Genomic DNA, 72,089 nt, shown 5'->3' with positions numbered 1-72,089 from the left:
TGTATAATGATAAATTGGTTTGATGATTCGACACAGTGCTACTGGAACATTATACCTATAATTACATTACGCCGTTGGAACGCAATTAATACTGTAGAATGTAATGAACCTACCATGTATAAAACATTTAAGAAGTTATCCTATCTTATTGTTTGTTTCATGGGTTACAGTAAATACCACAATAATAATACATTTAGCAACAATTATTAAAATAATAAAAATAGAACCATAAAACAATTCTACATTATTGCAAATATGGAACAATTACTTCAAATGGGGGCTGATGAACTAATTTGATTTGAAATGTATTTAAATTGCAACAACATTTACAATATCACAATAGGTAAGCAATTAGTCCTTGTCCGAGCCAGAATGACTCCTAGTGGCAGGAGACTATGTCCTGACTCTATAGCGGAAGAGAGATTGATGTACAAGTACACCTCCTGGACAGGACACTTAACCCAATTCATCTCCTTTATGCTGACTGCCAAACAGAGAGGCATTTTTAGAGTAATTGGTGTGACTCGACCGGGGATCAAACCCTCAACCTTCTTATCTCAGGGAGGGCACCAATGCAAAGGGCTAATATACAATTGATACAATACAAGAGGAGGACATAGAATCAGTAAGGAAGTCTAAAATAACAATACAATCCCAGATTAAAGGCCAACCTAAAAAAAAGCCTTTGAATTCAATAATCCAGTCCTTCAACATGCATACAAAGGATTCCAAAAAGTTACCAGCAAAGTTCGTCCAAACGAGTCAAACACTGTTTTTTGTTAATCCTCAGGTTGTCTAATATTTAAATAAATGATAATATTTCAGACAGAGATTACTATGTTCAATAGCAAAGGAAAAGAACGAATAGCGCACCCACGTTCACGTGCGTAAAAAGACTACTTTTGCCCTGGCGCTCAACTTGGAACAACTACTTCTTCATTTTTCAAAAAAACAAGCTTAAAACATTGTATAATGACTGTTGACATCTACTGGAAGCCATGGTAACTGCAATCTGGGAGGCGGAAATTAGATCTTTCAATAGCATTGCATTGGAATTCATTTGGAGCTCAAGAAAAATAAATTCAGATCAATATTCCTCGGGTTTTCGCCTGCATTATCAGTTCTGTTATACTCACAGACATTATTTTAACAGTTTTAGAAACTTGAGTGTTTTCTACCCAATTCTATTATACCATATCCTAGCTTCTGGGCCTGAGTAACAGGCTGTTTACTTTGGGCACGTCAGACAGGCGGAAATTCAGAATCTAGGATATGGTAAAACACTGTATTCTACTCCATCACAGAACAGCGCAGTCTCAAAGTCAACAGTGAAGAGGCGACTCCTGGATGCTGGCCTTCTAGGAAGTGTTCCTCTGTCCAGTGGGTGTATTCTTTTTCCCATCTTAATCTTTTATTTAAATTGGCCAGTCTGAGATATGGCTTTTTCCTTGCAACTCTGCTTAGAAGGCCAGCATCCTGGAGTCGCCTCTTCACTGTTGACTTTGAGACTGGTGTTTTGCGTGTACTATTTAATGAAGATGTCAATTGAGGACTTGTGAGGCGTCTGTTTCTCAAACTAGACAGTCTAATATACTTGACCTCTTGCTCAGTTGTGCACTGGGGCCTCACACTCCTCTTTCTATTCTGGTTAGAGCCAGTTTACGCTGTTCTGTGAAGGAAGTAGTAGACAGCATCGTACCAGATATTCCGTTTCTTGGCAATTTACAACATGGAATGGCCTTCATTTCTCAGAACAAGAATAGACTGATGAGTTTCAGAAGAAAGGTCTTTGTTTCAAGACATTTTGAGCCTGTAATCGAACCCACAAATGCTGATGCTCCAGATACTCAACTAGTCTAAAGAAGGCCAGTTTTATTGTTTCTTAAATCAGAACAATAGTTGTCAGCTGTGTTAACATAATTGCAAAAGGGTTTTCTTATGATCAATTCACTTTTTAAAATGGTAAACTTGGATTAGCAATGACACAACGTGCCATTGGAACACAGAAGTGATGGTTGCTGATAGCGGCCTCTGTATGCCTATGTAGATATTCCATAACAAATCAGCCGTTTCAGGCTACATTAGTCATTTACAACATTATTAACAATGCCAACACTGTATTTCTGATACATTAGAATTTCTTTTAATGGGCAAAACATGTGCTTTTCTTTCAATAACAAGGACATTATGTATGTATGTATGTATGTATGTATGTATGTATGTATGTATATTAAAATTATATTAACATTTTAAACGTTTCTGGAGACGGCAGGAGAGAATTTTGGACTCTTTCTAACTGTTGATTTCTGGTGACTTTTCTTGCACTTTCAGAAACAGTGGCACATTTTTGGTAATGGATGACCAGTACCTACAGAAAGGAGCGGCTTCCATGGAGGAACTGAATGCAGGAGAAGTATGTGTGATGTTCTGATGAGGGGCTCTGTCTTTTGTCTCTATCCTGCCTTTCCAGCCCAAACTTCCTCAACACCCTTTTCCTAGTATGACTGAGGACATTCAATCTCCATCTCCAACATCCTAATCTACCTAAGGACATTCAACCTCCATCATCTCAAATTATATTTGTTGTGTTGGGCAATTTGTTTAGCTTTTTAACGCTTTGAGATTATTTTGGAATGAAAATCGCTTTACACATTTACACATTTTGAATGAGAGATTTGTTAAAAAATTAAGTTTGTATTTCTTTAAATAAGTTATCAGCAGGTTGTATTTTGTTCACAGTATCTAAGAATTTACAGATGAACATTCATTTCAGGTCAATGATGAGAATATTGTTAAAGCAAAAGCCACATTGACCTCAACCACTGTGCTGAACACTGACTTTGCGAAACCTTATGAACACCTGTTCTTTCCATGACAGACTGACCAGTTGAAAGGTATGATCCCTTATTGATGTCACTTGTTAAATCCACTTCAAGCAGTGTTTTTGAAGGGGATGAGACAGGTTACCGATTAAGTTTTAAGTTTTGAGACAATTGGATTGTGTGGGTTATGGTAGTAGGTGCCAGGCGCACCGGTTTGAGTGTGTCAAGAACTGCAACTCTGCTGGGTTTTCACGCTCAACAGTTTCACATGTGTATCAAGAATGGTCCACCACCCAAAGGACATCCAGCCAACATGACACAACTGTGGGAAGCATTGGAGTCAACATGTGCCAGCATGGAACGCTTCCGACACCTTGTAGAGTCAATATTAGGAAGATGTTCTTATTGTTGTATATGCACCACTTAAATATTAATCAACCTTCTTCTATAATTTCGACACTAACACATAATTTTAATTACCTACCAAAATGTAGGTTAGTTTTGTTGCCAAACAGGATCTCCCCACGTGGCCACAACATGGTAGTAAATTCCAGCATCAGAGACTGAGGTTGTTGTTGGAGAGGCTGTAGACACAACTCTTTGTAGGAGAGGGAGTCTCAGGGCTCTTCTTACACTCATCACTCCTGTTCCCAGTGGTGTAAGTAACTCCTGGATGGGATTCTCCTGATCCGGCTCTGAACCAGTACACACTGTGTTCTCCTGTACAGGTCTCAGAGAATACTGTACACTGTAGAGTCACAGTGTGTCCTGGATGGACTGGATCAGAAACTGGTTGCTACACCAATGTAGGGGGATTGTGTCCTATATTGTGTCATTGTATTGAGAACATAATTATTCAGAAGCTTGTAAAGTGGAGACATCATAGAATTTTAAATAGTAATCATTCTTTTAGGCACATGGCAGTCTTGGAAACAGCGTTTTGTTTGCTAAAAAAGAGGGGTGCAGTGGCTAATTAAATGTAAACATTTGATTTAATTGTCAGTAATTATTCTAATTTATTCACCCCACAGTCAGCCAAGAAGTTAGTTAGACATTTTGAGAGTTGTTAAAAGTTAGTTAGATAACGTTTCTACACTCCTTTGCTAGCTATACTGTAACATTGTCATTTCAAAAACCTGTCTCCAAAAATGACGAGTTGTCTTTACATTTGACCATTATGACACGCATCCATGAATATCCACTTTCTATGCATACTGCAGCAAGATGGTTAATACTTTCTGAACATCTACTGTGTGTATAACAATACACAAAAACACTTGGTGAACATTGAAATACAGGTAAAATTAAATTACCCTTCACAGCCCAAAAATATTGTCCCCATTCCACAAAAGTATGTTGCCTCATCTGATGTGCTGATATTTCTGATAATGAGATTATACCCATATTGAGATTCCTCCACTTTGAAACGTGGATTCATAAATTCTCCTTTAAGTACAGGTTCTGATGCATAGGACACAGATGCGACAAGATGGGGCAGTTGGCCAACAGTTTGTCTGTACCAGTACAGGAATTGTTGAGATTCTGCTTTAGGACATGGCAAAGATACAGTGTCTTCAAATAGATGAGTAGTCACTGGTATTGGTTGAGGAGCATCTTCAGTCTGAATCAGGTCTGCCAAAATGTGAATGTAATCAGATGTCAAATTGAAATGGAAATGGACATTGTTCGACCTTAGCATAACAGGGTTTTTTCTTAATTAAGTCATCAAACTACTGCAATTTAAAATGTCTGAAGATATAGAGGTCACATTGCTGTCCAAAATGGAATATATTTCATTACCTTTAGATATGACTTTCCAATATGATATTGTTATTCTTTTAGATTTTAAATTCTACTGTTCAGTAAAGTACTATGTGAGATTAGGACATGCACTTACACACTTGAGAGAGAAGTCCCCAAAGAAGGCAGATTCTGATCATCTTGATATGGACTGACTGTAGCGCTTTAACAACTGTTTTTCTTTGTTACTATGAATGACAAAAAAAAATTAAAAAATTGTGGGGCTGTTTAAAAGCTAAGAATGACTTGATTGGTTAGGGGAAAGTAATGTATCCCTTCCTGTTGAACGTTTTTACCTCGTTTTCAGCCATGTATTGTATGCAATCTAAAGATTTATGGAGTGCACTAATTTGTTGGCCTACATTGGAGCAAGATATTGCTTAATGATGCAATATATCCCAGACTCAGATTAAACATAGACCACGATTAAAAACATTCCCAATAGAGATGTTACATTGAATATGTAACGAAAACGCTGTGAGTCGAGAAGCAGGTGAAACGTTTAATAAAACAAACATGGAACAAAACAACATAACAGTAGCATCTACGCATGAACACAGGAACAATACAGACTGGGGAAGGAACCTAAGGGAGTGCCAGGTATAGGAGAGGTACTTGTGTGCCTCATGATAGACGTACAGGTGCGCTTAATGATTGATGCCAGGTGTGCGTAATAATGGATCACACGACCATTGTTATGTATACCGGCGACGTCGAAAACAGTAGACATGACAGGAAGAGCTATTTAGTCCATGATTAGGCTTATTCTGCATTCGAAAACATTCAGACCCCTTGACTTTTTCCGCATTTTGTTTTACGTTACAGTCTTATTCTAAAATGGATAAAACAGTTTTTCCCCTCATCAATCAACACACAATGCCCCATAACGAAAAAGCAAAAACAGATTCTGAAATTTGTGCAAATGTATTCAAAATAAATCAGAAATATCAAATTTACATAGGTATTCAAACCTTTCACTCAGTACTTTGTTGAAGCAGCGATTAATGCCTTGAGTCTTCTTGGTACGACGCTACAACCTAGTCACACCTGTATTTGGGGAGTTTCTCCCATTCTTCTATAAAGATCCTCCCAAGCTCTGTCAGGTTAGATGAGGAGTGTTGCTGCACAGCTATTTTCAGGTCTATCCAGAAATGTTTGATCTGGTTCAAGTCCGGATTCTGGCTTGGCCATTCAGAGACTTGTCCTAGCCACTCCTGCATTGTCTTGGCTGTCTGCTAAGGGTCATTGTCCTGGTGGAAGATAAACCTTAACCCCAGTCTGAGGTCCTGAGGGCTCTAGAGCAGGTTTTAATCAAGGATCAATCTGTACTTTGCTCTGTTCATCTTTCCCTCAATCCTGACTAGTCTCCCAGTCACTGCCACTGAAAAACATCCCCACAGCATGATGCTGCCACCACCATGCTTCACCGTAGGGATGGTGCCAGGTTTACTCCAGACATGACGTTTGGCATTCAGGCCAACGAGTTCAATATTGGTTTGATCAGACCAACGAATCTTGCTTCTTATGGTCTGAGAGCCTTTAGGTGCATTTGGCAAACTCCAAGCGGGCTGTCATGTGCCTTTTACAGAGGAATGGCTTCTGTCAGGCAACTCTACCATAAAGGCCTGATTGTGAGAGTGCTGCAGAGATGGTTGTCATTTTGGAAGGTTCTCCCATCTCCACAGAGGAACTCTAGAGCTCTGTTAGATTGACCATCAGGTTCTTGGTCACCTCCCTGACCAAGGCCCTTCTCCCCCGATTGTTCAGTTTGGCCGAGCGGCCAGCTCTAGGAAGAGTCCTGGTGGTTCCAAACTTCTTCAATTTAAGAAGGATAGAGGCCACTGTGTTCTTGGGGACATTCAATGCTTCAAAAATGTTTTGGTACCCTTCCCCAGATCTGTGCCTCGACACAATCCTGTCTAGGAGCTCTAGGGACAATTCCTTCGACCTCATGGATTTGTTTTTGCTCTGTCATGCACTGTAAACTGTGGGATCTTATATAGACAAGTGTGTGCCTTTTGAAATCATGTCCAATCAATTGAATTGACCAAAGGTGGACTCCAATCAAATTTTAGAAACATCTCAAGGATGATCAATGGAAACAAGATGCACCTGAACTCAATTTCGAGTCTCATAGCAAAGGGTCTGAATACTTGCACAAATAAGTTGAACCACGTGCCAGGGTTGACAGTTGTATTAGCTGTACTTACCTGACCACTTGACTGTTCTCTAGTGGAGTCACACCTTATTCTCTGAGAGGCACTCACAAGTGCCGGCACTGTTGCTTTATATCAGGGCTGCCCAACCCTCTTCCTGGAAATCTACCTTCCTGTGGGTTTTCAGTCCAACTCTATTTTAACACACCTGATTATACTAATTTGCTGCTAAACAAGACCTTAACCAGCTGAATCAGATATGCTAATTTAAGGCTGGACTGAAAACTTACAGTACAGTAGATCTCCAGGAGGAGGGTTGGGCAGCCCTGCTTTATATAATACAAAATGAAACTATTAAATATTGATAATATAGTTTTAATGGGGCAATCCAGGATTAGAAAAAACAATGAAGCGACCACCCCGCCACCTATGTTGATGAACAGTTAAGGAATAGGGTTGAGGAAATTTAACTCAGAGTGCATAAAAAGCCTTGGTAATGAAATTAACATTAGACCAGAAAGGCACGAAGCGGTCGCTACAAGTGAAATGGTTGGAACTTTGCACCTCAAAACGATGGGAAGAAAATTAACCCAACTAATAGACCAGGAAACGTGAGTCGGAGAGCTACACTTTTGATATGGTTGAAACTTGGAACCTCAACACGTGAAGAAGATAACCTCACCTAGGTCGTCGACAGTCTGCAGCTGTGCATGTAAAGTGTTTTGGAACTTTGAATACCAACACAAGGGCGGCAGAAGAAAACTCCCCTCTCAGACAATCACTAATACAGCTAAGTAGCTGTTCTGAGGAAACACCCCATTGGAGAACGGACAACTAAGAAGGACATTGTGACCTCTGGTGGACAATCAGAGCATATACAAGTGGGCCATGGAAAGGCCCAACCAAACCCTTTCCAAGAAGACTTGGTGCCAACAGAGATAAACGACAAATGAAGGCATTCACTCGTAAATGCATTCATGATTTCTTACACCAAAGGGTTTGTGAGTAAAGTATTATGATTGCTGTGAGGGTAGTTTCCAAATGGTCAACGATAAGTGTCTCTTTCCCTCTCTCTACCCCTCCCTCTCTCTACCCCTCCCTCTCTCTACCCCTCCCTCTTTTGGCAAAAAGCCGTCATATTTTGTCAGACCACTAGGGACCGTTGTCTCATGTAGAGGGTGTATGTTTATTCTGTGTTATTACTTAGTTAGCTAGAAAATAAATAATTAATGCTGTATAGTACAAAATTATGAGCAAGGCTGTGGTTTTTGCAGATCCAAGAAGGTTACGACTCGTCAGAATGATGATATGATAAGAGATTGTGATTAATAAGTTGACTGCTTTATGGATGTTATACTGTAGGTAAAGACCTTATACAGTCGTGGCCAAAAGTTTTGAGAATGACCCAAATATTAATTTTCACAAAGTCTGCTGCTTCAGTGTCTTTAGATATTTTTGTCAGATGTTACTATGGAATACTGAAGTATAATTACAAGCATTTCTTAAGTGTCAAAGGCTTTTATTGACAACTACATGAAGTTGATGCAAAGAGACAATATTTCAGTGTTGACCCTTCTTTTTCAAGACCTCTGTAATCCACACTGGCATGCTGTCAATTAACTTCTGGGCCACATCCTAACGATGGTAGCCCATTCTTGCATAATCAATGCTTGGAGTTTGTCAGAATTTGTGGGTTTTTGTTTGTCCACCCGATTGACCACAAGTTCTCAATGGGATTAAGGTCTGGGGAGTTTCCTGGCCATGGACCCAAAATATTGATGTTTTGTTCCCTGAGCCACTTAGTAATCACTTTTGCCTTATGGCAAGGTGCTCCATCATGCTGGAAAAGGCATTGTTCATGGGAGAAGTACCTATCTTTATTCATGGCTGTGTTGTTAGGCAAAATTGTGAGTGAGCCCACTCCCTTGGCTGAGAAGCAACCCCACACATGAATGGTCTCAGGATGCTTTACTGTTGGCATGACACAGGACTGATGGTAGCGCTCACCTTGTCTTCTCCAGACAAGCTTTTTTCCGGATGCCCCAAACAATCGGAAAGGGGATTCATCCGAAAAAATGACTTTACCCCAGTCCTCAGCAGTCCAAACCCTGTACCTTTTGCAGAATATCAGTCTGTCCATTATGTTTTTCCTGGAGAGAAGTGGCTTCTTTGCTGCACCAGGCCATCCTCCAAAAGTCTTGTTCACAACAATTTAACCGCTCTCCTTGAAGTTCTTGATGATCTGATAAATGGTTTATTTAGGTACAATCTTACTGGCAGCAATATCCCTGCCTGTGAAGCCCCAGTTGTGCAAAGCAATGATGACGGCACGCGTTTCCATGCAGATAACCATGTTTGACAGAGGAAGAACAATGATTCCAAGCACCACCCTCCTTTTGAAGCTTCCAGTCTGTTATTCAAACTCAATCATCATGACAGAGTGATCTCCAGCCTTGTCCTCGTCAACACTCACATCTGTGTTAACGAGAGAATCACTGACATGATGTCAGCTGGTCCTTTTGTGGCAGGGCTGAAATGCAGTGGAAATGTTTTTTGGAGATTCAGTTAATTTGCATGGCAAAGAGGGACTTTGCAATTAATTGCAAATTACCCGATCCCGCTTCGTAACATTTTGGAGTATATGCAAATTGCCATCATACAAACTGAGACAGCAGACTTTGTGAAAATTTATATTTGTGTCATTCTCAAAACCTTTGGCCACGACTGTAGAGTTTAATTCGGGAGATGGTAACTCTTTAAACAACTTCTTCCGTGGTGCCCCAAATCCTCATAAGTTAATTGTTACATGATTGATCTAATTGGGTAACAACTAAGGATACGCCCCTTTTCTTCAATTTTCGCCTAAAATGACACACCCAAATCGAACTGCCTGTAGCTCAGGCCCTGAAGCAAGGATTTGCATTTTCTTGGTAGCATTTAAAAGGAAACACTTTGTGGAAATGTGATTGGAATGTAGGAGAATATAACACATTAGATCTGGAAAAAGATAATACAATGAAAAAAAAGGCCAAAATGTATGATTCCATCCCAGGTGCAATTTATATTTTGGCCACTAGATGGCACCAATGTATGTGCAACGTTTTAGACTGACCCAATGAACCATTGCATTTCTGTTCAAAATGTTTTATCAAGACTGCCCAAATGTGCCTAATTTCATGTTCAAAACTGTGCACTCTCCTAAAACAATAGCATGGCATTCTTTCACTGTAATAGCTACTGTAAATTGGCCAGTGCAGTTAGATTAATAAACATTTAAGCTTTCTGGCCATATCAGATATGTCTATGTCCTGGGAAATGTTCTTGTTTTTTATTTATTTCACCTTTATTTAACCAGGTAGGCTAGTTGAGAACACGTTCTCATTTGCAACTGCGACCTGGCCAAGATAAAGCAAAGCAGTGTGACACAGACAACAACACAGAGTTACACATGGAGTAAACAATAAACAAGCCAATAACACAGTAAACAAGTAATTGACACAGTAGAAAAAAGAAAGTCTATATATATAGTGTGTGCAAAAGGCATGAGGAGGTAAGCAATAAATAGGCCATAGGAGCGAATAATTACAATTTAGCAGATTAACACTGGAGTGATAAATGAGCAGATGATTATGTGCAAGTAGAGATACTGGTTTGGAAAAGACCAGAAAAGTAAATAAAACAAAAACAGTATGGGGATGAGGTAGGTAGATTGGGTGAGCTATTTACAGATGGACTATGTGCAGCTGCAGCGATCGGTTAGCTGCTCAGATAGTTGATGTTTAAAGTTGGTGAGGGAAATAAAAGTCTCCAACTTCAGTGATTTTTGCTGGTGTGCGGGTACAGCGGAGGTAAGCCCAGGCACTGAGTGATGATAAGAGAGGTTGTATCTCTGGATAAGCTGGTTATAATGGGTGAGGTCACCGCATGTGTGGGAGGTGGGACAAAGGAGGTATCAGAGGTATAATGAGTGGAACTAGGGGCTCCATTGTAAACTAAAACAATGATAACTAACCTAAACAACAGTATAGAAGGCATATTAACATATGAGAGAGACATACAGCGAGGCATAAAGTAATTTTGGAGAGCTAGCTAAGACAACAATGGGTGAGACAGCAGCTAATCAGTTAAAACAGGTAAAATGGCGATGAATGGGCAGAGAGGGACGGTTAACTACACACAGAGCCTGAGTTTGACCTAAAACAGGTAAAATGGCGATGAATGGGCAGAAAGGGTCAGTTAACTACACACAGAGCCTGAGTTTGCGGCTGGGGCCGGCAGATTAAAATATATATACATTTATATATAAATTAATCAATAAAATAAATAAACAGAATGGAGTACCGTGATTAATGGACAGTCCAGCGGGCATCAGCTATGTAACCAAGTGATCATAGGGTCCAGGGGGCAGCAATAGATGGAACAGGGAAGCCGCAGAGTATTCGCTACTACGCTAGCACGCGGCCGACACAGTTAAAGTTAATAGCCCGGGGATAGTAGAAGCGTCTGCTCCGACGTCCGAAGCAGGCCGGTTGAAGGCACAGCGGATGGAGTATTCGTATTCAGACCTGTTTTGGTGCGGCGGCTGGGCGCCGTGTCAACTAAGGACCCAAGCCAGATGGCGAAAGAGGTATTGTAGTTGTAGCAATTTAGTTTTCTATTCGGGAGATGCGCCTGGATCACGGCTAACCGGTGCTAGCTTCGGGGCAGGGGCGTTAGCCACTATAGCCACCCGGTAGCAGCGGTGATCCAGTGCCAAGGTCCAGAGCTTGCGGCGAGGATCCGGTGGAGTAGTGTGTTATAGCTATGTTTGGGTGGAGTCCGGGTGAACAACTGAGTAGGCCGGGAGGTGGGCCTCAGGGATAGCTTCGGTACTGGGTAACTCAGTGGGTGCTAGCGAGCTGTGAAGATCAGGAGATTACGACAGGGATTACGGCAGGAATACGACGTTGTAGTAGAGAGACAGTCCGTTACTGGTAGGCTGGCAAGTACTATTATCCAAGCAAAAAGGGCTGGTACCTGTGCAGAAGGTAAAGGCCACTAGCAGTGGCTAACAATGACTAAATAGCTTGTAGCTAATTAGCTGGTTAGCTTCTGATGGCTAGGTGGTTCTTGCTGTAAGGTCTAGAAATTAAAAATAATAGCGGTTCCGTATCACATTGGGTGAGGCAGGTTACCGGAAGGTATAATTTAATTTAAATGGAGAAGAGATTGAAAATAAAATTGAAACATATACAAAAAAATACGAAAAATATACAAAAGTACACGAGAGGACGAACGTCTGCACTGCTACGCCATGTTGGAAGAAGGACTTACTTGTTACTTACAACTTGTTACTTATAACCTCATGCTAATCGCATTAGCCCATGTTAGCTCAACAGTCATCAGATTAATGAAAGTAAAGTCACGACATCACCTTTTGAAGTTATACAGTATTTGTTTACAATAACATTGTTTAGAAACAAAGAGTAAAACAAGCTCATGTGATATCAAAAAGCTACAGTATTTTATTTAAGAGTAATTTTCTATTAACTTGAACTTAACTTGAATTGAATTTAATTAACTTGAATTGAATCTCAGACTGTCACCTTTAACACAATGCACTCTCCTACATGAGCCACCATGATTTGAAAATAACAACTTATATAATAATATAACAATATAACAATATAATATTCAGACACTACCAATGTCCATTCCTTTGCCAAACAGTGGAAAAGTTAAACATTTCCTGTTCCATTTCCAACCAATAAGCAGTGTAATCAAAAGACTGGTGATATGTATCTGGGACGATAGTTCTATAATGCTTCTCTTACTGTAATCTGTTGTCTGAATGCTTTTGGCTTACTAATTGATACCATACTTATGTCATATATCTCTGTTTGACCATAATGCCTTTTGCATGGTTTACTAGGTCAACCTCTTTGAGGAGTAACCCACCCATCCTAGTTTGCCTCTCCTCAGTAAGATCTTAGCATAATCTCCAATGTAAAGTGACTTCATAAAGTTAAATGATTACCTTAGAGATATTATACAAAAAGAGGAATTTACAAAATAGTATTAAAATGCTTCTTATGACTTGAATCATGAATAAAATGGTTTAATCAACAAATTGACGATGACGGACAGTAAGAATTTGACCTCTTGTCAAATGAATAACAAACAAAAGACACTATTCTAGAAATATTCAGTGATATACAATTCTAATGATAATACCACGACATTCATTTATAGTTATAATTTGATGCGTGTTAATGAAGGAACAAAAATGATTTAGCACATATAAACCCCATACGATAAGGTTCCATTCAACCTTTTGCTTAATGTTACCAACATATACATAGATATTTAAAGATGAAGTCCCTCCTGCTACCAGTTGACATCAGCTAGCTCAGAGTAAGTGGAACACTATTTGAGCAGAAAAAATGGTTGTAATTCCATTGTGTATGGTATTGTATTGGGAAATTGTATCTTATATTTGTAAAATTTCATACAAGAGCAATGTCCTGAGATTTTCTTAACCAAAACTCTTACATTTTGTCTAAATGGAGACGCTTGACTGAGATCATTTAGTCTATGCTGTATCTGAAACAGTTCAATCCCAGTCTGAGTATCTGACATCAGAGTACACACTCTCCTGTGGTGTCTCTCTTCTTTCTTCCTCTTTTAGTTTTCCTCTTAGAGAAATGCAATGCAGCATAATTTAACAAATCTGTGTTTGGCACCTAAGGAATAGAGTACAGTAAATAATGAATATTGTACACAATAACAGAAAAATCAAAATAATAACATCATATGTTCAAGGGAAATGTGCATTCAGAGGCTAGGATTCAATTTAAAGTACAGGGCCCTGGACCGCTGACAATGCAGCTTTTTTGTGAAGCGTGATTTAACACAGATCTAACGTGGATCATATTTTAATGTCATGTTTTTTTCCTACTTGTTAATTAATGAAAGGCTTTGGCTATGCAAAACCAAAGTTTTAATAAAACAAAACATTTCTAAAGTATTTACGTTTTAATGACCAATACCTAAAAATATATTTTCAGCGTGTTGACATTGTTCAATATAATATTTGAAGTTACACTACAGATTTCTTGACAATACATAAGCTAGTGAATATGAAAGTAATTTAACATTTTAAGACAAACATCTAAAATATAAAAAAATTAAAAAATATCAACCACTTTTTGGATCAACTGAGAGTTGGCTAAATAATAGAGGCAGGTTAAAATTAACAACATATTTAAATACAGGTTTTCTTTATGACAAACAACAGTGCCGCAATATCTCATGAGTTTCTGCTGTACTTAGTGATTTATTCACAAATTGTTCACATACACACTAATATACACACTCCTGTAACAGGCAATGTAACTCTTGTTTTCACACATAGGATAATATAGATGTTACATACCTGACCACTTGACTGCTCTGATGAGAGGTTATCATCATGGTGAATATGCTGAGAGACACTTGCTGTATCAACAGATAGAAACCCAAGCATGAAAATGGAGATTAAATATACAGTATAACATTAAGCACTCAATCAGAACATAAAGTGATATTTTACTTTTAAATGAACATAGCTAACACATTTGACACAAAACAATGTATATGCATGTATAAAATGACTTACCTTTACAATGATCACATGTTTGTCTCTTGTTTTTGGTACAAGAAAGAATAAAAATGACAATCACACACACAGCCACTGCTGCTCCCAAGCTGAGGATAATGGGATCCACTGTGCTTCCTTGTACAAAAATAGATTTAACAAGCTTTTTTGATTGATGTTAAGCTTGCATAGTTGATAACACAATTTATTTTGCTTTGACCCATTTAAACTAAATAATGGTATCTACAAAATACGCTTGAATGTTTGCATAAAGATTTTCAAGAGAAATGTATTTTTTCAATTTAACAAGAAGTTGTACCTTTAATGGTGTTAAGTTTGGTTCCGTCGCCAAACAGGATCTCCCCACATGTGACCACAGCACAGTAGTAAGTCCCAGCATCAGAGAGACTGAGGTTGTTCTTGGAGAAGCTGTAGACACAGCTTTTTGTAGGAGAGGGAGTCTCAGGGCTCTTCTCACACTCATCACTCCTGTTTTCAGGGGTGTAAATTACTCCTGGATGGGATTCTCCTGATCCAGCTCTGAACCAGTACACCCTGTGTAGTCCTGCACAGGTCTCAGAGAGTACTGTACACTGTAGAGTCACAGAGTCTCCTGGATGGACTGGGTCAGACACTGGCTGTTGTTCTACAGTCTGGTAGTGTGACCTCTTCTGACTGACACCTAATTGATGTTGTTTTTATGGAAGAAATGTACGTGTCACGTGAATACACACTTATTGCAGTTTGGCTTTTTAGAATCATATGTATGCAACACACACAGCATCAATAACTATGGATAACTTAACAAAACTGTTGTGATAAACATTGAGATAAATCATATTTCTGAAATAAATTACCTTTTACAGACAAAAATGTTCCATTTCTAAACTTAATTTCATACACTGTTCCTATTCCACAGAAGTATGCTGCCTCATCTGATCTGCTGATATTGTTGATGATGAGAAGATATCCAACTTTTACTTTCTCCATTGTGAAACGTATGTTGTTAAACTCCCCATTAAGAACAAAATGTGCAGATTTTTTCTTTTCCACAGTTGCCACAACTTGGGGCATTTGACCAGCAGTTTGCTTGTACCAGTACAGCCATTGGAAATAATCAATTGTCTCTGAGAAAAAACATGGAAGAGATACAGACTCTCCGAGCTGAGCTGTGGTCAGTGGAATCTGCAGAGGAACTTCTTCAGAGTGAATCAAGACTACACAAAAATAGAATGAAATCAGTTTGTCAGCTATGTTATCCATTCCATCAAACAATGAAGAAAAATATATACAAAGTTGAAATCGGAAGTTTACATACACTTAGGTTGAAGTCATTAAAACGAGTTTTTCAATCACCCCACAAGTTTCTTGTTAACAAACTATAGTTTGGCAAGTCGGTTAGGACATCTACGTTGTGCATGACACAAGTAATGTTTCCAACAATTGTTTACAGACAGATTATTTCACTTATAATTCACTGTTTCACAATTCCAGTGGGTCAGAAGTTTACATACACTAAATTGACTGTGCCTTTAAACAGCTTGGAAAATTCCAGAAAATGATGTCATGGCTTTAGAAGCTTCTGATCACATAATTGACATAATTTGAGTCAGTTGGAAGTGTACCTCTGGATGTATTTCAAGGTCTACCTTCAAACTCAATGTCTCTTTGCTAGACATCATGGGAAATTTGCCAAGACCTCAGAAAAAAATTGTAGACCTCCACAAGTCTGGCTGATCCTTGAGAGCAATTTCCAAATGCCTGAAGACACTATGTTCATCTTTGCAAACAGAAGTATGCATGTATAAACACCATGGGACCATGCAGCCATCATAGCGCTCAGGAAGAAGAGGTGTTCTGTCTGCTAGAGATGAACGTACTTTGGTGAAAAAATGCAAATCAATCCTAGAACAACAGCAAAGGACCTTGTGAAGATGCTGGAGAAAACGGGTACAAAAGTATCTGTATCCACCGTAAAATGAGTCCTATATCGACATAACCTGAAAGGCCGCTCAGCAAGGAAGAAGCCGCTGCTCCAAACCGCCGTAAAAAAGCCAGACTACAGTTTGCAACTGCACATGAGGACAAAGATTTTACTTTTTGGAGAAATATCACCTGGTCTGATTAAACAAAAATAAAACTGTCTTGCTATAATGTCCATCGTTACCTCAATCCTATAGAACATTTATGGGCAGAACTGAAAAAGTGTGTGCGAGCAAGGAGGCCTACAAACCTGACTCAGTTACACCAGCTTTGTCAGGAGGAATGGGCCAAAATTCCCCCAACATATTGTGGGAAGCTTGTGGAAGGCTACCCAAAACATTTGAACCAAGTTAAACAATTTAAAGACAATGCTACCAAATACTAATTGAGTGTATGTAAACTTCTGACCCACTGGGAATGTGATGAAAGAAATACAAGCTGAAATAAATCACTCTACTATCATTCTGACATTTCACATTCTTCAAATAAAATGATGATCCTAACTGACCTAAGACAGGAATTTTTACTTGGATTAAATATCAGGAATTGTGAAAAACTGAGTTTAAATGTAATTGGCTAAGGTGTATGTAAACCTCTGACTTCAGCTGTATGTGTGTGTGTGTATATATATATATATATATATATATATATATATATATATATATATATATATATGATATAAATGACAATTACTGTCATTAATTTTTTGCACTTGAATTTCCCACAAATATATTGCCATCTTAATTGCATCATATTGAATCTGAAGACATAACTTTTCAATCAGACATCATTATATGATCAGTTTTAAATGTTTCTCTCCAGTAAGACAGTACAGTATGGAACCGTTGGTTAAACTGGTACTTACAGATTTGACTGACTAACATCCAAACAAGGTTGATTCTGATCATCTTGATGTGTTGTAACAACAGTTGGTCTACAGTCCCCAAATGAAATTACTGGTGAGAGCAGACATGTAGGCATACATGTAGGCTGATTTGAATTCTAAGAATTACCTGATTGGTTGGAAAAAACTAAAGTTCAACATTTCCTGTTCCATTTCCAACCAATAAGCAGTTAGCGTAATCAGAAGACCAGCGATAACGCTTCTCTTACTTTAATCTGTTGGCTGAATGGTTTAGGCTTACTAATTGATACCATACTTATGTCATATGTCATTTTGATCATAATGCCTTTTGCATGGTTTGCTTGGCCTACCTATATGAGGAGAAGCCCACTCATCTTAGTTTGCCTCTCCTCAGTAAGATCTTAGCATAATCTCCTATGTAAATTAACTTCATAAAGTTACATTATTGTGTTTAAGAGATATTATACAAAATATGAATTTATTTGATGCCATAAAAGTTTTTTAATTTAAACATTTTTTAATTTCACCTTTATTTAACCAGTTAGGCCAGTTGAGAACAAGTTCTCATTTGCAAATATGACCTGGCCAAGATAAAGCAAAGCAGTGCGACAAAAAACAACACAGTTACACATAAACAAACGTACAGTCAATAACACAATATAAATATCTATGTACTGTGTAGAAGAGTAGGGAGGTAAGGCAATAAAAAGGCTTTTGTGTTGAAATAATTAAAATGTACCATTAACACTGGAGTGATAGATGTACAGATGACGATGTGCAAGTAGAGATACTGGGGTGCAAAAGTGCAAGAAGATAAGTAACAAAATGGGGATGAAGTAGTTGGGTATGCCATTTACAGATTGGCAGTGTACAGGTACAGTGATCGGCAAGCTGCTCTGACAGCTTATGCTTAAAGTTAGAGGGACAGAAGACTCCAGTTTCAGTGATTTTTTTTGCAATCCGTTCCATTCAGTAAAGAACTGGAAGGAAAGTCGGCCAAAATAAATGGTGGCTTTGGGGGTGACCAGTGAAACATACCAGCTGTAGTGTGTTGCTATGGTGACCAGTGAGCTGAGATAAGGCGGGGCTTTACCTAGCATAGGCTTAGAGATGACCTGGAGCCAGTGGGTTTGGCAACGAATATGCAATGAGCCAATCAGAGCATACAGTTTGCAGTGGTGGGTAGTATACGGGGCTTTGGTGACAAAACAGATGTCACTGTGATAGACTGCATCCAGTTTGCTGAGTAAAGTGTTGGAGGCTATTTTGTAAATGACATAACCGAAGTCAAGGATCGGTAGCATAGTAAGTTTTACGAGGGTATGTTTGGCAGCATGAGGGAATTCTTATGATCTGAATCATGAACAATTTGTTTTATTTAAACTTCAAGAACAAACCGAAGACACTATACTGGAAATATTCAGTGATATCAAATTATAAAGATAATACTTTAACATTTATTTATTGCTATAATTAGATGTGTGATAATGTATGGAACAAAAATAATGTTGCACATATCAACCCCATATACTATGGTTCCATTCAACATTTTACACAATGTTACCAATATGTACACTATATTTATGAACGTATGTGGACACCCCTTCAAATTAGTGGATTTGGCTATTTCAGCCACACCCCGTTGCTGACAGGTGTATAATATCGAGCACACAGCCATGCATAGACAAACATTGGCAGTAGAATGGCCTTACTGAAGAGCTCAGTGACTTTCAAAGTGGCACCGTCATTGGATGCCACCTTCCAACAAGTCAGTTAGTCAAGTTTCTGCCCTGCCAGAGCTGCCACGGTCAAGTGCAATTGCTGTTATTGTGAAGTGGAAACTTGTAGGAGCAACAACGGCTCAGCCTGCAAAGTGGAAGGTCACTGAACAGGAATACCGAATGCTGAAAAGCATACAAATTGTCTGTGCTTGTTTGCAACACTCACTACCGAGTTCCAAACTGCCTCTGGAAGAAATGTCAGCACAAGAACTGTTCGTCGGGAGCTTAATGAAATGGGCTTCTATGGCTGAGAAGCCATAGAAACCTAAGATCACCATGGGCAATATCAAGCCTCGGCTAGAGTGGTGTAAAGCTTGCCACCGTTGGACTCTAGAGCAGTGTAAACACATTCTCTGGAGTGATGAATCACACTTTACCATATTGATGTCAGACGGACTAATCTGAGTTTGGCAGATGCCAGGAGAACGCTAACTGCCCCAATGCATACTGTCAAGTGTAAAGTTTGGTGGAGGACAAGTAATGGTCTTGGGTTGTTTTTCATGGTACTCACTTGGCCCCTTAGTTCCAGTGAATGGAAATCTTAACATTACTCATGCAATTACATTCTAGGCGATTCTGTACATCAACTTTGTGGCAACAGTTTGCGGAAGTCCCTTTCCTTTTTCATCATGACAACACCCCATACACAAAGAAAGATCCATACAGAAAAGCTTTCTCGAGATCGGTGTGGAAGAACTTAACTGGCCTGCACTGAGCCCTGCCCTCAACGCCTTTGGGATGATTTGGAAAGCCGACTGTGAATCGAGCCTAATCACTCAACATCAGTGCCCAACCTCCCTAATGCTGTTGTGGCTGAATGGAAGCTAGTCCCCGCAGCAGTGTTCCAACATCTAGTGGAAAGCCTTCCCAGAAGAGTGGAGGCTGTTATACAAGCAAATGGGGGACCAACTCCATATTAATCCCCATGATTTTGGAATGAGATGATTGACGAGCAGGTGTTCACATACTTTTGGGCATTTACTGTACAAGGAGATATAAAGATGCATTTCCTCCAGCTCAGAGTAAGTGGACCACTCCAGAAGGCATTTTGAGCAGCAACATGGTTCTAATTTTATTAGGCTATTGTATTATAATATTGGAAAAGTTCATCCAAGAGCAATGTACTAAGATTGTATGAGTTTTGGTTAAAACATTTAGTCTAAATAGAGATGCTTGAAATATATAATTTTTGTCCATGCTGTAACTGAAACAAAGTTCACTCCCAGCCTGAGTACCTGACATCAGAGTACACAGTCTCCTGTGGTGTCTGTCTTTCTTCCTCATTTAGTTATCCTCTCAGAGAAATGCAATGCAGTTTAACATATCTGTGTTTGGCACCTAAGCAATAGAGTACAGTAGATAATAACTCCCTTGTGCATAATAACAGAAAAGTCAAATAATAACATTAACATCTTAAAAACCCAGATCTAAAATGTACCTATACGTTGAAATAAAACTATCAACCACTTTTTTGATCAACTGAGCCAGCCAAATTATAGCTGCAGGTTATAATTAACAATATATTTAAAGATTTTCTTTATGACACACAACACTGCTGCAATATCTCATGGGTTACTGCTGTACTTAGTGATTTATTCACAAATATACACATATACACTAATATACACACTCGTGTAACAGTCAATGTACCTCTTGTTTTCACACACTGGATAATACAGATGTTACATACCTGACCACTTGACTGCTCTGATGAGAGGTTATCATCATGGTGAATATGCTGAGAGACACTTGCTGTATCAACAGATAGAAAACAAAGCACTAAAATGGAGATTAAATATACAGTATAACATTAAGCACTCAATCAGAACATAAAGTGATATTTTACTTTTAAATGAACATAGCTAACACATTTGACACAAACCAATATATATGTATCTCTAAAATGACTTACCTTTACAATGATCACATGTTTGACTCTTGTTGTTGGTACAAGCAAGAATAAAAATGACAATCACACACACAGCGACTGCTGCTCCCAAGATGAGGACAATGGGATCCACTGTGTTTCCTGGTACGAAAATACATTTAACATGCTTTTTATGTTTTATGTTAAGTGATAACACCATTTATTTCGCTTTGACCCATTTAAACTAAATAATGGTACCTTAAAAATAAGCTTGCATGTTTGCGTTAAGATTCAAGTGTAAGGTGCTTTATCAATTTAACAAGAATTTGTACCTTTAATAGTGATATGTTTGGTTCTGTCACCAAACAGGATCTCTCCACATGTGGCCACAGCACAGTAGTAAGTCCCAGCATCAGAAGGGCTGCGGTTGTTCTTGGATAGGCTGTAGACACAGCTCTGTGTAGGAGATGGAGTCTCAGGGCTCTTCTCACAATCAGCACTCCTGTTCCCAGGGGTGTAAATTACTCCTGGATGGGATTCTCCTGATTCAGCTCAGAGAGTACTGTACACACAGAGTCTCCTGGATGGACTAGGTTAGCCTCTGGCTGCTGGTTGAGTCAGACCTCTGACCGTTCCCTAATTACTCAGAACAGAGTAATTTTCAGACGTTCAGATAATATAAGATAAACATATTTTACTGCAGTCTTTTTGTTAGCTGAGAAATCACAAAAGTGTCAGGCATTTGTTTTGTCTTTTTACTTAACAAATTGTCCAATAAATAGAAAGTACAATTATTTTACTTTTTAATAACAGAACTGTGCCATCTCTAAACTTCACAGTCATCTCTCTTCCAATTGCACAATAGTACATGACTTCTTCTTCTGGGATCATCTTCATGATAGTAAGGCGAAACATCGGTTGAGCCAATTTTACATTGGAGTGTGAATAATTAAATCCAGAGTGAAACACAGGCTCTGTTAAATATTTATTAATCGATGAGACAAGTTGTGGAATTCCTCCCACAGTTTGCTTGTACCAGTGTATTTGCTCATCGCTGAATTTTTCTACTGGGAAAACACATAGCAGTGTTACAGGATCACCAAGTTGAACAGTGATCACTGGACTTAGCAGGTTAACACAGTCTACATCTAAATCAAATCAAATGGAAACAGAAACACAAGGATACTGTATTTATGCTAAACAAGACAGAACAATAGTCTGAACTTTTCAAATAATCGAAAATCAAGATGTGAAAATCATTCCAGATGTTTAAGATGTATTTTTCTTACTTTGTTTATTAACACTGATATCAAGATACAAGCCGAGACCCAGATGCAGACACAAGAGGCAGATGGTTGGAGTCGTACAGTGTTTAATAATCCAAATGGGTAGGAAAGAGAATGGTCGTGGACAGGCAAAAAGGTCAAAACCAGATCAGAGTCCAGGAGGTATAGAGTGGCAGACAGGCTCGTGGTCAAGGTAGGCAGAAAGGTCAGGCAAGGTCAGGCAGGCAGGTACAGAGTCCAGAAACAGGCAAGGGTCAAAACCAGGAGAACTAGAAAAAGAGAATAGAAAAGGAGTACGGGAAAAACACAGTGGTTGACTTGGCTAAACATACAAGATGAACTGGCACAGAGTGACAGGAAACACAGGGATAAATACACTGGGGAAAATAAGCGACACCTGGAGGGGGTGGAGACAATCACAGGAACAGGAGAAACAGATCAGGGCGTGACAACTGACTCAAGTTATTATTTCTTTTTAGATGGTATGTGTGTTGGCTGAACATTCTAAATGTCTATTTATCCTATCCTTCAAGAAGCTTGAACTATTTTGAATTGCACGGCACCCCAACAACAATATTTTTGATATACTACCAGTGATGAAATTGTACTTACACACTGCACTGAGAATAATCACAGCAACCCCTAATCTGACCATCATGGTATGTAACCTCTGGGGAGGTAGTGTTTATTTGGCCTGTGCTTAAATGAGAACCAAAGATCAAGTATTCAAACTTGAAAACATACCTCATTGGCTGGAACATAGTGTTTAATACTTCCTGTAAAATGTTCCAACCCGTGACATGCCTGTTATGTCATAAGGTTACCACTATAGTTTCATGTTACTCTATACTATGGTGTCTCATATATTGTTTATTTTGAACTGTCTAACTGTCCCGTTATCCACAGTACTTGTTTGTTGTTGTATGGATACATGTGTATAGATTGTTATGTACTATAGATGACTATAGTACATATATGGAAATAAGCTATATGGAATGTTTTTAAGAAGGTACCATACCATGCCAAGGATCCATTTGCTAAAATTATTTTGGGCCTTTCTGCTATTAGCCCATACAAACGCATTGAATAATACAGTGCCTTGCGAAAGTATTCGGCCCCCTTGAACTTTGCGACCTTTTGCCACATTTCAGGCTTCAAACATAAAGATATAAAACTGTATTTTTTTGTGAAGAATCAACAACAAGTGGGACACAATCATGAAGTGATTGGATATTTCAAACTTTTTTAACAAATCAAAAACTGAAAAATTGGGCGTGCAAAATTATTCAGCCCCCTTAAGTTAATACTTTGTAGCGCCACCTTTTGCTGCGATTACAGCTGTAAGTCGCTTGGGGTATGTCTCTATCAGTTTTGCACATCGAGAGACTGAAATTTTTTCCCATTCCTCCTTGCAAAACAGCTCGAGCTCAGTGAGGTTGGATGGAGAGCATTTGTGAACAGCAGTTTTCAGTTCTTTCCACAGATTCTCGATTGGATTCAGGTCTGGACTTTGACTTGGCCATTCTAACACCTGGATATGTTTATTTTTGAACCATTCCATTGTAGATTTTGCTTTATGTTTTGGATCATTGTCTTGTTGGAAGACAAATCTCCGTCCCAGTCTCAGGTCTTTTGCAGACTCCATCAGGTTTTCTTCCAGAATAGTCCTGTATTTGTCTCCATCCATCTTCCCATCAATTTTAACCATCTTCCCTGTCCCTGCTGAAGAAAAGCAGGCCCAAACCATGATGCTGCCACCACCATGTTTGACAGTGGGGATGGTGTGTTCAGCTGTGTTGCTTTTAAATCGTCCTCCAATGACCCAAATTAAGAAAAAATAGTGTGTGATTATAGATGTATTCTCATGACTTGCGACCCACCTCTCCTATGCCCGGGGCCCACTTTTGGTCCGACCTACAGTTTAAGAAACCTGCATTTTACCAAGAGGAAATTCCCTCCTGGTCTGAGGATGACATTGGTTCTATCTCATCATGAGAGTGTGATTCCAAATCACCTCTGCTACATTCACCCCCCTTTGACCTCCTACTCCACAAGAGACCAGCCTGCAGTTGGGCAACAATGTAACTGATCTGATTCTTAACGTGGATGTCTTGCTCTGGAACCCAACATCTTAACCATTACACTCTCTTGCTCCAATGGAGACAGTTAGGCTTACAAGTCTCAGGCAGGGTTACCGCATCACAGGACATGACTCCAATCATCTCCGCTATACCTACTAAAGTTCTCTATTAAAGACACTTATTTTGTTTTTAATATGATGTAAATACATTGAACAAAAATGTAAACACAACATGTAAAATGTTGGTCCTATGTTTCATGAGCTGAAATAAAATATCCCACAAATGTTTCACACGCACAAAAAACTTTTTTCTCCCAAATTTTGTGCACATATTTGTTTACATCCCTGTAGTGAGCATTTCTCCTTTGCCAAGCTAATCCATCCACCTGACAGGTGTGGCATATTGAGAAGCTGATTAAACAGCATGATCAATCCACAGGTGCACCTTGTGCTAGGGACAATAAAAGGCCTCTCTAAAATGTGCAGTTTTGTCACACAACACAATTCCACAGATGTCTCAAGTTTTGAGGGAGCATGCAATTGGCAGCCATGTCCACCAGAGCTGTTCCAGAGAATTTCTCTACCGTAAGCCACCTCCAACGTAGTTTTTGAGAATTTGGCACTACGTCCAACCGGCCTCACAGCATGTGTAACCCAGGACCTCCACGTCAGCTCAGGACCTCCACATCCGGCTTCTTCACCTGCGGGATCCTCTGAGACCTGCCCCCCAGACAGTTGATGAAACTGTTGGTTTGCACAACCAAATAATTTTTTCACAAACTGTCAGAAACCATCTCAGGGCAGCTACATCTGTATGCTTGTTGTCCTCACCAGGGTTTTGACCTGACTGCAGTTCGGCGTTGTAACCGACTTCAGTGGGATAATGCTCACTTTCCACGGCCACTGGCAAGTGGGCTCTTCACAGATGAATCCCAGTTTCAACTGTACCAGGCAGATGGCAGTGTGGACAAGCGGTTTGCTGATGTCAACACTGTGAACAGAGGGCCACATGGTGGGATTATGGTATGGGCAGTCATAAGCTACGGACAAGGAACACAATTGCAAGTATCATTGGAAATTTGAATGCATAGAGATACTGTGACAATATCCTACAGAGAAGAGGTAAGGGCCCTTGGAGTGTTGGGCCAGGAAAATAACCTCTCACTCAATGTCAACAAAACAAAGGAGTTGATCGTGAACTTCAGGAAACAGCGGAGGGAGCACACCCCTATCCACATCGACGAGACCGCAGTGGAGCAGGTGGATAGTTTCAAGTTCCTCAGCATACACATCACTGATGATCTGAAATGGTCCACCCACACAGACAGTGTGGTGAAGAAGGGGCGCCTCTTCAACCTCAGGAGGCTGAGGAAATTTGTCTTGGCACCTAAAACCCTCACAAACGTTTGCAGATGCACAATTGAGAGCATCCTGTCAGGCTGTATCATCGCCTGGTACGGAAACTGCACTGCCCGCAACTGCAGGGCTCTCCAGAGGGTGGTGTGGTCCGCCCAACTTATCACCAGGTGAAAACTACCTGTCAGTGGCGATTTTAGCATGTACATCTTGGTGGGGCAAAAAAAAAAAATGTGGGATGCATGCCAGGAAAGCCACTACATAACACAACACTAAACAATACATGAATTGAACTATAACGGTGACAAGCGGTGCCCACAAACTGTTAGGGCCTACATAAAGCTGTCCAAACAGCAGAGTCCCAAGAGCAGTCCCAACACCTTACCACTGCTACACCTGGCTACCTGTGGAGCCTTGCTGGCAGAAAAACAGTTAATTTAGCCTTATTTACTGCCTTGTAAAAAACATAGCTGATATGGCTGACCTGCTTAAACAAATGTGGTTTCTACTGACAATTGAGACAAACTATGGCAGCGAATAAGAGGCAATCCGTCATTTCGATTAAAACATTAATGAGCAAGCTAGGATGGACGTAGTCAATATAACTATTTGTGCAGCACTTTTGAAATGTACAGCGATAGAATTCAGAACATGGGCCGTTCTTACAGTGTTCTCCCTGTACACCAAGTCAGAACCGTAAGATAAAAAAAATGGCGTACAAGCAGACAATGAAAGCTATTACAATATTTGATTACATTTCTCAAAAACATGTTATACGCTACATGTGCACCACAAAGTAAGAATATTCGGCGAAATTAAGAGGTGAAAATAGACTAAATAATTAGGGTGAGGCACATGGGCTACTAACAGCTTACTACACAACATACAGAGTATTACTTTCTTAGCTTCAGTATACATATCTCCCTGGCATATTACATCATTTAAGCAGCAGCATATAATACATATTTGGATCCCCCTTTGTTGCGATGTACTCACTTGAACAGGAATGTGGCCTGGCGGTCCTTCGTGGTCAAATTTTGTCATCAACGAAAGAGAGATGCCAGATTTACAATTCCGATTTGGATGACTGTGCAAAACGTATTTTCCCAGTCTGAGTTCATTAATTCCCGACTTCCCAGTTGCAATGCTTGCAGTTAGTCACTGTCACCAATTCCTTCCAAACCACTCATTGTTGAATTTGCGCTTTCCAACTTGCTGTGTAATGTTAATGTCCACTGGCCGATGAGCACCGATACATTTTATCTTCATTATTTATCTTCACATGACAAGGATTAAAAAGGATTTGCCAGTAGATTGTTAAATTGATTCATGATGATGACTGCTAGCTAAGATTTTGAAAGTAAGATGTTGATATGGTCAGTCCAACATAAGCTACTGTAAATATAATGTGATTTGATGTCATTGTATCTGTGGCCAACGACCTTGAGCCTTCTTGGAAGGGTACTTCAAATGTAACTCTATTGCAGGACCCAAAGGGCTAGAATTGTCAATGTCTACCCTTACTAAGGACTTAGACTTGGCGGTGACGTAGTGTCCCCATGAGTGAAAGAGCACTGAGCCAATCACGGTGCAATGCTCCTGAAACACCTGCATTTTGGAGATGCATTAAGTTATCTGTGACCAACGGTTGCATATCTGTGTTCCTAGTCTTGTGAAATACATGGATTAGGGTCTGAATAATTTATTTTATTTGACTGATTTCCTTATATGAACTGTAACTATGTTACTGTAAAATACTTGAAATTTCAAAATGTTCAACTTCATATTCTTCATATACAGCACCACCCCAACATCAACATATGTGAAATGCGTGCGTTTCTATGTTTTGAAGAAAAAAATATAGAGGAAGATAAGTGTTTCCAATGACATCATCACTGTGCATTGTGTGATTTTTAACAAAGGTTGAATAGGCATTGCCTGCTACTTGCCTACAAATTCATAGATGATGAAATTGGAAACAATTATCTTCCTCTATTTTTTTTACTGCAAAACATAGAAACGCTCCAATTTCACATATGTATATTTTGGGGTGGTGCTGGTTATGAAGAATATGATGTTGAACATTTTGAAATGTATGGTGAAATTGTAATAATGGTGGAATTTCCATTTAAGTAAGTAAGATCAGAAGCAACACTCCAACGAGTACAATTTTAGCAAGGCTAAATACCTTACATTGATAATTCACTTAAAATTGTTGTTTTTGATTGTTTTTTCTTACCAAACTAAATGATCTAAGGTCATTGACTGATAATTTTGCTTATTTTAACACCCATTAAAGACTTAATACAAATAATATATATATTTTGGAAGATATTTTACCTTAATCATCTTATTAAAGGGAGAGTAGCACTTATTTATCAATGCCGTCGGACATGTGTTTGTCTTTGTCTTATCTCGTGTCTTATCCCGTGTTTATAGACATTTTTTTAATATATATTTTAATCTCACTTTCTATCTACGAAATAAATCTACGAACTAAAAAAACTATCCTGCAACCCGCCTCACCCAATGTGGTAGGGATCTGCTATTTTTATTCCTTAAATCCGGAACCTCCATCAGGAGCTAGCCAGCTAACTATCTACTTGTCTTTGTGAGCCACAGCTAGCGGTCTTCACCTTTAGCGCAGACACCAGCCAGCCTTAGCCCGGACAATACCTGCCAGTCTGCACAGCGCGATATCAACCCAGAGCATATCTGACTGCTTCTCTCTACCACATCACCGGATTCCTGCTGCTCCGGATTATTACACCGGATCATCTCAGCTAGCTAGCTGCAAACGAGGGGCTACTGTTAGCTAACACCTCTGTCCAAAAGCAAGCACCAGTTAGCCTTGAGCTAGGCCCATATACCAGCTAATTCTAGGGCTACAAAACCTATTTTGCCAATTGGCCTGGATCCTTTATTGTTGACATGGAGCCCCGCCAATCCATCACGACTGGTCTGCCGACGTAATCACCCGATGTGGTCTCAACAGGCTATTCCGGTACGATGTCGCCGAAGAACCATCTGTAAGCCCCGGGCCGCTAGCTTTCTGAACGCCGTGTCCCCCGCTCGCCTAGCGTAGTAGTAATTACCGAATGTCCCTCTGACTCACCTATTGCTGTTCATTGAACCCTATGATCACTCGGCTACGAAGTTGATGCCCCCTGGGCTGTTTCAATAACACGGTTCCTCATTTTGTTAATCGGTCAGCCCCAGCCTCGAACTCATTCCCTGTATGTACCCAACTGACCCGCTCTGCCATTCATCGCCATTTACCCGTTGTTGTCTTAGCTCTCCCGATTAACACCTGTGATTGCTTTATGCCTCTCTAATATCAATATGTCTTGCCTACTGCTGTCTCGGCTAGTTCTTATTGTATTATTTTACTGTACATCCCTCAGTCCTGCTCAACATACCTTAGATAGCTCTTTTGTCCCACCCCACACACATGTGGAGACCTCACCTGGCTTAACTGGTGCCCCCAGAGATGAAACCTCTCTGATCGTCACTCAATGCCTAGGTTTCCCTCCACTGTACTTCCATCCTACTATACCCGTGTCTGTACATTGTGACCTGAATCTAATCTACCACGCCCAGAAATCTGCTCCTTTTATTCTCTGTTCCCAACGCACTAGACGACCAGTTATTATAGCATTTAGTCATACCCTTATCCTACGGCTCCTCTGGTGATGTAGAGATTAACCCAGGCACTGTAGCCCCCAGTTCCACTCCTATTCTCCAGGCGCTATCATTTGTTGACTTCTGTAACCGTAAAAGCCTTGGTTTCACACATGTTAATGTTAATTAACATCAGAAGCCTCCTCCCTACGTTTGGTTTATTTAATGCTTTAGCACACTCCACCAACTCTGATGTCCAAGCCGTGTCTTAATCCTGGCTTAGGAAGGCCACCAAAAATGCTGAAATACCCATCCCCAACTACAACATTTTCCATCAAGATAGAACTGCTAAAGGGGGTGGAGTTGTAATCTACTGCAGAGATAGTCTGCAGAGTTCTGTCATGCTATCCAGATCTGTGCCCCAACAGTTTGAGCTTCTACTTTTAAAAATCCACCTTTCCTGAAATAAGTCTCTCACTGTTGCTGTTTGTGATAGACCCCCTCAGCCCCCAGTTGTGCCCTGGACCCCATATGTGAATTGATTGCCCCCCATTTATCTTCAGAGTTCACACTGTTAGGTCACCTAATATTGGATATGCTTAACATCCCGGCCATCCTACAATCTAAGCTAGATGCCCTCAATCTCACACAAGTTATCAAGGAACCTATCAGGTACAACCCTAAATCGGTTAACACGGGAAACCTCATAGATATCATTCTGACCAACCTGCCCTCTAAATAAAATGTTGCTGTTGTCAACCATGATCTCAACAATCACCTTCTCATTGCCTGCGTCTATAATGGGTCCGCTGTCAAACGACCACCTCTCATCACTGTCAAACACTCCCTAAAACACATCACCTTTCTAATCGACATGGCCCCGGATATCCTGGAAGGATATTGACCTCATCCCATCAGTAGAGGATGCCTGGTTGTTCTTTAAAAGTGCTTTCCTCACCATCTTAATTAACTTCTTGTGACTAGCAATCCCGGATCCGGGAGCGTAATCATAGCCTCAAACAAATTAGCATAACGCAGCGGACATAAATACCCCTAGAAAATGTTCCTATACATAAAAATCACAAATTAAATATAATTTAAGACACAGCTTAGCCTTTTGTTAATCACACTGTCATCTCAGATTTTCAAAATATGCATTACAGCCAAGACAAGCATTTGTGAAAGTGTATCATGGCATAATGCTATGCTAGGCTCTGCTGGAAGCAGGCAACATTTTCACGAAAATAAGAAAAACAATCAAATGAAATAATTTACCTTTGAAGAACTCCGGATGTTTTCACTCAGGAGACTCCCAGTTAGATAGCAAATGTTCCTTTTTTCCAAAAATATTATTTTTGTAGGCGAAATAGCTCCCGTTTGTTCATCATGCTTGGCTGAGAAATCGACCGGAAAATGCTATCACTACAACGGCAAACTTTTTTTTTTTAATTCCATAATATTTACAGAAACATGGCAAACGTTGTTTAGAATCAATCCTCAAGGTGTTTTTAACATATATATTCGATAATATATCCGTCGAGGCAATTGGTTTCTCATAAGAAGCGATTGGAAAAATGGCTACCTCAGTATTTTACTCATTTTCTGCGGGAGACATCAGGTGACCACTTGCTAAATGTGGTCCCTTACGTCTATTCTTCAACAGAAATGCGTAAAAAGACGTCACAATGCTGTAGACACCTTGGGGAATACGTAGAAAACGTAAGCTCATTCGTAGCTCATCCACAGCCTTATAAGGAGTCATTGGCATGAGGAGGTTTAAAAAAATGCGGCACTTCCTGATTGGATTTTTATCTGGGTTTCGCCTGTAACATCAGTTCTGTTGCACTGTTGCAGTTTTGGAAACGTCAGTGTTTTCTATCCAAAGCTGTCAATTATATGCATAGTCGAGCATCTTTTCGTGACAAAATATTGTGTTTAAAACGGGAACGTTTTTCATCCAAAAATTTAAATATCTCCCCCTAGTCGTAAAAGTTTTTAAATATGCATGCCCCATTCAAAAAATGTAGAACTAAGAACAGATATAGCCCTTGGTTCACTCCAGACTTGACTGCCCTTGACCAGCACAAAAAAACTTCCTGTGGTGAACTACATTAGCATCGAATAGCCCCCGCGGAATGCAACTTTTCAGAGAAGTTAGGAACCAATATACACAGTCAGTTAGGAAAGCAAAGGCTAGCTTTTTCAAACAGAAATTTGCATCCTGTAGCACAAACTCCAAAAAGTTTTGGGACACTGTAAAGTACATGGAGAATAAGAGGACCTCCTCCCAGCAGCCCACTGCACTGAGGCTAGGAAACACTGTCACCACTGATAAATCTATGATAATCGAGAATTTCATAAAGCATTTTTATACGGCTGGCCAAGCTTTCCACCTGGCTTCCCCTACTCCGGCCAACAGCTCCACACCCCCCACAGCAAACTGCCCGACCTATATCTATCCTGCCCTGCCTTTCTAACGTCTCGAAAGCCAAGTTAACAAACAGATCACCGACCATTTCGAATCCCACCGTACCTTCTCCGCTATGCATTCTGGTTTCCAAGTTGGTCATGGATGCACCTCAGCCACGCTCAAGGTCCTAAATGATATCATAACCGCCATCGATAAAAGACAGTACTGTGTAGTCGTCTTCATCGAGCTGGCCAAGGCTTTCGACTCTGTCAGTCACCGCATTCTTATCGGCAGACTCTATAGCCTTGGTTTTTCAAATAGTCATTTTTAGCCTGGTTCACCAACTACTTCTCAGATAGAGTTTAGTGTCAAATCGGAGGGCCTGTTGTTTAGACCTATGGCTGTCTCTGTGGGGGTGCCACAGGGTTCAATTCTCAGGCCAACTCTTTTCTCTGTATATATCAATGATGTCGCTCTTGCTGCTGCTGATTCTCTGATCCACCTCTATGCAGACGACACCATTCTGTATACTTCTGGCCCTTCTTTGGACACTGTGTTAACAAACCTCCAGATGAGCTTCAATGTCATGCAACACTCTTTCCGTGGGCTCCAACTGTTCTTAAATGCAAGTAAAACTAAGTGCATGCTCTTCAGCTGACCGATGCCTGACCGATGAACTACTACTCTGGACGGTTCTGACTTAGAATATGTGGACAACTACAAATACCTAGGTGTCTGGTTAGACTGTAAACTCTCCTTCCAGACTCACATTAAGCATCTCCAATCCAAAATTAAACCTAGAATCGGCTTCCTATTTCCCAACAAAGCATCCTTCACTCATGCTGCCAAACATACCCTCGTAAAATGGACTATACTATCGATCGTTGACTTCGGCGATGTCATTTACAAAATTGCCTCCAACACTATTCTCAGCAAATTGGATGCAGTCTATCACAGTGCCATCCGTTTTGTCACCAAAGCCCCATATACTACCCATCACTGCGACCTGTATGCTATCGTTGGCTGGCCCCCGCTTCATTTTCGTTGCCAAACCCACTGGCTCCAGGTCATCTATAAGTCTTTGCTAGGTAAAGCCCTGCCTTATCTCAGCTCATATCTCCCTCATTAACTTTAAGCATCAACTGTCAGAGCAGCTTACCGATCATTGCATCTGTGCACAGCCCATCTGTAAATAGCCCACCCAACTACCTCATCCCCATATTGTTATTTATTTTTGCTCTTTTGCACCCCAGTATCTCTACTTGCACATCATCATCTGTACATCTATCACTCCGGTGTTAATGGGAAATTGTAATTATTTTGCCACTATGGCCTATTTATTGCCTTACCTCCCTAATCTACATTTGCACACACTATATATAGATTTTTGTCTATTGTGTTATTGACTGGACATTTGTTTATCCCATGTGTAAGTCTGTGTTGTTTTTGTCGCACTGCTTTGCTTTATCTTGGCCAGGTCTCAGTTGTAAATGAGAACTTGAAAATGAAAACGTGTTCTCAACTGGCCTACCTGGTTAAATAAATAAATAACAAAATGATATAATAGCAACTTAGAGCACCCCAAGAAAACATTCCCAATGTACAAACTCTAAAATCAATTGTCATATATTATGTTGCTCTGAAAGTTGCGGTCAGTGTCACAGGGTGAATGAAAAACGTTGTAAAAAGTGAGATATTCGTGAGAATGAGGTGGGAGAATTGGTCCTTTAACCACACTGCTAAATGTATACCTAACCATAACCTTAAATGAAAAAAAAGCTAATTTTTGTTTTCATACATTTTTATGATGTTGACAATTTTTTATTTGTGGCTGTGGTAAACTGGTAAACTGTGGAAACCAGGCGAATTGGGCATTCTGCAGAGCACATTTCATAACTGAGAACTTCAATGGCTATAAACAATGGAAGGAGTGCTTCAGCAAAAAGTTGTTTCTCAAAGTGGATGCTGTCCCTACCATCAATGTGGCCTCTAAAGAATCTAAAACAGCCAGCAGCAACAGTAGAGACCGAGCATCATCATAGATGGGGTTTGCGGTTTTAGGCCGGGTTTCTGTACAGCACTTTGAGATATCAGCTGATGTAAGAAGGGCTATAGAAGGGCTATATAAATACATTTGATGTGATTTGATTTGATTCAGTGAGGATAGAGGCCAACCGGGTAATTGAAAGAGCTAGCTTGCTACCTCTATGCTAACGTTAGCTATCTATTCTATAATTACCTCATGTCTTCCATCTAAATAACACTGATTAAACTAAGCAAATGTAATTCAGCCATTATGTGGCTCTGGGGGAGTATTCTATACTTCTTGCCGAGTGCGGGCTAAACTGAAATGCAATGCTTCGACCATGGATCCAACTGTAGAGCTGCTGGCCTTTTGGAGAAGCCACAGAACCATGCTTTCTTTGGAGTGGTCGATTGTGGATTTTACTAAATGGGAATTTTTTATATACAGTATATATATTAGGATCAATGTTGTCACAGTTGCTTCTTGTTGAGGCAGCTGCTAATATTAGCTTGCTATAGCTAGCTATCCTTTCTACAGCTAGCTATTTATTTCTAGCTAGCAAAATAAGTGAGCTAGATTTTGTTTATGTTCTGCCATATTTCGATAACATAGCTAAGTTTGTCACTGGTATGAAGATAGATGGCAAGCTAAAACAGGGGAGAGAGGGAGGAGAGAATTCATCTTCTGTTTCGTCTGTTGCTGGCTTGCTAATCATCACTCAAATACGTATTTCCACTTGTAATTGATGAAAGGAGATTGTTATTTTATAAAGATTGTAATTGTGTCAATATGTTGTGAATATTGAAAAACAATCCTCACAGCTGTTGTTCATTCTAAAAAGCGTGACTTACAGTTTACCATGTACAGCAGACTACAGACAATATGTTTCTCAACAATGTACAGTAGACTACAGACAATATTTTCCTTCAAATCAAATCAAATTGAAATTGTCACATGTGCCGAATACAACAGGTGTGGTAGACCTTACAGTGAAATGCTTACTTACAAGACCTTAAACAACAATGCAGTTTTAAGAAAATACATCAAAAGTAAGAATAACCAATCAAATTAAACTGTAGCAGTAAAATAACAATAGCGGGGCTATATACAGGGGGTACTGGTACAGAGTCAATGTAGGGGGGGCACTGGTGTCGAGGTCATTGAGGTAATATGTACATATAGGTAGATTTAAAGCAACTATTTTTAGATAATAACCGAGAGTAGCAGCAGCTTAGAACAGGGCATGGGGAGGAGGCAATGCACATAGTCTGGTTAGCCATTTGATTAGATGTTCAGGAGTCTTATGGCTTTGGGTAGAAGCTGTTATTAAGAAGCCTCTTGGACCTAGACTTGGCGCTTTTGTACCGCTTCCTGTTCGGTAGCAGAGAGAACAGTCTATGACTTGAGTGGCTGCAGTCTTAGACACTTTACTTAGGTCCTGTAGAGAGGAGAGTCTCCAGTTAGTCTTTCGTCTGCTTTATTTCTCCTTATGGGTTGTAGCCCAGTGCTTGTCTTGTTATGTGTATTGTGTCTTTGCTGAGTGATCCTGCGTGATCTCCATTTTCTCCTCCACAGACTGATGATGACCTCTTGTTTCTTTCTTCTTCCTTCACATGTCTTGGTTTGTTATTTTGTTAGGCCACCATATCTTTAGTATATTCTGTACCATTGGAAGCAATTGATAAATATTCTGGGTGAAGCCCTTTTATCTGTTAATTGAATTGTGGCCTTAATCTTTCTTTCACCTCATCCTTAAGCAGCTATTCCTTGACCCTAAAGGCCTGGAGTATAATAGCACTGGCCTATGCTATCCTGTTTGTAGGGTAGGCTCTCTATAACATGTTGTACTTACACTCTACCTGTCTATGTAACCACCAGGTTCATATATAGATATCTTTGGTGGACAATTACCTTTAACTAGGTGTAATTTCTGACAAAAGAAAACATTAGAGTTTGTGTCTTGCCATAATTTCTCTGAGAGGAAAACTAAAAGAGGAAGAAAGAAGAGAGAGACACCACAGGAGAGTGTGTACTCTGATGTCAGGTACTCAGACTGGGAGTGAACTTTGTTTCAGATACAGCATAGACTAAATTATCTCAGTGAAGCGTCTCCTTTTAGACAAATGTAGGGTGTTCAGACTGGGACTGAACTACAGTGCAAGAATACATTTTTCAATTGCTACTATATACTGTAATATTCAAGGCAAACAAACAACACTGTTTTTGTATCATAGTGCAACAGGGTTTTTCTAATCTCTACAACCCAGAACGAAATCTCCTTTACAGACTACTGTGAGTAGAACATGTTTTTTTATCCTGTATTTTATTGTTCATGTTTTCATGTTGTAATGTTAAATTAACCTTTTGAAATAAATGTCATTTTAATTTACAATAGATATTGTCATTGCATGCTGTTGCATTTCTTGAGGTCAATATGCAATTCCAAAATCTTTTGATGTACAGTATATTTTGCTTTGTTACATTACAAAATGTACCATTGCATATTAAAACACATTAAACCAATACATTGTTGTTTCCATGCGAACTCAGTGCAGTCTCTCAAAGGTGCATGAATAATGTCATAATAAAATCATGATAACAGGAGAAAAATGGCTGTGAGATAGAGGTTTAATCGTAAACACATGAAAAGTGGGATGTATACGGAGGGTGCGGGGCAACAGAAGACAAACAGCAGAGGAGCAAAGGATTTTAGAGATGGGGAAAAGGCAGATGAAATGGGGGGGGGGGTTTACGGAACTACACCCGGAGGGGCAGGTCCCGAGTGGAAAGCCATCCCCTCTGCCCAAGTCGATAGCGGGGAGCAGGGGTCCGGTGGCGATCCACCTGTCGCCGATACCTGGATGTGGACTTCAAAAGCGTGGCCCGGGCTCTCTTCTAGGGACGGTGACAGCGGCGGACAAACATCTGGGCGGAGGGTATGCTGACATCTTCTTCTTTCTCTCTTCTTTCTCAGGGAAGTACGTAGCTGATATCCAAAAGGAACACTCACTGTGATTTCCTGATACACGTAAGTTGATAAGTTGCCAATAGAGCACCCATCCAGCGCTCTGACGTCCATAGGAATGGAGAGGGTTTAAGTGGATACCGAGCTCCCGACACCAAAGTCGCGTCGATAAAGCTCTCATCGGCCCCAGAGTCATTGAGAAAATCTCTGTACTGCTTACCAGAGTACTCATACCTTCTGATGAGCCTGGTCTTTTTAATGGACAGGCGGAAATATAATCTCCTGAAGTCCCGCAATACAGACAGCTCCTGGTGCTCAATCTGCGTATTACACCAATTTGCCGCACTATGGGAGTTTTGATGCAGTTGTAGTAGCTTCCGGGTAGCCTCTCTCCCGGATAAAGGAGAATCTAATACCTTCCTAACTTCCGCCACAAACTCCTCCGGACTGTATCAAACGATGGACTGTTGCTCCTAACCGCTGTCGCCCAGGCGCGAGCCCTCCCAGACATCAGCGTTATAAGATACACTATCTTTGAGCAATCCAATGGCTGCAGCTCGAAGATGAGGGAGCACTGGGAGGAAAATGCTCGGCAGGTTCCTGGATTTCCAGCATAGTGATCCGGAGGAGGTAAGCGGGGTTCTCGGGAAGCCGGGATAGTCAGAGGGGTTACTGTAGAGCCTTACTGCCTAGTGGAATATCTGCAAAATTGCTCCATCAATACCATGAAAGCGTGGTCATGTCATTCCCTGTGTCTTCCAATGGTGGCTCCTTTGGAGGAGACAGCGTTGCGGTGCTGGTCCGAGTCTGCTGGGTCAGTCATGGCCAGTTCATACTAACACCACTCAGGATATGACCCAGATGCTGACACGGGAGAAAGAAGGTTCAATACACATAGTAGTTTATTAAACCACAGGAGGAGGGCAAAGGGCAGGTCGAGGACAGGCAGAGGTTCATAACCAGGTCTGAGTCGACAGGTACAGGGCGGCAGGGAGACTAAGGGTCAGGGCAGGCAGAAGTTCATAAACCAGGTCAGAGTCAGGTAGGTAAAGGATAACAGGCAATCTCTGTGTCAGGGCAGGCAGGATAGTATGACAGGCGGGCTCAGAGTCAGGGAAGGCAGAAATGGTCAGAACTGGGAGGACCAGAAAACAGGGACTTGAGAAAACAGAAGTAAGGAAAAGCACACTGATAAGCTTGACGAGACAAGACGAACTGGCAACAGACACACAGATATTGCAGGTGTAAATACACAGGGGATAATGGGGGAAGATGGGAGACACCTGGTGGAGGTGAAACAGAGCAGAGTGTGACACATGAAAACCACCATAGCCCATACTGCTTCCACAAAGTAATCTGGGCACCCTTTTCACCCATGTACATACTGTATATCCACATGGTACCCGTCTTACAATTCATGCAAGATAACCACACTGCAGTTTCATATATACTATGTTCACACTGCTGAACTGAGCTTTACTGCACTGCCCTGGTTGCCGAGAAAGCATAAAGATGTAGGATCGTAATTTAAAACTTAAAAAAAAAAAAAGTATTCACATGCTTTGTAAATAACAGATGTTGACTAACATTGAAATGCTTACTTATGGGCCCTTCCCACATATGAAAAATGTAAAAAATAATGGAACGATAATAACACAAGGAAAAAATACACAACGAGTAACGATAACTTGGCTATATACACAGGGAACCAGTACCGAGTACCGAGTCGATGTGCAGGGGTAGGTATGCACATATAGGCATGGGTGAAGTGACTAGGCAACAAGTTAGATAATTAACAGTAGCAGCAGCGTATGTGATGAGTCAAAAGAGTTAGTGCAAATGGGATCAAACAGATAGCCAGGGTAGCTATTAGGTGAACTATTTAGCACTCTTACGGCTTGGGTCCTGTTGGTTCAAGACTTGGTGCATTGGTACTGCTTGCCATGCTGTCGCAGAGCGGACAGTCTATGACTTGGGTGGCTGGAGTCTTTGACAATTTTCAGGGCCTTCCTCTGACAGCGCCTGGTATAGAGGTCCTGGATGGCAGGGAGCTAGGCCCCAGTGATATACTGGGCCATACGCATTAGCTTCCATAGCGCCTTACAGTCGGATGCCAAGCAGTTGCCAATAAACATGAAATGCAAACATTGCACCGGCATGAAAACAGAGTCAATAACACCTGAGGAAAGAACCAAGGGGAGTGACAGATGTAGGGAAGATAATCAAGGAGGTGATGGAGGTGAGTGTCATGTGGCGGAGGTGCGCAAGACGATGGTGACAGGTATGATAATCAGCAGCCTGATGACCTAGAAGCCGGAAAGGTAGTATACGTGACATCTGTGTGTTTTTATACATTCACATGCATTTTAGAAAGTGTTGTTTCAGATTGATTTACATGAAACAATAAATGTACCATTTAGGTAAGAATCACCAGAGGTCTGATTACAAGACTGTGTTAGCACGGCCAATGTCTGACCCATTCCACCCAGGAGAAAAGGTGACTCTGCAGTGTACAGTACTCTCTGAGACAGAAGAGCACAGTGTGTACTGGTTCAGAGCGAGATCAGGAGAATCCCATCCAGGAGTTATTTACATGCATGGGAACAGGACTGATGAGGGTGAGAAGAGCCCTGAGACTCTCTCTCCTACACAGAGCTGTGTCTACAGCCTCTCCAAGAACAACCTCAATCTCTCTGCTGCTGGGACTTATTACTGTGCTGTGGCCACATGTGGGGAGATCCTGTTTGGCAATGGAACAAATTTGCACGAAATGCAATGAGTCAGGCAGAATCAGTGTAATTGAAGTGTACAGATGTAGGATCTACATTTGAGTCAGTTTGCTACAGCAGGAAAATGTGATTCATTATGTGGATTATAATTCATGGACATTTTTGGAGGGGTTGATAACATAAGAGTGGTCAAATTCAGATCTTACATCTGTAGGCCCAATGTTTTATAATACATGGTTTTTCTCTAGTGGCAGTACATGAACCTAAATCTGCCAACCTATTTATACATTTTCTTGGGTAAAAATTGTGAAAGATACTTCATGACATTCATTTTTATGTTTGTTTCAGAAAAGTCTCTGGTAGTGGTTGTTGTTGGTTTGGCAATGGCGTTTGTGTTGTGTGGGATTGGGATCATCGTCCTTGCCTGCAACAGAAGTAAAAAAAAGTATGTGAAAATTGTCAAGGTAAGCAATACAATTTAGAAAATGTCCTAGATAACCTTTGCTGCCCTGAAGTTACAGTATTTTTGAATTGCTATGGACATTTATCTTGTCTTTATTTCCTGTCTGATAAACCTTGTATCTTCACTTCTGCCCCCCCCCAATTTGTAAAAACATTTTTTTTAAAACATTTATTGAAATATGGTCATGTTAACCGTTTCCTGAAAAGTTTCTGTTTTGTAGATAAGATGTTGTCATCAGACAGCAACGCTTAATTAATTTCAATATTTTATTTTGAGTTTTCACTCGAAGCAGTAGGTGCCTGTCGGGGAGGAAGACATGACAGATTAAAAGGAGAACAGGTATATTAACATTGTGAAATGGATCAATTCCAATTTGAGGGTGAAATTCCTCAATGGCTCATGATAACCCTTGAAAACTACTCTGTGATGAATAATGATCCAGTAATTATATATTTTCCAAACAATACGTGGCCTACTGTTTGTATTTCTGTGAACATACCCTTTAAAACGTAACATGATCAACATGTAACTGAGAAGCATTTCTATGTCATTTATTGTTCCTCCTTAGGATCAAGATGGAATTATGCTGCATTGAATTTCTCTAAGAGGAAAACTAAAAGAGGAAGAAAGAAGAGAGAGACACCACAGGAGAGTGTGTACTCTGATGTCAGGTGTTCAGACTGGGACTGAACTTAGCTTAAACATTCTAAAATGTAACATTAAGAAAAGTTACATTTGTAAGTCAGTGCAGTTTCAGTAAACTTGTTACAGTTTTTTGATGGTTTGTTTTGAATCACATGATGAATCATCATCATTACACGTTTAGCTTTGTACTGAATGTGCTCTACTCTTGTTAAACTCATGATTTAAGACTAGATACAGGTACCCTGGGATTCAGACCACGTGGTACAAGACAAACATATTGTGTTCTGCTGAAGCTCTTTTTTCATTCTTGCTGTTTGGATGAGAAAGTAAATGGTTGTACAGCTAAGGGCCGGTGCTCTAGGGCTGTGTGGGTGGCTGTTTGAGAGAAACAGATGTGGAGGAGAAGGAACCAGTGTAATAGCACAGCCATCTCGATATTGATGCATCCTGTTGACAACATCAAAAGAGCCTTCCCAGATACATAGATTAGACTGATGCTGTATCAAACACATTCCCTTTTCACACTATAGAGCCAAGACAAACAAGGCTGTACTGGCCTGGCCTGTTTATGCATCCACCAATGTTTCTAGAATTGTGCTGCAAAGGATAATTTGAAAATAATGTATCTGAGCCAGCACAGTATGGTTCAGTATGTATAGAAATGGTGAGAGTGTTAGTTAACTAACTCTGAACACTTCCACAATGAAACAAAACTTGTATTAAACCAATATGAAACACAACTGGTATTAACCCAATATGAAACACAATTGGTATATTAACACAATATGTATAAAAGAGGTCCAAAGAAGGGAATATATTGATATATTTATCAAAACAAAGTATTTATAGATTTATTTCTCAATGTCATAATCATAAAAAAAAGTACTGGTAGGTCAAAACACTAAAGCCCCGACTTTATTTCACAGAGTCTCAATCCCGAACTAGCCTCAACCCAAGCCCCTCCCTTCAGCGTAGGGGAATGGAAAAGGGTTACAGTATAGAAAGAATGCATAACGATAGTCAGTCACAAACAGAGTGAGAGAGTCTTGACTCACACCTACATGAAGATGGCAAAGTGTTAATGCTGTCATAGCCTTTATCTCCGCCCATTAGTGGGAGGTACCACTTATGCTCCAAACTAGTGTAGCAAAAAATAGACTTGTCAGTCATCTGCCGTACAGAGAGGTTATTCTCAGGTTTCATCTCAACATAATTACCTAATATGCATGAGCATTAAACATTTGAACAGCTAAAACATAAAATGGTTTGTTGTATTCAGTAGAACAAGTAGTATTAGTCTCAACATGATGGAGTGGGTGTTTGTTACAATCTATTATTAAACTCTTCTGCTGTACTTCAGATATGCTTTGTACTTATCTGGTAATGCACATAGGTAGCCTACAATATTGAGTCAAATCAAATTCAAGTGTGCATACGTTGTTTAAAGAGTTCGTATCTGAGGCAACAAAGACAACATCACATGCATTGTTTCCACAGGAGGCTGCTGAGGGGAGGATGGCTAATAATAATGTCTGGAGCAGAGTAAATGGAATTACATTAATTGTATTTGATACAATTCCACTCATTCTACCACGAGCCAGTCCTCCCCAATTAAGTTGCCACCAACCTCCGGTGGACCTTATGCCCTGTACATAACTAGGTGGTACCGTGTGCCCTGTTTAACTAGGGGTTTCAATACATGCTGACTGGTCACAGTTTCTATGAGGATTATGGCAACATCACCACTACACTAAAACAATTCAAAGGTTTGATTTGATATTGATGCTGTATGTAGCACCCTTTAAGTAGTAAATACTGACTAGTGTGTTAAGCTGATTATCCTATTTAGCATCTCATGTCAGTACCTTCAGTGACTCCACTGTATCACCACTAGCTTCAGTTTACCATATAAGGACAATGTTAATTTGTAGAGGTAAGGGGCTGTTGTTTGTTTGTGACCAGTTTCGTGTGTGACGATAATCACCCTGTAATTTTCCACTCGGGTTCGACCGAGCAAGACCCACACAGGATGACTGACCTGAAGTTGAGGTCTCATTTAAAAGAACATGCAGACACACCCTCCACGCTGAGCCTGCAGAGGGACTTACCACTTCAAAGCAAAGGTGTGAACTCCACAAAAAAGCCAGTCAAGGTGTGAAAATTTAACACGTTCAGCTCAAAAAAGGACCATGTTTAAAAATTACCCAATTCTCATAAATTATTTTACATCAAACATCTCCCCTTAGTAACTAAATTAGCCTTAATTAACTAAGCTTTAACTGATTTAGGCTTTGTTGAACCAAAACCCTAACACTTGATGACAAGTGTGGCAAGTTATTCAAACGTTTACAGCAATCCATTCATTAAAGTTCTTTAGGTTATTTTGGTAATGTGCCAACATAACCCTGATATAAATAAGTCAACTTTGCATAATAAACATTTGATATCGTTTAAAAGCAGCAGATCTATTAACCAGGCCTGTTTGACCTCCCCACTAGACAGCAGCAGATATATTACCCAGGCCTGTTTGACCTCCCCAGTAGAGAGCAGTAGATCTCACAATCATGTCACTATCATGTCTCAGGCTGTTTGTGAGACTGTGTGTGAGTAGATGATGGAGTTTGCAGGATGGAAATAGGTAGCTTTCTGTGTGTGTACCCATATTTGTGTTAGTAGGTACACATTGGTATCAGTGAGACTGATCATGCATGTGTGTGTCCCTGTATGTTTGCTGTTGGTGTGTAGAAGTGCGTGTTGGTGTGTAGGCGTGTGTGCGTGTCAAGCATGTTCCAAGGTTGTATGTTTTGTTTAAAGTGTAAATATGCAGTTTAAACAGTAACAAAGGGGTCACTCCACCACTGAGGGGTATCCTACAAAGCAGGTTTGAGGAGTTAGCGAGAAAACTTTGGTCAACTCTGAGTTCATCTCAGGATAGCCAGTGAAATGAAATTGCTCACCTTTTATCCAGGTAAATTTCTAACGCAACGAATCCTTCAGAACTAACTTGCTCGGGGTCAGTCTAACTCACGGTGAACTCCACTTACTCTAAATGAAATGACTGAGCTGCGAGTTGAGGACCAATGAAATCAGATTCCCTCCCTCTTGCAAATATTGCTTCATCAGCCCCTTCATTTGAGGAAGAAAACGGATTAAATATTGTATTAATTACATTTCTAATCTCAGTAATTTAATCGGATTACTTTCCGTTACTTTTGGATCACTTTCCCTTTATTAAGAGGCATTAGAAGAAAACTAAAGGATCCTTCAAAGGTATTTAGTGTGTCATCATATTGGTCTCTTACCACCTGCGTTCGGACTCGCTCAGCTGGAATAAATGTCAACTTTTTTCAAAGCTGAATTGAACGTCATTGAGAAAACAGAAAGGTTTAAGTAAAAAAAATTCTCGCAAACATCCTTTCAGAATGTTTCATTAATCCAACAAGTAATCATCTTGTTCTATAAAAGTATCTGTAATCTGATTACAATATTTTTTAAGGTAACGTCACTGATTATAGTTACCCGTTTTTATAACCAGATTACATGTAATCAGTTACTCCCCAACCCTGTACAGAAGAGAACATGAACATGACTCATGTGGACTGTATGACCAAGCATCTGTAATGATCTGTAGGGCTTTGTAACATTTCCTTTGTTATTTATCTAAATAAAAGAATGTGTGCATTTGTACGAATGTGTGTATACCAGCATATGTGTGTCTGTGCGTGCATGCATATGTGCATCAACAGTCATGAGGACCAGTCAATATGAGTCAAACCTTGCTGGCCATTTCAATATACTTTTGCTCTTTTGTTTTGCAGCAGTGTTGCTGGCATGTTTTGCACGCCCACGCTTGTCAAGTGGTGAGCCGGTTCACAGTGGTTTAGCTCGTAGGCGTAGGTTGTGGTGGGCCATCTCTGCACTTTGGACAGACCTCTGAGCTGTTTACTCACTACAGGCCTGTCTTCGCTGCCACAAGATGCACAGCTATGTTATGGCTGTGAGAGACTTTGACAAACAAGCTAATTTTAGCAAACCTGTCAACTTGAGAGTTGTAGGGCCAGCTTCACAGACATTGAATAAAGCTTGGAGTGAGCCTTGTTCTCACTTATTAAATCTCTCACTTTTACCATCAACAAGTCCTGATCTGATGTAAGTCTAATGTTTTTACTTGAAGGCATATTTTTACTGACAGTTAGTAAAAGTCCTCTAGGAGCACATCTAAAACATGTTGTTAATACAGTGTTCAATGCAACATATGAAAAACTGGTCATGAGGTTCCTTTACATACATGTTCGCTGATGTTTATGACATTGTCATGACATGTCCTACATTCAAGATGTGCTTTCAACTGATATCTGCATTGTGCTTGTCCTACATATGGAACATTTACACAGGGAGGCCGCTACAGAAACACTGAACACTGAAAAGCCCCACTTAGTTTCAGCTGCTTGGCCATGATGACATGTCTGCTAAGGGAGTGTGATTTGGTTAATCAGTAACTCTCTGAGACTCACCACGTTGATGTGACCTATTTTCAGACAGAGCTGTTTCTATGACTTACCGGATGTAGAGACAGGCTCCCTGTACAACAAAACTCTTTCCAAAGTGCCAGACAAGCCGTGTCCAAAATTGCACCCTATTCCCTACTGTATGTGGTGCACTACATTTGAGAAGGGCCATAGGGCTCAGGTCAAAAATAGAGCACTATATATGGAAAAGGGTGACATTTGAGACATCTGTTTTTAAATGGGCTAAAATCACACTGGCAGATGAAGTTAGACCCATTCAAATTAGCCCACAGTCTATATATAAAATGAGTGACTTGAGCATAGCCCCAATTTTTAACATCATCTCTACAATTATTATTGGATAGTCTTATAACAAATTGTATTTTTTATATTTGATGTCTTCAATTATTTCTGGATTATGGTTCATCCTCATGTTGAAAATATTGAAGCACAGAGCAAAGGGTTTTTAGATGATCATGATGATATTGATGATGATGAGGATCATGATGATATTGATGATGATGAGGATCATGATGATATTGATGATACTGATGATTTTGATGATGATAATAATAATGATGATGATGATGATGATCATAATAATGGTGATGATAATGATGATGATAATAATGGTGATGATAATGATGATGACAATAATGATGAGTATAATGATGATGGTGATAATAATGGTGATGACAATGATGATGATATTGATGATGATGATGATGATGATAATGATGATGATATTGATGATGATGATGATGATGATGATAATGATGATGATATTGATGATGATAATAATGATGATGATGATAATAAAGGTGATAATAATGACGATGATGATAGTGATGATAATGATTATGATCACATTCAGAACGTTATTTTCTGAAATCAAGACTCTCATAGTTTATGCTAATATACCTAAATCCAATGACATGGTGACATTTGTTGTTGATTTCAAGTTGAATTCACGGTTAGTTGACAACTCAACCAAATGTAAATCAAAAGTACTCGTTAAACTGACCCAGTGGGGGAGCCTGAATGTCTTTGTTGAGCACCAATAAATTTCCCAATTGGTTCCAAAAGTATTGCTGCTACTCTACAGAATATCTGAATGACATGAAGTTGTGTTATGCCTCATACAAACACGCAAGTACAGTCAATCAATCAATTGATCAATCAATCAATCAATAAATCTATGTATTGTATTTATAAAGCCCTTCTTACATCAGCTGATGTCACAAAGTGCCGTACAGAAAGTCAACATCATGTGGTGTACTCAATAAAATATAAATCCAGCAAATTATATACAATGGCACATAATTGTTGTTTGTTAGCTGGACTCAAACTCATGTGAGAACATGATGGTGTCTATGATATTTTTCACACACTGCATTGTTTGTCTCTGGACATTTTTTGTGTTTGTTGGTTTCATTGTGGATGGCTAAAAGACCACAGTGGAAAAAGTCATAGCCCTCTCGTTCTGGAAGCCCTCCCTCCTTATTCTAGCCAAACACAGATGGAACCTCTTGGTCTTATTCCCCTGAATGTGACCCCCTCACCCTTTTCACCATGTACTTCTCCCTATTAGGAATAAGAACTTCAATATACCTCAATACGCTTGCAGTTAACCTCAAACAATAGGATATGTTTGACTACAAGGTATTGGCTAAGGAGTGAGTTTCAGGCATATGTGAAAGCACCCTTAGAATCAAGTATGTGTTTTTATTCATTGATCAATTTTCTCTGCTAGTCCACTCTACCACTAGTTTTGACAATAATGAGTACATTATAGGCCAAAATAGTAATTTCAGTTGCATGCAATATGCATGAAAGATATGGTTAACTGGATTCACTTGTATCTTTCTTTTCAAGTTTTATTTTATTTGAATTTTGAGGGGTCAAGTCTCTCACTACTTTTCCAGATGCTAGCTAAAACAGAATGAAATATTATCTCATGTTAGTAAAGGCATATTTGATGATTTAATTGTTTAATGAGATACAACAGCGAAGGCTAACAAAATCAATTCAATTAATAGCATTAACTTTGACCAATAGACTACAGCATTTTAGCAGTATGAAGAGATTACACCTGAGAGAAAACATTGACGTGGTTCATAATTGTATGCAACACCACATTGACCTATGGTCAGACTGTGAGACTGGTAAAATAATTATGTCCTAAACTAGTGAAACAACGCCATCTGGTGAAAGACTACCAGAGTACCGTCATGTAAAATGTTCCTTCCTGATGCTGTATCAATATGAATGTCATTGACAGAACTGTGACCGTGTGCATGTTACACCACTCTGTTATGTCTTACAATAGTAAAGTGTGCTTTGTATCGCTCTATTCAGAGCTAATTTAACCAAGCTGTCAATTTTGTAAAACATTTTTAGAATTGGGATTTTGTTTCTTTTCAGAAAAGTAAATACACAACTTTAAGGACTGTAAAAGCAACATTTTGAAACCACTCCTATCAACACCCTATTCCATTCCTTTTTTTACTAAGCCTTGCTCAAACGATACAAACTACACACACATGCTGCTCCCAAACTATCAAGAGTCCCAGGAACAATCTTTCCACGGGAGATGTCAAAGACTGGTCCAGTGGTTCTCAAATATCCCTGGTTAATATCTCTGGTTAATATCCCTGGTTAATATCCCTGCATAATATCTCTGGTTAATATCCCTGGTTAATACCCCTGGATAATATCTCTGGTTAATATCCCTGGTTAATACCCCTGGATAATATCTCTGGTTAATATCTCTTGTTAATATCTCTGGTTAATATCTCTGGATAATATCCCTGGTTAATATCTCTGGTTAATATCCCTGGTTAATACCCCTGGATAATATCTCTGGTTAATATCTCTTGTTAATATCCCTGGTTAATATCTCTGGTTAATATCCCTGGTTAATATCTCTGGTTAATATCCCTGGTTAATATCTCTGGTTATTATCCCTGGATAATATCTCTGGTTAATATCTCTGGTTAATATCCCTGGTTAATATCTCTGGTTAATATCCCTGGTTAATAGCTCTGGTTATTATCCCTGGATAATATCTTGCCTTCAAACGGAGATACATGAAAATCATGTCCAATATAGTGGTGTGGTGAAGAGAAATGATTCAGTTAAAATGCTATTCTACTTTTTCAATTGTTTCAAGGACATGTAAGCTTTCTGACAAAAATATTCACTCTCTTTCAGTGTTTTTTACGCATCAGTTTGTCTGCTTTGAAGGAGCCCTAAACTGATGATAAGCAAATAATTCAACAAGGAACTGGTCGACCGATGAAAAATGAAATGGACATTAACTTTACGTTACAAAATGCCAACTTTACGTTACAAGGAGGTTGTCATCTGAGATGCACATTCCATAGAAACCAGCAGATATAAGAGACCTCCAGGACCAGGATTTGGGGGAAATACTGCCCCTAACACTTCAAATCAATTCCCGCATCGACATAAAACAACACTTATATCAATAAATACAATTAAATGATACAAAAAAATACAAATACATTGAAGGCATCCATAAATGAGCAATCACATGTCAAGGCAGGTTCCACAAAATGGTGGTCTGCTCCAAATACATTCATAGTAAGACCCTGGCCTTACTGTTGACCTTTTTTCAATTGTCAAACAAAAATGGGGTGTGCCTTTTGTGGTTCGTTGATGTGTCATTCTGGTCATGCGCACCTTGACCAACGTAGCTAGTTCATTAGCTAAGCTAGCCACTTTAGCTAGCCAGTAACTCCTCTAATATGTGTTAATGTCATTTCACAGGATAGTTTTTGGATGAAAGCTGTAGAAATTGATAAGAAATTGTACTTCTGTAGCCAAATATTCAATTTATCCCAAAGTCGACCTTTAAAACATTTGCCATAATGAGCATGACCCTGATCTTCAGGCTGCAGTAATTGGCTATCTCCACATTGGAGTGACAGTGACCATAACTGATAACCAAAACAAAACTGCCAGAGAGAAGATGGCTGGCAGGCTGACTGCTGAGCTGAACCGTTCCTTGTTCCACTTCGATCCGGTTTGGTCTCAGACCCGAGGGTGGCTTGATGGGGGTTGAGGGCTTATGTGGGGAGGGGAGTAGGGCCATTCATGACTGTACCTCTCACCTCCACCACCCGTTCCACTGTCCTTCTCGCCCTCACCTTCAGAGTGAAAAGCGAGAGAGGCTGGAAAAGAGAGAGAGAGATGAGGGATACAGAAAATGAGAGATGTAGAAAAAAAGTGGAAAAGAAAGTGTAACCATGTATCCATCGACAGTTTTAATGAGTAAAGTCATACCGTATAAAAAAAATCATGACAGCTACAGTATGATGGAAACAGGAAGTTTCGGTCCAATTTTATAAATGCCAACTGATCATTTGTTCGTTCGACATGGTGGGATATTTTTGAGTCGGTAAAATGTATTATGCGAGAAATGGTGGTGGATATGCCTTAATGCGTCAATGTTGAAATAATAACCATCATATATATTGTAGTAAACTTGAAGACACGTGATGATATGTTGTGTGGTCCTCCTTCCGCTACGACCAAACTACGACTCACGCAGTTTATTAGGCTATAGATGAAATAAGTTAAGGTGATGAGCTCGATGCTACTTTCCAATAAATATTGACATCCTTATTCTGGTGACATGAGGATCAATGCTTGACTGCCATTTGACAAATAAAAATATCCAAAATTATCTTATCATGTAAGTCCATGGGTGTCAAACTCATTCCACGGAGGGCCGAGTGTCTAAGGGTTAAGACAACCAGGTGAGGGGAGTTCCTTACTAATTATACTGAACAACAATATTAACACAACAAGTGCTGGTCCCATGTTTCATGAGCTGAAATAAAATATCCCAGAAATGTTCAACATGCACAAAAAGCTTATTTCTCTCAAATCCTGTGTGCAAATTCCTCTGTCAGAAACCTTCTAAGGGAAGCTCATCTGCATGCTCATCTTCCTCGCCAGGGTCTTGACCTGACTGCAGTTCGGCATCAACTTCAATGGCCACTGGCATGCTTGAGAAGTGTGCTCTTCACGATGAATCCCGGTTTCAACAGTACTGGGCAAATGGCAGAAAGAGTGTGGAAAGAGTGCGATGAAGTTATGGTATGGGCAGGCATAAGCTACAGACATCGAACACAATTGAATTTCATCGATGGAAATTTGAATGCACAGAGATACCGTGAGGAGATCCTGATGCCCATTGTCGTGCCATTCATCCGCTGCCATCACCTCATGTTTCAGCATAATAAATCATGGCCCCATGTCGCAAGGATCTGTACACAATTCCTGCAAACTGAAAATGTCCCACTTCTTACATGGCCTGCATATTCACTAGACATGTCAGCAATTTAGCATGTTTATTTATATATATATATATATATATATATATATATATTTTTTTTTTTTTTATTTATTTATTATTTATTTATTTTTATTTTTTTTATTTTTTTTACTTTTTCTTATTTTTATTTTAAGGGGTGGATCAGCTAGAATATTGGAGGAGGGATTGTGGTTTTAAAAGAAAACATGAATCATCAGCGTACAATGAAACCTTTGTTTTTAAGCCACGGATTTCTAATCCCTTAATATAGTCGTTGGATCTAATTTTAACAACTAACATTTCGATGGCAATAGTTATGCCGATATAGGACAAGCTTGTTTTACTCCTCTTGACAGTTCAAAGCTTTCTGAGATGTAGCCATTATTTAATATTTTAAACCTAGGGTTACTATACATAACTTTAACTCATTTTATGAATTAAATATTCTAGGCATTTCTATATGAACTCCAGTCACACTTTTTCAAAAGCCTTCAAAATCAGATATGAAAACCAGGCCTGGTATCCCCGATATTACATAGTATTCTACTGTTTCCAATACTTGTCTTATATGATCTCCTATGTATCGTCCAGCTAAAGTACCTGTCTGATTAGGATTAATAATATTTGAAAATACCTTTTTAATTCTATGCGCCAAGTATTTAGATGGAATTTTTGCATCAAAACACTGAAGTGTAAGATGCCTCAATTTTTTTAATGGGCTGGATCTTTATACAGTTGAAGTCGGAAGATTACATACACCTTAGCCAAATATATTTAAACTCCGTTTTTCACAATTCCTGACATTTAATCCAAGTAAAAATTCCCTGTTTTAGGTCAGTTAGGATCACCACTGTATTTTAAGAATGTGAAATGTCAAAATAATAATAGAGAGAATTATTTATTTCAGCTTTAATTTCTTTCATCAAATTCCCAGTAGGTCAGAAGTTTACATACACTCAATTAGTATTTGCTAGCATTGTTTTAAAATTGTTTAACTTGAGTCAAACGCTTCATGTAGTCTTCCACAAGCTTCCCACAATAAGTTGGGTGAATTTTGGCCCATTCCTGGTGTAACTAAGTCAGGTTTCTAGGCCTCCTTGCTCGCACATGCCTTTTCAGTTCTGCCCACACATTTTCTAAGGGATTGAGGTCAGGGCTTTGTGATGGCAACTCCAATACCTTGACTTTGTTGTCCTTAAGCCATTTTGCCACAACTTTGGTAGTATGCTTAGAGTCATATTCCATTTGGAAGACACATTTGTTTGCCTATTAGAAGCTTCTATAGCCATGACATAATTTTCTGGAATTTTCCAAGCTGTTTAAATGCACAGTCAACTTAGTGTATGTAAACTTCTGACCCTCTGGAATTGTGATACAGTGAATTATAAGTGAAATAATCTGTCTGTAAACATTTGTTGGAAAAATTACTTGTGTCATGGAGAAGGTAGATGTCCTAACTGACTTGCCAAAACTATAGTTTGTTAACAAGACATTTGTGGAGTGGTTAATAAACTAATTTTAATGACTCCAACCTCAGTGTATGTAAACTCCCGACTTCAACTGTATCTCATCTTGTTATCAGCTAAATCAACACATCAGATGAGGCAACCTAAGTATCAAACGGATTGTAGAAATTGAACCGTTTTGGCTGCAAATGGTAATTTATTTTGAATTGTACATGTTATTGTTCATCAGTATATTATTTTCAGTGTACATTATAGTCCTCAGCGGATATGATAAAGATCAACTTGGTTCATTGTTCGAAATGCACACTGTCTCAAAGATGTGCTCCAGATCCTACTTCATTTAAACTTGAGAATATCCTTCATCCAACAAAATAAACAATTTAGGTTCCAGTGGAAAGAGGTTTACCAAGATAACTCTGTACCAGCAGCCAGTGTCTGACCCAGTCTATCCAGGAGACTCTGTGTCTCTACAGTGTACAGTACTCTCTGAGACCGTAACAGGAGAACACAGTGTGTACTGGTTCAGAGGCGGATCAGGAGAATCCCATCCAGGAGTCATTTACACCTCTTGGAACTGGAGTGATAAGTGTGAGAAGAGCCCTGAGACTCCCTCTCTTACACAGAGCTGTGTCTACACCCTCTCCAAAAACATCCTCAGCCCCTCTGATGGGTTAGTGACAAATTGAATTTTAAACAATTAATTAATGTAATTCTATTTATCCAACGCATCATGTTTGGAGGCTATTAACAGTTGGACAATTATGTTTTTTAAACAATGTACCAGTAGCACTGTATAGAATCATTAAACCAATGTATCATTAAATATTGTCTGATTTGTCATATTATTTAAAATGTAGCTGTTAATAATGGTAAAATAATGTTGCTTTATGTTTTGAGGGTTGATTTGTTTGTATACAGTATCTGGCTTGTACTGTTTTGTTTCTTTGATTATTTCAGAATCAAGTATTAATACATGTTCAGTATGTTTTATTTGTTGTCAATTTCAAAGTTTACACCTTTGAGGACAGTCACTCTTTGTACCATTATTAAAGCTCAATTTTAAATATGATACATCAGGCAATGTTTAATGATAAATTGGTTTAACAATTCGACACAGCACTACTGGTACATGCTGGTACATTATAGCTATAATTACAGTAAGCTGTGTGAACTCAATAAATACTGTAGAACGTAATTAACCTACATTATATACAATATACAATATACAATATACAATATAATATAATATAATAATATAATGCCTCAATGTTTGTTTAATGGGTTACAGTAAATACCAAAAAAATCATACATTTAGCAAAAATTATTAAAACAATAAAAATAGAACCATAATACAATGATACATTATTGCAAATAGAGAAAAATGACTTCAAATGGGGGCTGATCAACTCTAATTTGATTTGAAATACATTTAAATTGCATCAAACTTTACAATATAACATTAGGAAAGTAATTAATCCTTGTTCGAGACAGAATGCCTCATAGCGGCAGGAGCCTATCTCCTGATTCTATACCGGAATGCAGCTTGATGTACAAGTACACCTCCTGGACAGGACACTTAACCCAATCCATCTCCTTTATGCTGAGTGCCAAACAGAGGCATTCGGTCCTATTTTTTGAGTAATTGGTGTGACTCGATCGGGGATCAAACCCTCAACCTTCTTATCTCAGGGAGGACACTAAGCACACTGCCACTGAGTTGGCTCACAGTTAAACAGTATGTCTAAGCAAAGGGCTGATATACAAGAGATACAATACAAGAGGATGACATAGAATCACTAAGGAAGTCTAAAATAACAATACAATCACAGATTAAAGGCCAAACTAAAAAAACTGGGTTTCTCAGGAGTGATTTAAAGTCCTCAATGGTTTCTGGCCTTCTACCTGACAGGACAAGCCGTTCCATTACAGTGTTACTCTGACAGAGAACGCTCCTAGAAGAATCAGCTTCCTACATCAGTGGAGGCACCTCAGAGGAGGAAGGGGAGGACAGTTCTCAGTGAATTTCATAAAAAATGTAATAGTGAAACTTTTGAAAAGTTGTACTTTTTAGATTAAACAATACAAAATATCTTCACGTCACCAAGTAATTGATTAAAACACACTGTTTTTTTAATGAAGGTCTACAGTAGTCTCAACAGCACTCTCTAGGGAATGCATGATTGTGTAGCTGGAGGACAGCTAGCTTCCGTCTTCCTCTGGGTACATTGACTTCAATACAAACATAGGAGTCTCATGTTTAATTACATAGTAATTGTGACAACTTCCGGAGGACATCTTCCAACTCATCAGAGGTCTTGTAGCATTAACTTAAATTTTGTCCACCCAACCAACGGATAAGATAATTAATCTATTACTGAAAGCATAAGCTACAGCTAGCTAGCACTGCACTGCATAACATGTGGTGAGTAGCTGACTCAAAGAGAGAGAAAGACAATAGTTTAACAGTTTTAAACAAATTACTTTCTTAAAAAAAATGAATGAGGATTGGGAGAGAGAGATATATATTTGGTATTTTTTTCACTTTCACTTTCATTTACTTAGCTAGCAAATGCAGCTAGCTAGTTTTGCCTACTCAAACACCCAGATCAAACAGAGGGATGCTATGTTAGTTAGCTGGCTTTAACTATGCAAAATTGGAACTCTTTCAAGTAAAGGTAAGCTTTTGGTTTTACTAATTTGGTGTAAGTGCTAATCTGCTTACTGACTGTACATTGTACTGCATCATTGTAGCGGGTTAAATATCTTGTTAGTTCTATTAGCTATGCTGACTATGACGTTACTTTTAACTAATATGATGACAACGATGTGTGCTGTATGTAGCGGTTATGACATGAATGATCGGTTTGGAAAGGTTTTTTCACCTGGTCACAGACAGCTGATGTGTTGTGCATTGAAGTTCATAGTCCAACAAGCTGTTTGTATGTGGTTATGAAAGTGAGCTGTTTGAGTGTGAACAGTGGTGTATTCATTCCTCAGATTCTGTTAAAAAAAATCTTCAACGGAAGCAAATGGAACGAAACTATAATAAATTCAGGTAATAATATATCTGAATTTTTCCAGTTTGTAACTGTTGGACTAACGATGACACACTGGATCAGCTAGATGCAGGCAAAAGTGTGCAAGGCGGTATTGAATGTGTCCCTTTCTGTCCATGTGTCAGTGTCTGTCACCTCAAATCTTTATCTGGACTTGTGTGCACCTATTTTGTAAACTTTCATTCATAGGCTAGGTTGTAATAACCTCATGATGGGTATAGGGAAAATTCTGCCACTGTCTTGCTTGACAGAAAATGTCACTGTATCATTAAGGGTAAAATATCATGACTGTTTAAATACATTATATATTAAGAAAAGTTTATTGACCAAACTACATCCATTCCTCTGCACATAAAAACAACGTTCAGTCCCAGTCTACTCTGACATCAGAGTACACACTCTCCTGTGGTGTCTCTCTCTTCTTTCTTCCTCTTTCAGTTTTCCTCTCAGAGAAATGCAATGCAGCATAATTCAGGGTATCTGGGTCTTGATCCTGTAAATAATGTTGTTGGTTTAAAAAATGTAGTCATAATAATAGTCAGAAAATTGGAGTATCTAGTATCATATCACAAATTATCTACCAACAGGCCAATATTATAACACTTGCATTTATTACCTGATCATATTCAGTGGTTGAGTTGTCATGTCTAATATGCTGAGCAACACTCACTGTTAACATGAATAAAAACAAGCATCAACATGACAAAAGGTAAAGACAGCGGTATTATACTTGATGACAAGTATTGTGCATTAACGGTAAAATGTATTAGGTGTTCATCTACAGTTTGTAATACCAGAGAGCTCACCTTTATAATGTTCAGAAATTGGCTTTGTATTTCTGCTGAAGACGAGTATAATGATCACAATCACACAGAAAACTGATGTCACTCCCAGTCCAATGACTACATGATCCAGTGATCTTTCTGAATCGAATAAAAAACATATACATGTATACCACCGTTATATTAATATCAAATAGGAAGAGAGATCTAAGTACCCTTGAATTATAATAAAATAGTAAGAGAAAAATACCACCCTTATATGAGAATAAAACAGTAAGAGATATATATAAATATATATATACCACCCCTATATTAAAATAAAATAGTAAGAGAGATATATACCACCCTTATATTAAAATATAATAATAAAAGAGATATATGCCAACGTTAAATTAAAATAAAATAGTAGGAGAGATACATTTCACCCTTATGTTAAAACAAAATAGTAAAATAAATATATACTACCCTTATTTAAAAATAAAATAGTATGAGAGATCTATTCCACCCTTATATTCAAATAATATAGCAAGAGGCATATATACCAACCATATAGTAAGATAAAATAATAATAGAAATACATACCACCATTACATTAAAATAAAATAGTAAGAAATATATAACACCATTTATATGACTAAAAAAATAGTAAGATATATATAGATACCACCCTTATATTAAAATAAAAAAAATTCTGAAGATGGCAGAGGAGGATCAGTGTCTGTTCCTAACAACTGTTGATTTCTGGTGACTTTCCCTGCACTTTCAGCAACAGTGGCACATTTTTGGTAATGGACGACCAGTACCTACAGAAAGACTTCCATGGAGGAACTGAATGCAGGATAAGTATGTGTGATGTTCTGATGAGGGGCTCTGTCCTGCCTTTCCAGCCCTACCTTCCTCAGCACCCTTTTCCTAGTATGACTAAGGACATTCAATCTCCAACTGCATCATCCTAATCTGCCTAAAGACATTCAATCTCCAACATCCTAATCTGCCTAAGGACATTCAATCTCCATCTCCATCATTCAAATGTGACAACGGAAATTCAATCTCCATCTCCATCATCCTAATCTACCTAAGGACATTCTATCTCCATCGTCTCAATTTATATTTGTCGTGTTTGTCATTTTATTTAGCTTTTTAACGCTTTGAGATTAATTTTGTAATGAAAAGCACTATACACATTCCATAAAATTGGTATTATTATCATATGAAAGATGTGGATTGATTGTAGCCACATTTTGAAGGAGAGATTTGTCAAAATATGAATTTTGTATTTCTTTAAATAAGTTATTAGCAGGTTGTATTTTGTTTACAGCATCTAAGAATTTTCAGCTGAACATTCATTTCTGGTCAATGATGAGAATATTGTTATAGCAAAAGGCACATTGACCTCAACCACTGTGCTGTACACTGACTGTATAAAACATTATGAGAAGATGTTCTTTCCTTGACAGACTGACCAGGTGAATCCAGGTGAAAGGTATGATCCCTTATTGATGTCACTTGTTAAATCCACTTCAATCGGTGTATATGAAGGGGAGGAGACAGGTTACAGAAGGATTTTTAAGCCTTGAGACAATTGAGACATGATTGTGTATGTGTGACATTCAGAGGGTTAATGAACAAGACAAAATATTTAAGTGTCTTTGAACGGGTTATGGTAGTAGGTGCCAGGCGGACTGGTTTTAGTGTGTCAAGAACTGCAATGCTGCTGGGTTTTTCACGCTCAACAGTTTCACGTGTGGATCAAAAATGGTCCACCACCCAAAGGACATCCAGCCAAAATGACACAACTGTGGGAAGCATTGGAGTCAACATGTGCCAGCATCCCTGTGGAACACTTTCGACAACGTGTAGAGTCCATGCCCCAACAAATTGAGGGCAAAAGGGGGTGCAACTCAATATTAGGAAGATGTTCTTAATGTTTTGAACACTCAATGTACATGCACCACTTTTAATATGACTAAACTTTCTTCTGTATTTTCAACATTATAACACATAATATTCATTACTTACCAATATTTAGGTTTGTTCCGTTGCCAAACAGGATCTCCCCACATGTGGCCACAGCACAGTAGTAAGTCCCAGCATCAGAGAGACTGAGGTTGTTCTTGGAGAGGCTGTAGACACAGCTCTGTGTAGGAGAGGGAGTCTCAGGGTTCTTCTTACACGCATCACTCAAGTTCCCAGGGGTGTAAATGACTCCAGGCTGGGATTCTCCTGATCCGGCTCTGAACCAGTACACACTGTGTTCTCCTGTACAGGTCTGAGAGAGTACTGTACACTGTAGAGTCACAGAGTCTCCTGGATGGACTGGATCAGAAACTGGTTGCTGCACCAATGTAGGGTGATTGTGTCCTATATTGTGTCATTGTATTGAGAACATAATTATTCATTAGCTTGTAAAGTGGAGAGGTCATAGAGTTTTAAATAGAAAACATTCCTTTAGGCACATGGCAGTTTTGGAAACAGCGTTTTGCTTGCTATAAAAGAGAGGTGCAGTTTCTATTTGTCAGTAATTATTCAAATGTATTCACCCCACAGTCAGCCAAGATGCTTAGCTAGGCATCTTAAGAGTTCTTTACAGTAAAAGTTAGTTAGCTACCGTTTCTACACTCTTTTGCTAGCTATACCGTAACGATGTCATTTCAAAAACCTGTCAAAAATGACAAGTGTCTTTACATTTGACCATTATGACACGCATCCATGAATATCCACTTTCTAAGCATACTGCAGCAAGATTGTTAATACTTTCTGAACATCTACTGTACATGGCTGTGTACATCTACTGTATGTATAACAATACACAAAAACACTTGGTGAACATTGAAATGCACAATTTAAATTAAATTACCCTTCACAGCCAAAAATGTTGCATGTCCATAGTCCATCCCATACATTGTCCCAATTCCACAAAAGTATGTTGCCTCATCTAATGTGCTGATATTTCTGATAATGAGATTATACACATATTCAGATGTCTCCACTTTGAAACGTGGGTTCTTAAACTCTCCATTAAGTACAGGTTCTGATGCATAGGATACAGATGCGACAAGATGGGGCAGTTGGCCAACAGTTTGTCTGTACCAGTACAGCAATTGTTGAGATTCTGCTTTAGGACATGGCAAAGATATATTGTCTCCAAATAGACGAGTAGTCACTGGTATTGGTTGAGGAGCATCTTCAGTCTGAATCAGGTCTGCCAAAATGTGAATGTAATCAGATGTCAATTTGAAATGAAAATGGACATTGTTCAACCTTTGAGTAACAGGGTTTTTTTCTTAATTAAGTCATCAAACTACTGCAATTTAAAATGTCTGAAGATATATCGGTCACATTGCTGTCCAAACTGAATATATTTCATTATCTTTAGATATGACTTTCCAATACGATATTGTTATTCTTTTAGATTTTAAATTCTACTGTTCAGTAAAGTACTATGTGAGATTAGGGCATGCACTTACACACTTGAGAGAGAAGTCCCCAAAGAAGGCAGATTCTGATCATCTTGATGTATGGTAGCTTTAACAACTGTTTTTCTTTGTTACTATGAATGACTGACTGACAAAATGAAAATAATTGTGGGATGTTTAAAATCTAAGAATGACTTGATTGGTTAGGGGAAAGACATGCATCACTTCCTGTTGAACGTTTCCATCCGTTTTCAGCCATGTACTGTAGGCAATCTAAAGATTTATGGTGTGCACTAATTTGTTGGCCTACATTACAACGAGATATTGCTCAGTGATGCAATATATCCAAGACTCAGATTAATCCAAGATCACAATTCAAAACATTCTCAGTAGAGTTTTTACATTGAATATGTAACGAAAACGCTGTGAGTCGAGAAGCAGGTGAAACGTTTAATAAAACAACAAACATGGAACGAAACAACATAACAGTAGCATCTACGCATGAACACAGGAACAATACAGACTGGGGAAGGAACCTAAGGGAGTGCAAGGTATAGGAGAGGTACTTGTGTGCCTCATGATAGACGTACAGGTGCGCTTAATGATTGATGCCAGGTGTGCGTAATAATGGATCCCAGGACCGGTGTTATGTACACCTGTGAAGGCGAACACAGGAGTAGACGTGACAGAAAGAGCTTAGTCCATGACTAGGCTTAATCTACATTCGGAAACTATTCAGACCCCTGGACTTTTATTCCATTCTAAAATGGATTAAATTGTTTTTTCCCCCTCATCAATCTACACACAATACCCCATAATGACAAAGCAAAAACAGGTTTTCCAACATTTTTGCAGATGTATAAAAAATGTAAAAGTATTCAGACCTTGTACTCAGTACTTTGTAGAAGCACCTTTTGCAGCGATTACAGCCTTTAGTCTTCTTGGTACGACGCTACAACCTTGTCACACCTGTATTTGGGGAGTTTCTCCCACTCTTCTCTACATATCTTCCCAAGCGTTGTCAGGTTGGATGACGAGTGTTGCTGCATAGCTATTTTCAGGTCTCTCCAGAGATGTTCCATCAGGTTCAAGTCTTGGTCCTGGCTGGGCCATTCAAGGACATTCAGAGACTTGTCACGAAGCCACTCCTGCGTTGTCTTGGCTGTGTGCTTAGGGTCGTTGTCCTGTTGGAAGGTAAACCTTAACCCCAGTCTGAGATCCTGAGGGCTCTGGAGCAGGTTTTCATCAAGGATCTCTCTTTACTTTGCTCCTTTCATCTTTACCTCAAACCTGACCAGTCTATCAGTCCCTGCTGCTGAAAAACATCACCACAGCACGATGGTGCTACCACCGTGCTTCATTGTAGGGATGGTGCCAGGTTTCCTCCAGACGTGACAATTGGCATTCAGGCCAAAGAATTCAGTCTTGGTTTCATCAGACCAGAGAATCTTGTTTCTCATGATCTGAGAGTCTTTAGGTGCCTTTTGGCAAACTCCAAGAGGGCTGTCTTGTGCCTTTTACTGAGGAGTGGCTGCATAGCGGAGAAGGTATGGTGGGATTCTAAATGGTCGGTAATCTGTATGTTAACTTGGCTTTCAAAGATCTTTGAAAGGCAGGGTAGAATAGATATAGGTCTGTAGCCGTTTGGGTATAGAGTGTCTCCCCCTTTAAAGAAGGGGATGACCGCGGCAGCTTTACAGTCTGTGGGAACCACAGATGATACGAAAGAGAGGTTGAACATTTTAGTAATAGGGGCTGCAACAATTTCGGCAGATATTTTTAAGAAAGAGTGGGTCCAGATTGTCTAGCCCGGCTGATTTGTAGGGGTCAATATTATGCAGCTCTTTCAGAGCATCAGCTGTCTGGATTTGGGTGAAGGAGAAGTGGGAGAGGCTTAGGCGAGTTGCTGTGGCGGGTGAAGGGCTTTTGATCAGGGTAGGGGTAGCCAGGTGGAAAGCATGGCCAGCCGTAGAAAAATTATTATTGAAATTCTCAATTGTAGTGGATTTATTGGTGGTGACTGTGTTGCCCAGCCTCAGTGCAGTGGGCAGCTGGGAGGAGGTGCTCTTATTCTCCATGGACTTTACAGTGTCCCAGAACTTTTTTGAGTTTGTGATACTGGATGCAAATTTCTGCTTGAAAAAGTTAGCTTTTGCTTTCCTAACTGCCTGTGAATATTTGTTCCTAACTTCCCTGAAAAGTTGCATATCACAGGGGCTGTTCAATGCTAATGCAGAACGCCATAGGATGTTTTTGTGCTGGATAAGGGCAGTCAGGTCTGGAGAGAATCAAGAGCTATATCTGTTCCTGGTTCTACAGTTTTTGAATGGGGCATGATTATTTAAGATGGTGAGGAAGGCACTTTTATCGGGTAACAATTGAACATAGTTAGTGGATTAAATAAATACAGTCATGAGAATAATGAAAGTAAAGTCACAACACCATATTTTGAGTCTAAAAAGTGTGTGTTTACAATAACATTATTTACAAACAATGGAGTAAAACAAGCTCATGTGACTTCTATAAGCCACAAAATGTTATTTCATAATCCATTTCTATATATCATTAACTTTAATTGAATGCCAGACTGTCCCCTTTAACACATTGTGTTTCTGTAAGCACTCTCCTACATGAGACATCATTATTTGAATATAACAACTCACAATATCATATTCAGAAACGACCAATATCCATTTTTTTTAACTTTGCCAAACAGGATCTCTGTGGAAAAAGTTCAACATGTCCTATTCCATTTCCAACTAATAAGCAGTTAGCGCAATCAAAAGACCAGTGATGTGTATCTGGGCCAACAGTTCTATAATGTTTCCCAGTCTGTCGGTTGAATGCTTTAGGCCTACTAATTGATACCATACTCTATTCGACCGATACATATCTCTATTTGACCATAATGCCCTTTACATGGTTTACTAGGTCAACCTCTATGAGGAGTAGCCCACTCATCCTAGTTGCCTCTCCTCAGTAAGATCTTAGCATAATGTAAATTGACTTCATAAAGTTAAATTATTACCTTAAAGAGATATTACACAAAAATATGAATGTACATGATGGTACAAAAATGCTTCTTATGACATGAAAAACTTGAATAATCATGAATGAAATGGTTATGTCCATAATTTAACTATGACAGACAGTAAGAATTTGACCTCTTGTGAAATGAATAACAAACCAAAGACACTATACTAGAAATATTCAGTGATATTAAATGACAATGATAATCCTACAACATTCATTTATTGCTATAATTAGATACGTGATAATGTATGGAACAAAAACTATTCTGCACATATCAACCCAATATGATATTGTTCCATGACAACATTTTACACAATGTTACGAACATATGTGCAAAGGTTTCATCAAAGCAAAGGGTGGCTATTTGAAGAATCTCAAATCTCAAATATATTTTGATTAGTTTAACACTTTTTTTGTTTACTACATCATTCCATATGCGTTATTTCACAGTTTTGATGTCTTCACTATTATTCTACAATGTAAAAGAAAAATACAAATAAAGAAAAACCCTTGAATGAGTAAGTGTTCTAAAACTTTTTATCAAAAGTGTACATAGACATTTAAAGATGAAAACCCAGCTAGCTCAGAATAAGTTGACCACTCCAGAAGATATTTTGAGCAGAAACATGGTTGTAATTCCATTGTCTATGGTATTGTATTTGGATATTGTATTGTACTATTGTGAAAGTTAATCCGAAAGCATTGTCCTGCGATTGATTTACCAAAACACTTAAATTGTGTCTAAATAGAGACACTTGACTGACATAATTTTGTCAGTGCTGTATCTGAAACAAAGATCAGTCCCAGTCTGAGTACCTGACATCAGAGTACACACTCTCCTGTGGTGTGTCTCTCTTCTTTCTTCCTCTTTTAGTTTTCTTCTCAGAGAAATGCAATGCAGCATAATTCAAAATATCTGTGTTTGGCACCTAAGGAATAGAGTACAGTAAATAATAACTCCACTGTGCACAATAACAGAGAAATAAAATAATAACATTATCGATAATACGGTAAGGGGAATGTTCATGCGGAAGCTAGGATTCAAATCTTAGCAGAGGGCGCAGGACTGCCAACAATGCAGCTTTTAAAATCATTTTCTCTGACATTTATGGATATCGCATTCATGGTAAACAGTCCAGATGTCAGCTCAGAAAGTATTATTTTTTCATTTCAAGCTATAACACGGATCTAACTTGGATCACGTTGAATCCTGGTCTTAGTGTCATATTTTTTCATACTAGTTAATTACAGGCTACGGGCATTAAAGACAAATGAAACAAAAACATTTCTAAATCATTTACTTTGTAATAACCAAAACCTAAACTGATGTTCAAAGCATGTTGACATTGTTAAATATAATATTTACACTACAGATTCACGCTACAGATTTCTGGACAATAAATAAGCTAGCGGATATGAGGGTAATTTAACATCTTAAAGCCCCACATCTAAAATGTAACTAAACATTTTAATACAACTATCAACAACATTTTTGATCAACTGAGAGCTTGCCAAATTATAGGTGCAGGTTATAATGAACTATATTTAAAAACAGGTTTTCTCTATGACAAACAACTCTGACGCAACATCTCATGGGTTACTGCTGTACTTAGTGATTTATTCACAAATATACACATATACACTAATATACACACTCCTGTGTAACAGGCAATGTACCTCTTGTTTCACACATTGGATAATATAGATGTTACATACCTGACCACTTGACTGCTCTGATGAGAGGTTATCATCATGGTGAATATGCTGAGAGACACTTGCTGTATCAACAGATAGAAATCCAAGCATGAAAATGGAGACGGAATATACAGTATACCATTCAACGGTGTCAGCCCATGAGGTGAGATTTTACTTTTAAATTCTCATTGCAAACACATTTGACACAAAACAATAGATATGTTCTCTATGTCTTACCTTTACAATGATCACATGTTTGTCTCTTGTTTTTGGTACAAGCGAGAATAAAAATGACAATCACACACACAGCCACTGCTGCTCCCAAGCTGAGGACAATGGGATCCACTGTGTTTCCTGGTATTAAAATACATTCAACATGCTTGCTATGTTTTATGTTAAGGATGCATAGTTGACAACACAATTTTTTTCTCACTTTGACCCATTTTAACTACAAAATAATCGTATCATTAAAATATGCTTAAATGTTTAGATAAAGAAGTGTAAGGTGCTTTATCAATTTAACAAGAAGTTGTACCTTTAATGATGTTAAGTTTTGTTCTGTCGCCAAACAGGATCTCCCCGCATGTGGCCACAGCACAGTAGTAAGTTCCAGCATCAGAGAGACTGAGGTTGTTCTTGGAGAGGCTGTAGACACAGCTCTGTGTAGTAGAGGGAGTCTCAGGGCTCTTCTCGCAATCATCACTCCTGTTCCCAGGGGTGTAAATTACTCCTGAATGGGATTCTCCTGATCCAGCTCTGAACCAGTACACATTGTGTTCTCCTGTACAGGTCTCAGAGAGTACAGTACACTGCAGAGTCACAGAGTCTCCTGGATGGACTGGGTCAGACTCTGGCTGCTGTTCCACTGTCTGGTTGTCAGACCTCTGACCGTTTCCTAAATTAATCAGAACATAGAGTAATTATCAGACATTCAATTAATTTCAGATTAACATATTTTTCTGCAATCTTTCTGTTAGCTGAGAAATCACAAAAGTGCCCAGCAATTTTTTTGTCTTATTACTTATCAAAAAGTTATTGTCCGATTGACATAACTTCAAAATAGAAAGTACAATTATTTTACCTTTTAAAGACAGAAATGTGCCATCTCTAAAGTTCACAGTCATCACTCTTCCAATTGCACAATAGTACATGGCTTCATCTTCTGGGATCGACTTCATGATAGTAAGGCGAAACATCCTTTGAGCCAAAGTTACGCTGAAGTGTGAATTTTTAAATCCAGAGTGAAACACAGGCTCTGTTAAATATTCATGCATCGATGAGACAAGTTGTGGAATTCCTCCCACAGTTTGCTTGTACCAGTGCATTTGTTCATCGTTGAATTCCTCTTCTGGGAAAACACATAGCAGGGTTACAGGATCACCAAGTTGAACAGTGGTCACTGGACTTAGCAGGTTAACATGGTCTACATCTAAATCAAATGGAAACAGAAACACAAGCGTACTGTATTTATCACACAGACAAGGACAAATGTTAAGAGAAAACAATAGTCTGTAAAAATATTTCAAATAATTGAAAATCAAGTTGTGAAAATCATTCCAGATGTTTTACTTTTCTTCTGCTTACTTTGTTTATTCTTTATTTTTAGATGGTATGTGGGTTGGTTGAACGTTCTAAATGTCAATTTATCCTACCCTTCAAGAACCTTGAACTATATTGAATTGCACAGCACAGGAAAAACAATATTTTTAATGTATTATGATGAAGTGATGAAATTGTACTTACACACTGCACTGAGAATAATCACAGCAACCCCTAATCTGACCATCATGGTATGTAGCCTCTAGACTGGTAGTGTTGATTTGGTCTGTGCTTAAATGAGAACCCAAGACCAAGTATTCAAACTTGAAAACATACCTCATTGGCTGGAACATAGTGTTCAATACTTCCTGTAAAATGCTCCAACCCGTGACCCATTTCTTCTGTGAACCTGACATGCCTGTTATGTCATAAGGTCACAACCTTAGCTTTCATGTTACTGTGTACTACAGTGCCTCATATGTTGTATGTTTTGACTGTTTAATTGTCCTTTTATCCACTGTACTTTTTTGTTGTATGGATACATGTGTATAGATGCCGTAATGTGCTATAGATGTTGCTTGTACCATGTTTGACCATGATTGTTTTTAGTATCTCAAATGTGGTCTCGATGTGATTTGCAAAATCTGAATTGTGCATTATTGTATTATTGTGGATAGACACAAATACATTTGTCTAACTAACTAAATCAATGCATTTCTGTCTGCACAGTACAATTGCTATATTTTGCCTGTCCTGTTTACTTGTCCTGTTTCATTGAATTATTTTTGGCATGAAAAGATCTCACTGAAAATGCACTTAGACTTTAACATTACGTTTTTGTTAACCTTACGAGTCTAAGCTCTACCTAAACTGTGGAGGAGGGCTAAGTAGTCCCAAGCCTTATGGCATATTTTTAAGACCCTTTGAAGTATCCCAAAATATGCAAAAAATATATATATATATATTTAAAGAAAATGTATTTTTGGCCTCTGCTATTAGCCCATACAAATGCATTGAAAGGTGTCTATCCTACATCTGAGAGATATAAGAACGCTTTATACATTGATTTTACCCCTTGTTCTTGTCCATAAACAGTCTCCATCACAGGAGGTTGGTGGCTCCTTAACTGGGGAAGATGGACTCGTGGAGAGGAAGCAGTGGAATGGTATCAAATATATCAAACACATGTGTCTGATGCCATTCCAGTCGCTCCATTCCAGCCATTTAAATGAGCCGTCCTCCCTCAGCAGCCTCCAAATGCCTCAAATGGTACCGGGGGAGCTTCAGACAAGTCTTGTGAGGCCTGTAGGCCTCCTATAGCAAAACAACTGAATTGTATGAGTTTGTGAGAGTCTCATCTTTAAACAGAGGGGTCAAACCAGTAGGTAGCCCAAACTACAGACAGAAGTTGTCAGATCGGCTGTACTGACTTCAGACAAGTCCCAAGATGCTTGTGGGGGTCATAGAGCAAAACGGAGAACACCATAGTGTTTGTGAGAATCTCATCATTTCATAATAGTTATTATAGGCCAAACCGTTCGGATGCTACAGACAATTTTGTGAGAAGACGAATTTGCGGGATGTCTCATGGTCTGACAAACACTGCTGTAGCTCTGTCACCTTTCACTGTAGATGCTGAAGTATTACATGGGCGGATGCGGTGGATTGAGATGCATTCAGTACAAAAAAAAACATATCTCTAGCTTAAATTGACACATTTTTATGGGAAAATTTTTATTGAGTTAATTAGATTTCCGCGAGGGCATGGACATCGTCCTTAGGATATTTTTGTTAAGTGGTTCTGTGAGGTCATGTATCAAAGGGGTCTGGGATCATTTACGTAGACTCGGTTGATTTTCTTAAAGATCTCAAGTGCCAGGGTAAACAGGTAGTAACCAGGGGACTGCTCAGGAAACCACTCTCGAGACCATTTCTTAAACTTTTCAGCTCGAGACTCAAATGAGTAATTGACCCTACTCCCGTGACCCAATTTGTCCTCCAAGTACCCAAGTTAAGAAATGTGATTATAAATACAGTATATTTTCATAACTTGTGACCCACCTCTGACATGCCCAGGGCCCACTTTGGGTCCAGGCCTAAAGTTTAAGAAACCCTGCATTTGACCAAGAGGAAATTCTCTCCTATTCTGAGGGTGACATTGGGTTTAACAGATGCAGGCCTGTTCATCCACCATGTACAGTAGACTACAGGCAATACGTTCCTCCTCCATGTACAGTAGACTACAGGTAATACGTTCCTCCTCCATGTATAGTAGACTACAGGCAATATGTTCCTCCTCCATGTACAGTAGACTACAGGTAATACGTTCCTCCTCCATGTATAGTAGACTACAGGCAATATGTTCCTCCTCCATGTACAGTAGACTACAGGTAATATGTTCCTCCTCCATGTACAGTAGACTACAGGTAATACGTTCCTCCTCCATGTATAGTAGACTACAGGTAATACGTTACTCCTCCATGTACAGTAGACTACAGGCAATACGTTCCTCCTCCATGTACAGTAGACTACAGGCAATACATTCCTCCTCCATGTACAGTAGACTACAGGCAATACATTCCTCCTCCATGTACAGTAGACTACAGGCAATACATTCCTCCTCCATGTACAGTAGACTACAGGCAATACATTCCTCCTCCATGTACAGTAGACTACAGGTAATACGTTCCTCCTCCACGTACAGTAGACTACAGGTAATACGTTCCTCCTCGATGTATAGTAGACTACAGACAATACGTTCCTCCTCCATGTACAGTAGGCTACAGGTAATACGTTCCTCCTCCATGTACAGTAGACTACAGGCAATACGTTCCTCCTCCATGTACAGTAGACTACAGGTAATACGTTCATCCTACATGTATAGTAGACTACAGGTAATACGTTCCTCCTACATGTATAGTAGACTACAGGCAATACGTTCCTCCTCCATGTACAGTAGACTACAGGTAATATATTCCTCCTCCATGTACAGTAGACTACAGGTAATATATTCCTCCTCCATGTATAGTAGACTACAGGTAATACGTTCCTCCTCCATGTACAGTAGACTACAGGTAATACGTTCCTCCTCCATGTACAGTAGACTACAGGTAATACGTTCCTCCTCCATGTACAGTAGACTACAGGTAATACGTTCCTCCTCCATGTACAGTAGGCTACAGGTAATACGTTCCTCCTCCATGTATAGTAGACTACAGGTAATACGTTCCTCCTCCATGTACAGTAGACTACAGACAATACGTTCCTCCTCCATGTACAGTAGGCTACAGGCAATACGTTCCTCCTCCATGTACAATGGACTACAGGCAATACGTTCCTCCTCCATGTATAGTAGACTACAGGTAATACGTTCCTCCTCCATGTACAGTAGGCTACAGGTAATACGTTCCTGCTCCATGTACAGTAGGCTACAGGTAATACGTTCCTCCTCCATGTATAGTAGAATACAGGTAATACGTTCCTCCTCCATGTACAGTAGACTACAGACAATACGTTCCTCCTCAATGTACAGTAGACTACAGGTAATTTGTTCCTCCTCCATGTACAGTAGGCTACAGGTAATACGTTCCTCCTCCATGTATAGTAGACTACAGGTAACACGTTCCTCCTCCATGTATTGTAGACTACAGACAATACGTTCCTCCTCCATGTATAGTAGACTACAGGTAATACGTTCCTCCTCCATATACAGTAGACTACAGGTAATACGTTCCTCCTCCATGTACAGTAGACTACAGACAATACGTTCCTCCTCCATGTACAGTAGACTACAGGTAATACGTTCCTCCTACATGTATAGTAGACTACAGGCAATACGTTCCTCCTCCATGTACAGTAGACTACAGGTAATACGTTCCTCCTCCATGTACAGTAGACTACAGGTAATACGTTCCTCCTCCATGTATAGTAGACTACAGGTAATACGTTCCTCCTCCATGTATTGTAGACTACAGACAATACGTTCCTCCTCCATGTATAGTGGACTACAGGTAAGATATTCCTCCTCCATGTACAGTAAACTACAGGTAATACGTTCCTCCTCCATGTACAGTAGACTACAGGTAATACGTTCCTCCTCCATGTACAGTAGACTATAGGCAATACGTTCCTCCTTCATGTACAGTAGACTACAGGCAATATATTCCTTAATCATGTACAGAAGGCTACAGGCAATATATTTCTTAATCATGTACAGTAGGCTACAGGCAATACGTTCCTCCTCCATTTACAGTAGGCTCCAGGCAATATATTCCTTAATCATGTACAGTAGGCTACAGGCAATATATTCCTTAATCATGTACAGTAGACTACAGGCAATATATTCCTTAATCATGTACAGTAGGCAACTGGCAAAATATTTCTTAATCATGTACAGTAGGCTACAGGCAATATATTCCTTAATCATATACAGTAGGCTACAGGTAATACGTTCCTCCTCCATGTACAGTAGGCTACAGGTAATACGTTCCTCCTCCATGTATAGTAGAATACAGGTAATACGTTCCTCCTCCATGTACAGTAGGCTACAGGTAATACGTTCCTCCTCCATGTATAGTAGAATACAGGTAATACGTTCCTCCTCCATGTGCAGTAGACTACAGGCAATACGTTCCTCCTCCATGTACAGTAGACTACAGGTAATACGTTCCTCCTCCATGTACAGTAGACTACAGGTAATACGTTCCTCCTCCATGTATAGTAGACTACAGGTAATACGTTCCTCCTCCATGTATTGTAGACTACAGACAATACGTTCCTCCTCCATGTATAGTGGACTACAGGTAAGATATTCCTCCTCCATGTACAGTAAACTACAGGTAATACGTTCCTCCTCCATGTACAGTAGACTACAGGTAATACGTTCCTCCTCCATGTACAGTAGACTATAGGCAATACGTTCCTCCTTCATGTACAGTAGACTACAGGCAATATATTCCTTAATCATGTACAGAAGGCTACAGGCAATATATTTCTTAATCATGTACAGTAGGCTACAGGCAATACGTTCCTCCTCCATTTACAGTAGGCTCCAGGCAATATATTCCTTAATCATGTACAGTAGGCTACAGGCAATATATTCCTTAATCATGTACAGTAGACTACAGGCAATATATTCCTTAATCATGTACAGTAGGCAACTGGCAATATATTTCTTAATCATGTACAGTAGGCTACAGGCAATATATTCCTTAATCATATACAGTAGGCTACAGGCAATACGTTCCTCCATGTACAGTAGGCAACAGGCAATATATTCCTTAATCATGTACAGTAGGCAACAGGCAATATATTCCTTAATCATGTACAGTAGGCTACAGGCAATATATTTCTTAATCATGTACAGTAGGCAACAGGCAATGTATATTAGCCTCTATGTAGTTGGCTTGCTACGTGGCCAGCATTTGCTTGGGTATTCTAAACCTAATCATCTATCTAATCAGCTAGCTTGAAATTTTCCCATCAAATCATCTTTATTCTGTGAATTGCTCATAAAATGCAAATGCAGAAATAGCTACCAGATTATTTTGCATCTAGCTTGGTAGTCTATTGGTCATTGCCATATTGTCATGTTCCTCAGTAAACATTTGTAACCTACATACAGTAGTTGATAAAATCAAATACAATTTTATTTGTCTCACACATGGTTAGCAGATGTTAATGCGAGTGTAGCGAAATGCTTGTGCTTCTAGTTCCGCCCATGCAGTGATATCTAACAAGTAACAACAATTACCTTATACACACAAGTGTAAAGGAATGAATAAGAATATGTACATAAAAATATATGGATGAGCGATGGCCGAACAGCATAGGCAAGATGCAGTAGATGGTATAGAGTACAGTATATACATATGAGATGAGTAATGTAGGGTACGTAAACATTATATAAAGTGGCATTGCTTAACAGGTGATGCATTTATTACATCCATTTTTTATTATAAAGTGGCTAGAGATTTGAGTCAGTATGATGGCAGCAACCACTCATGGTTAGTGATGGCTGTTTAAGTCTGATGGCCTTGAGATAGAAGCTGTTTTTCAGTCTCTCGGTCCCAGTCTGCACCTGTACTGACCTCGCCTTCTGGATGATAGCGGGGTGATCAGGCAGTGGCTCGGGTGGTTGTTGTCCTTGATGATCTTTTTGGCCTTCCTGTGACAACGGGTGGAGTAGGTGTCCTGGAGGGCAGGTAGTTTGCCCCCAGTGATGCTACCCTCTGGAGAGCCTTATGGTTGTGTGCGGAGCAGTTACCGTACCAGGCGGTGATACAGTCCAACAGGAAGGATGCTCTCGATTGTGCATCTGTAAAGGTTTGTGAGTGTTTGTGGTGACAAGCCGAATTTCTTCAGCCTCCTGAGGTAGAAGAGGCGCTGTTCGCCACGCTGTCTGTGTGGGTGGACCATTTCAGTTTGACCGTGATGTGTACGCCGAGGAACTTAAAACTTTCCACCTTCTCCACTACTGTCCCGTCGATGTGGATAGGGGACTGCTCCCTCTGCTCTTTCCTGAAGTCCAAGATCAACTCCTTTGTTTTGTTGACGTTGGGTGTGAGGTTATTTTCCTGACACCACACTCCGAGGGCCCTCACCTCCTCCCTGTAGTCCTTCTCGTCATTGTTGGTAATCAAGCCTCCCACTGTAGTGTCGTCTGCAAACTTGATGATTGAGTTGGAGGCGTGCATTGCCACGCAGTCATGGGTGAACAGAGAGTACAGGAGAGGGCTGAGAATGCACCCTTGTGGGGCCCAGTGTTGAGGATCAGCGGGG

General features: G+C 39.4%; 2 protein-coding genes and 1 long non-coding RNA gene across 3 annotated transcripts; all 3 read right to left on the bottom strand.

The window, feature by feature from the left end:
* Nucleotides 1-12,545: 12,545 nt before the first annotated feature.
* On the bottom strand, nt 12,546-14,544 carry LOC110487757. The gene is made up of 3 exons (XR_005036030.1): nt 14,415-14,544; nt 14,193-14,254; nt 12,546-13,500 (listed from the first exon to the last, which is right to left on the bottom strand). It is a non-coding gene; the product is annotated as an uncharacterized LOC110487757 (long non-coding RNA).
* Nucleotides 14,545-54,039: 39,495 nt separating this feature from the next.
* LOC110489030 lies at nt 54,040-63,826 on the bottom strand. The gene is made up of 6 exons (XM_036943633.1): nt 63,792-63,826; nt 58,484-58,887; nt 57,646-57,987; nt 55,651-55,767; nt 55,461-55,513; nt 54,040-55,337 (listed from the first exon to the last, which is right to left on the bottom strand). The coding sequence occupies exons 1-6, from the start codon at nt 63,824-63,826 to the stop codon at nt 55,209-55,211; spliced, it is 1,080 nt and encodes a 359-aa protein (XP_036799528.1). The 3' UTR covers nt 54,040-55,208.
* A 170-nt stretch (nt 63,827-63,996) lies between these two features.
* On the bottom strand, nt 63,997-65,595 carry LOC118938753. The gene is made up of 4 exons (XM_036943632.1): nt 65,514-65,595; nt 64,852-65,199; nt 64,306-64,665; nt 63,997-64,124 (listed from the first exon to the last, which is right to left on the bottom strand). Exons 1-4 carry the CDS (start codon nt 65,557-65,559, stop codon nt 63,997-63,999), a joined length of 882 nt encoding a protein of 293 aa, XP_036799527.1. The 5' UTR covers nt 65,560-65,595.
* Between the last annotated feature and the right edge of the window lie 6,494 nt (nt 65,596-72,089).

The sequence above is a fragment of the Oncorhynchus mykiss genome, chromosome 14 (assembly GCF_013265735.2).
Source record: "Oncorhynchus mykiss isolate Arlee chromosome 14, USDA_OmykA_1.1, whole genome shotgun sequence".
In the NCBI taxonomy this organism is placed as follows: domain Eukaryota; kingdom Metazoa; phylum Chordata; class Actinopteri; order Salmoniformes; family Salmonidae; genus Oncorhynchus; species Oncorhynchus mykiss.
The sequence above is the reverse complement of the archived record's forward strand: the minus strand, read 5'-3'. Positions and strand labels throughout refer to the sequence as shown.

What these genes read in the sequence shown, in the direction of transcription:
- LOC110489030 (XM_036943633.1), bottom strand. Translation starts at nt 63,826, where the DNA reads ATGATAACCTCTCATCAGAGCAGTCAAGTGGTCAG. An exon ending in CAGAGCAGTCAAGTGGTCAG is followed by an intron (nt 58,888 to 63,791) that starts GTATGTAACATC and finishes TGTTACTCAAAG; the next exon opens with GTTGAACAATGTCCATTTTC. An exon ending in CAACCACTGAATATGATCAG is followed by an intron (nt 55,338 to 55,460) that starts GTAATAAATGCA and finishes CATTATTTACAG; the next exon opens with GATCAAGACCCAGATACCCT.
- LOC118938753 (XM_036943632.1), bottom strand. Translation starts at nt 65,559, where the DNA reads ATGATGGTCAGATTAGGGGTTGCTGTGATTATTCTCAGTGCAGTGT. An exon ending in CACATTTCTGTCTTTAAAAG is followed by an intron (nt 64,666 to 64,851) that starts GTAAAATAATTG and finishes TGATTAATTTAG; the next exon opens with GAAACGGTCAGAGGTCTGAC. An exon ending in AAAACTTAACATCATTAAAG is followed by an intron (nt 64,125 to 64,305) that starts GTACAACTTCTT and finishes TTTTAATACCAG; the next exon opens with GAAACACAGTGGATCCCATT.